Source organism: Musca autumnalis, unplaced genomic scaffold (genome assembly GCF_047663935.1).
Source record: "Musca autumnalis isolate F117 unplaced genomic scaffold, ASM4766393v1 scaffold_3, whole genome shotgun sequence".
NCBI classification, from domain to species: Eukaryota; Metazoa; Arthropoda; class Insecta; order Diptera; family Muscidae; genus Musca; species Musca autumnalis.
Window position 1 is genome coordinate 155,325,603 of NW_027411866.1, and position 72,089 is coordinate 155,397,691.

Genomic DNA, 72,089 nt, shown 5'->3' on the forward strand with positions numbered 1-72,089 from the left:
TCTTTATAGACGAGCTGAAGGGTCGTCTTTATAGACGAGCTGAAGGGTCGTCTTTATAGACGAGCTGAAGGGTCGTCTTTATAGACGAGCTGAAGGGTCGTCTTTATAGACGAGCTGAAGGGTCGTCTTTATAGACGAGCTGAAGGGCCGTCTTTATAGACGAGCTGAAGGGCCGTCTTTATAGACGAGCTGAAGGGTCGTCTTTATAGACGAGCTGAAGGGAGCCTTGATAGGCAAGCTGGGGAGCTAACGAGGCGAGCTGAATGGAGGCTTTATATACGAACTGCAACGTTTTTATGGACGTGCTGAAACTAGTTTTATAGATGTCCTGAGGGAGCTATCAGATCTAAGCTTAAGGTAGTCTTTATAGACGAGCTGAAGGGAGAAAGGAGTCTTTATAGGAGATGACCTGATAGGCACTATATATAATATTTTGAAAATTGTTCTTCCTTGTTCTAGAAATTATAATGGAATCCATTCAGCCATATCTTATAGGCATAATTTAGTAATACTTTTCTACAACACCCCAATATAAAAACAAAACAAAACCCACACACAGTTACTTAAATGACGTTCAACATAATATTGTCTGCAGGCAATACAGGCAGCCAGCAGTAGCATCGGCATCAGTAGAACTGCCACGATGATGGTTCATTAAATAATGTCGACGCTGATGCTGTCGCCATTAAAAGTTCGATGTTCGATGCCTGCTATCGTCAACACCATTGTTGAAAATTGTATGCTACATGTCGAATGTTGTTTGTTCGCCTGCCTACTCCTCCTCCCGTTATGCTGCCACGGCAAAATAAAGTGCTAAAATGTATAAATTAAAATTACGTTGTGCGATTTCAAACAAATTATTAACACCCCAAGGGCGTTTTTCACTCACTGACGACGACGACTGACTGATGATGACTGTAAAATAGAGGGGCTGCCACATGGCGGGCAGGCAGACAATATCTGGATGAATGGGTGAGGGAGGATTAATGGATTAATCACTGATTTACACATGTGTGTACAAGTTAAGTACTGTCGCAGAGTCAGTCATACGATTGACAAAATTGTAGAAGCTGAGGACTTTGATGGTGATGAAAAAAAACAACAACAAAGGATTTAATTCCTTTACATTGTAAACGACCCACAAATCGAGCGACCTATGTGATCTTCTCATCTGGTTGTAATGTAACTTATTGCTAAAAACGGCGAGGTAATTTAAAATATTGCTTTAGACCCCCATTTGCAGTTTTAATCTTTGACTTGCGGGGTTCCATTCAGGCAATGAATGGGGTCTGTATATTCGTGTGTAGATATACTCACATGTGCGAATTATCCCCCATACAATGTTTGTGTAGTTTATTCAAAAACGCTTCTAAGAATAGTCAGTCAGCCACAATTTGTTGGCAAAGATTCTTTATGCGTTTTACTAATTAAAAATATAAATAATCACGGGGTGAAGTGAGCGACAGGCAGATAAGTTTTTCACTTTTGACAGTCAAGTGACACTACAATGTCATATCCAATTTATCATTAACTATTAATCAATTTGTTTTCATAAATCATGTTTGTTGTTTTTGTCATGCTACTCACCTTATGCTTGACATAGAAATCTGACAATTTGAAAAGGAAATAAAAATTCCGAATTATTGATTGCTTGTAATATTTTTTGATGCGTATATTTTATAGTTTCAATGTTTACTCTTGGGGATCTTAGCTATAAACATGAATTTAGCTTAAACGTATAATTTAAAAAAAGGGTTCCGGAATTCGTTAACTAATTTTGGTAACCGACAATAATCGATAGAACCTAAAACTTTAAATACAGAATAAAATCGGGAGTCGTTATAGACGCGTAGAAATGAACCTTTATAGACGAGCTGAAGGGAGTCAATATAGACGAGTTGAAGGAAGTTGTAGGGGGGGGGGGGGGGTCGGTCACCAGGGAAAGGGAGTCTGTATAAAAAGTCTGAAGGGAGACTTTATAGAAGAGCTGAAGGGAGTTTAGACGAACTGAAAAGAGTTTTTTATTGCCAGAACGAATGGGAGTCCTTATAGACAAGCTGAAGGGAGCCTTGATAGACAAACTGGGGAGATTCTTTAACTGTAACGGTAAGGAGCCTAGATGAACTCCAATGTGTTTTATAGACGAACTCCAAGTAGTCTTTATAGAGCTGAACTCCACGGAGTTTTTATAGACGAACTGCAAGGAGCCTTTATAGACGAGCTGGTGGGTGTCTTTCTAGTAGAGCTGAAGGAAGTGTTTATAGACGAGCTGAAGGGAGACTTGATAGACAAGCTGGGAAGATTATTTAACAGTAACGTTAAGGAGCCTAGATGAACTCCAAGGTTTTTTTTATAGACGAACTGCAAGTAGTCCTTACAGACAACCTGAAGGATGTTTTTCTAGTCGAAATGAAGGAAGTCTTTATAGACGAGCTGAAGGGAATGCTTTAGACAAGCTGAAGGGGGTTGTAACGTGACCGTGTATTTATACATGCATTCATTACCATCAATCACCACTACACAGTCAGCATAGTGGACAAATTTAACTTCGGTGTAATTAACGATAACCACTGCTGCAAAATAATTCTCATTCAATTCGTGTTACCACCCGAATGTATATTTCAGTTTTATTCACCGAAGACGTCGATCACCAGTCAAACAAAGTACGAATGGACGTGTGGCTAGCCCGCAGTCTACCATACTAGTTAGCCACATTCGATCCAGCTCAAAGCAAGCTCTCAGCGTTTAGCACGCTCCCAGCTCATAGCAAGCTCTCAGCCTTAGCACGCTCCCAACTTATAGCAAGCTCTCAGCGCTTAGCACGCTCCCAGCTCATAGCAAGCTCCATGATCGAGCCCTTGGTATCCAGTAGTAGAGACAAAGAAAATCTTACCGAAATAATCCCAGAAAATGGTGTTGAATGTATACTGAAGAAAAAAGTCGTGGCGAGTAATGGTTTGCGGACGGAGTTCGTCAAGACTGTGGGCTGCTCGCTAATAAAATATATGCACCAGCTACTCGATGATAGGAACTGCAGGAGATAAGACTGTATGTAAAGAATTTGGAAAGAAAACTAATGCCAGTCGAGAAGCAGAATGTTGGTCTACAGTGGGAAAGGTGTAGAATTATAAACTCTTTTTAGAAGATCAATATGCTTGTCATTAGTTTGTCAGCGACAAGTCTAGAGGAGACTATCTAAGAAGTCGAGGGGGAGGGGGGGTGTGTTAATCTTCGGATTATTAATACGATTGTTAGGGTTATGACTTTCTGGCATTTTTTTTTTTTTTCAAAAATGATTTCTAGTAGCGGGAATCCCTCCGAAGCGCAAGAAGGATGGAAGCATCAAGAGCTTAGCTTTGTGCAGATAAATCTGCACCATTGCAATGCAGTTGCTGTTGAACTCCTGCAAACTCTAAAACCTAAAAACCTTATTTGTATAAAAACGAGGGAGCGGACTAAGCGGTGGAAGCAAGCCTTTGATGCTGGTGGAAGCAAGACTTTGATGCTGGTCTCGATCTACATGCCGTAAGAGAACCACAGCCATGAGGCTTCTGATATCAGGGGCTGGATTATTGTTCTATGAAAATTTGAAATGAAAAATACTTCCTTTATAATTTTTTTCATTTGACAGTTTTTTCCTTTATAAAAGTTTTCATTTCACATTTTCATCGAAACAGAATTGGGCCTCTGGGGAGCATAGACTTGGTAATATTGGTAAACTTCGGTGCGACGCAAATAATCACTCTCCCACTTTTTACAATAGATTAAGGTAGGGAAGTATGGACGACACTGATATAAAAAATTGGAGCTTATCGGAAATGTGTTCCTCCTCTGAACACAGTATGATACTATTCCAAATCTCTATCCTTGAAGTTATACAATGTCCCCATTGAAATCACAGGAGAACAAAATTGTCCGAATATAATACTTTGCACACAGTTGAGGACTGACTTGCTATGATGATTCCTGTCCAATCCTATCTGGGGCAGAAATCTCCATCCAAACTGGTGGTGGAATAAATAGTCAGCTAGTCTTAGATTGGGTGACGCAGGGAATGAAAGATACCAAGGAACGGTCCTGACAGGCTTTAACATGGCAAAGCCCAGGACATATCTTGGTCCCTCTTTCATCTCAAGTGGACACTGATCTCCCCGTGGTGTCACCTAGGGAGCTGCCTTTAACACCCGTTAAAGGTAGTGACCTAACATGTGCCGCGCGTTCACCTATAAGAACGTTAAAAACCTGAGTTTGGGCATCGGGTTAGTAACCCTTCCCTAGAAGAAGCAGCCTACTATGAAAAAACAAAAGAGAAGAAAAACAATCACCTCTAAAGTTGACAACACTGGTTAAAACATCTGGTCTCCAGTTTCACCCCAGTGACTGAAAGACTCGCTGCAATTCGATTTAAAGCAAAATTCTTCAACATCAGCTTTATTTGCGCTCATGCTTCCACTGAACAGACCAAAGATATATTTTACAAGCGCTTAGAAGAAACTTTTGTCCGTTGTCCTGCCCATGACATTAAAATTATTCTAGGCGATTTTAATGTCACAATTGAAAAGGAGAATATCTTTGGCCCAACAGTCGGGAAATTCAGTCTCCACAGTGAAACATCTGACAATAGAATGAGGCTGATAGACTTTGCAGCTGCAAACAACATGGTAATCAGCAGTTCCAGATTTAAGTATCTTGATATTCATAAGGTACCAGGCTGTCTCCGGACCAGAAAACAAAAAATCAAACTGATGACGTTTTTATAGATGAAGAGCGTGTTGGATCGTACATCCAAATTTCCGTTAGCAAACATAGAGTCGGATCAGCACCTTGTTACAGCAAAGGCACGTATCGAGTTAAACGAAGCAAATAAAACACGAACAGATGCAACGCTGAAGTTGAACAGTGATAGGCTGCAAACACAACAGATAGCCACAGCATATTCCACTCAACTAGCATTCCTCGTCCCGATAACATATCAGCACAATGGCAAAATATTGCACACTCCATGCAAACAGCCGCAAAATCCACACTTGGATACCAAAGACCTCCACCGAGGTAGCCATGGTATGACGCGGCATATAGGGCTACTTTACAATCAGTTATCTGGAGAAAAGGAGAGAAGAGAAACGTCTCTTCCACAAGAAAAAGAGAGAAATGGAAAAGCGGGAGTGTGAAAAAATCGATATGTACAGGAGCCAGAATTAAGTCCGAAACTTCTACCAAAGAGTGAAACATCAAACAGATGGCTTTGGTACAGGCACATCCTCCTGTAGAGACCAGCAAGGTAATCTGGTAACAGATACAGATATCGTGCTCAGGATATGGAAGGAACATTTCTCCAATCTGCTGGTATCCATTAGTAGTGAAGACGATGATACCACAGATCCAATCCCGGAAGATGGTATAGAATGTATACCGCCCTGCCAAGATGAGGTAAAAACAGAAATCAACCGGCTGAAGAATAATAAAGCAGCAGGAGCCGATGGCTTACCAGCCGAGCTGTTTAAAACCGCAGGCGACGCGCTGATAAGGTGTATGCATCAGCTAGTTAGCACCATCTGGCAGAAAGAACGAGTACCCGACGATTGGAACCTGAGCATCTTGTGCCCTCTCCACAAGAAAGGAGATAAAACTGTATGCTCTAACTATAGGAACATAAGTATTCTCCCAATTACCTACAAGATAGTGTCAGGGATACTAAAGCCTATGGTCAAAAAAATAATTGGGCCATACCAATACCTTGCAAATCCACCATTAACCAGTTATTTACCCTGCGGCAAATGCTGGAGAAGACCCAAGAGATGCAGTTTCACACCTACCACCTTTCTAACGAGTATAAAGCAGCCTACGACAGTCCCCTACGTTCAAAGGTATTCCAAGCCATCTCTGAATTTGGTATCCCTGCATAGCTTTGTAGAATGGCATTCACTGATACTCGGTCCTCTGTTAAAATAAGAAAGAACCTCTCCGCAGAGTTAAGTACGAAAAGAGGTTTCAGACAAGGAGACAACCTCTTGTGTGACTTATTTAACATTCGGCTATATAAAAACAGCTATATGTTCGTGCTTATGCCGATGACATTGACATCATGGGTCGATCGGTAAAAGAATTAACTGATACCTTTGCAAAAGTCGAAAGGGAATCTGCAAAAGTGTGTCTGGCGGTAAACGGCGAGAAGACCAAGTTGATGGTGTCGACACGCAATGGACCAAATTTGATGTTGGCTCCTATAATTTTAAGGTAGTAAAAGACCTCGACTACCTGTGCACCGCCGTAAACACAACAAACAACATCAGTTGTGAAATAAAAAGAAGAATTATATTGGCTAACAGATGCTATTTTGGCTTAAGTAAGCAGCTTATGAACAAAGCCACATCTCTTCAAACAAAAATAACACTTTACAAAACACTGATACTATGGTTCCGGAGCCTAGGTACTTGCGCAAGCCGACAAGGCAGTGATGGGTGTGTTTGAGAGAAAATTTCTTCGAAAGATCTATGGACCAATCTGCGTTGACCGTGAATATCGACGCCGTATGAACCACGAGATGTATCTGCTATACAACGCCTTCAATATAGGTAAACGTATCGAGATGCAACGATTGCGTTGGCAAGGCCATATCATAAGAATGAGGGATGATTAACTAGCTAAAAGATGTACAAATACGTGCCACATGGCGGTGCACGCAGAATTTACAGGCCTAAGCTTAGATGGAGCAAACAAGTGGATGAAGATATAAAAAGGCGGGGTATTCCAGAAAGCGAAGCAACGGAGAGAATTGGAGATCTTTTCTTAGTTCGGCTTATGGAACAAATGTTCTGTAATGGGCCAGCTAAGTAGGTAAGTAGTCATGGATTAGCCATCTTGGATATCCAACCTCGGATATCCTGGTTCACTTTGAGGCTGTGAGGTCACGAGGTCGGCTTTTAGACTCTGAGAGTCAGTCAGAGTCCAAAAGCAGACCTCGTGACGGACTTGACATTTCGGACATTTGAAGGTCTTAAATTAATTAATTGTCAGCTTGCATCAAACGACAGGAATCACCAGGGACCTACTCAGGGGGCGGCATAGATAAATCTATCCAGTCACCAACGTGCAACTACATCGGAAAACTTCGTGTAATTCACTTTCCATGAAACCTGGATGCAGGAAATCCAAAACACTCTGGCCTGTGGACCCTCATCATAGAACGGCCGTACCCCTCACACTTGAAAAGTTAGGGATGTAAATCACTGTGAACTTATGAGGGGTCACTGTAGACTGTAGGGCTACGTCGCTAACGTTAAAATGGAATGACAGTGACACTGATTACTATAGGTTATGCGAAGATGCAGAAGAAAAAGAGACTGTCAAACATCCAATTCGCCCCTTGTTGCACACAAGAAAACACCGATAGATACTCCCACCTTCCTATCCTTTTTTTATTTTGCAAGCAACCATTTTGGCTTGGCAAAAAACCGGACTACTCAATTTACTTCTTTCAAAATATATTTAGAGTTTGTGATGAACAAAACAAAACAGTAAATTTCCGGAAACTTCTTATTCATTTCCTAGCAACAATCAGTAATAAAATAATAAATAAAAGTTACTGTTCATTGAACTCGGACCATCTGTGAAAGTATCTAAAATATTTTGCTAATTAAAGATTTCATCTACCACGGCACCAACATAAATATAAAAATACGTTTTTCCGTTTTTTCTTCATCTTTTGGCATGTGTAAGTAAAATGATTTATCCACTTTATGGCTAGCACAAAACTTCCGTTTTCTGTACTTTCACATAAGTAAATTACAAAAATTTATACTTTGCAAATTCTCTTTTCGAATAATCCTATATACACATTTTACATTAATCAGTATCATTTCCTCTGTCAATCAAAATAAATCTAAAGAAACTTTTCCGATCAATGTAACAAAAACCTTGGGAAAATTCAAAACAGAACGGAAATGTTCCGAAAAAAGACGGATAACGATTTAATATAGAAGAAGAAAGAGAAAAAACGACAGAACACAATCACAGCAACAAGAATGGAAAAAACTTGTTTTAATAATTTTTTTTTTTTTTTTTTTGCTTTCTTCTTTTCTTGATTTTCCCTACAAACATACGTACATAAATATGTACATACATATGTATGTAAATTGTATTGTGAAAATGAGTTCCATAACAGCAACATTGAAGAAAATTAGAATTAGAGGAGCATGAAGAGGAGGAGGACGAGTAAGTAAGTAGTCAAGAAGAAATATGGTATACAATAAAAGAAAGCCGAATTGAAATGAAAACCACATCAAATGCAACGGCAGCAGCGCAGCTTTAGTAGCTGGAAACATAAGCAGAAATGACGGCAACAATGGCAACAACTAGAAAACGTCACCATTTGACAAAAAATTACAACCAAGTTATAGAAAAAATCGGGCAATAATAACAAAATACTTATGGTAAATAGAGAAAAATGAAAATATTCAACATGGAAGGTAGGAGGGACCAAAAATAAGGTTTGAGAAATATCAATATCAGGGCCATGAGGCTACACGCGTAGAAGAGAGATTATCTATATTTTCGATAACAAATAATTACTGACTTAGTTAACACTTTTTTTTCGTCATTTCAAACAACATCATTTTTTAATTAATTTCTCGTTAGAGACGAGCTTCCTGACCAAGATGCTTTTTTGAAAAAGGAAAGCCGACGATACGAACCCACACAACCACCACTGTGTGACATGACATGTTTCGCCTCATTTTGTCCAATCCCTGAAAACTGCTCCTCGTAAAGGTATTTTGTTTTTATTTTGGTATTTGTTTAACTCAACCAAAGAATCAGGTCAAAACACCAGTGGAAGAATGAAAAAAAAACACAAACAAACAACAACAAAACAGCACCACACAAAACGAAGCACCATTTTACAAAAACAAAGCAAACCAAATAGCAACAATAAAACAGCAAAATACGAAAAAACGGCAACGACAACAACAAGAACATTTACAACAATACCAGAAATTCAGTCAGTCAGAGAGCAGTTAACAAAGAACACGACAAGAAAGAAAGGAAAAACTTGGCTCAAATGACATGGATGGCGGCGGTAAAAGTTCATCGACTAAAACAGCAGCAAATTATGAAAAATGATGACACATAAATTGAATACCTCCAAAGTTTTCCGAAAGCGTAACATGTGTAGTGGGGCGAATTGCTGAGAGGGTGATTCTTGCTTATTGCTCTATAGCATTTCAACATTTACAATTGACCGCAATTCGTCGTTCGTTAGTTTTTTCTAGGTGACACAGAGACATTGAAAATTATTATTATCGAAACGATTAGATATTAAATTAAATGTGTATAGTTGGAAATGGTTTTTTATCTCCGAGAATAATTTTGGAATCATTAGAGAATAATTTTTGGAAGAGAATAGTTTTTTGGATCTCGAAATTGACATAAGCGCAAAAACTTGAAGAAGTAACAGATTCCTTTAAAAGGTCGGAGAGAGAATCTCCTAACATTGATAGTGCTCATATATGGATCCTAGTCACCCTAAAGGCGAGGCTAACATCCAATTTAGGCCTCAAAATACATTATAGTGGGAATCGAACAGGAAATGAAAGTTACGGTACACAGCCTAAATAGCCGGTACCGGCGGCGACCAATGATCTGCCTGCGAGTCACAGCTCATCGTTATAAAGCTATCGTGAGCAAACATTTGCAAGAGATTTGGGTACCTCGGCATCTTTTGTCGAAAGTACAGCTACATACACACAACCTAAGGGGAAAAGGGAGTCTTCTCCTCCAAAAATACCTCGACTCCAAAACCCTGCGAGCATGTGTTGGGAATGGGGCCCAATTCGAATTGAGTCGGCAGCATTGTCCAGGTCTTAATTGGGCTAAAACCACTCGTGTTTGCCTTAGCAGCTGGCGTTCTTCTGCTCCGATGGATGCGGTTGGTCCCTAAGTACACTCCCGCTCATATGAATAGCATTGAACATTTTTCTTTACATATCGTCGGTGTCATGCTTAAGCGTTTCATACGCCATTTTTGACATTTTGAGATAAAGGTACCTTACAAGGTTTTGAACCCTGCTCTTTCAAATTTTTTGGTCGGTTTTTCTCTATCTCGTATAGTTTCTGAGATATTCAGATGCCAGTATGTTCCATATCCGCTTTGTGACCCAAAAAATCTTGTCGTTTTGTTCCATATATATAAAGCCTGGCGTATGGAACAAAACAACCTTGAACTTATTATTATATCCATGTCGTTTGGCGTATGGAACAAAAAGAGATAAAAACGAATTGTTCCGCACTAAAAATTATGGCGTTTGGAACAAAAAATTGCCCATTTTTTTCCAAGTTACGAATAATGTGGCGTATGGAACAAATTGCTTTAAAGTTTTGAATATTGTATTGTTATATGAAAACTAAAATTTATCAAACGATTAAACAAAAAAATCCCTAGTTTAAAGACAACGTTTTGATGTAAGTCCACAAAAATATACGCAAAAACGTTCAATCGACTTGAAGCTAGTGTGGAAACCGATTAAAAAAATGGTATTATAAGAAAAACGCGTTAAATATTTTATGTTACCTAATAAATGCAAAACATCAATCCGTTTTGTCCGATTTTACCACAAAAAAATAGTGATAAGTGGAGGCAATCCCTTAAATAAATGTTAAGGAAACCTAAAATAATGGTCCTTATTGTATTTATATGAGAAAAATAAATGTTTCATTTAAAGTCTTGATTTTTTAAATCAACTGTAGCACTTCATATAAGGGAGGTGGAACACGATTTATAAAAAGTGTTTTGGTTGAAATGTGACAAAATGTGTTCCATGTGACACAAACTGCCAAAAACATGAAAAAAAGATTCCATGGAACAATTCAGCAACTTTTTACAATTATAAAAATTGGCCATAACTTCTAGACTATCACAGATATCTGAATAAAATAAACTACTATTATATTCTATGAGTTTAGTTAAGTAGAACTCAGCTTTTAAAGTATTGGATTATGGCACCATTTTTGTCCTGTATGACATTAAACATTAACTTGAGTTTTTCTCGAATCAGGCAAATGGCGTATGGAACACTTAAGCATGACACCGACGATATGTTAAGGTCTTTTCAGCTGTGTTTGGATTACAGGTCCATACTATATAGTTTTTGAGAGCCCTATATTATGCCAATATTCACAAGAAAAATCACAACGATGATGCCATATTTACGGAAAATATCCCTTTTATAATAAAAATGTACCAAAAAAGTGCTAAATTTGTTGGCTTATCTGAATAGGTTTGAATCAAATAAAATTGAAAAAAAAAAATTTTGCTTTAATTTAGTAAAATGGAACATTCCGGTAATTCCTACAAAAAGTTTGACCCACTTTATTAGGTACGTGGGTTCAAATCTCAACCTGGAAAACTTACCAGGAACTTTCATATAAAATCAAGAAATATTTCAACAAAAAGATTTTATAACCCTGATCTAAATGACTTTTTGATTTCGTAAAACCCCTTCTAAGCTTCGAAAATTGCCATAATATTAGGATCGATAAACCACAAATGTCATTGACAATTTTTGGTATTTTTGCTCAAGTTTCATTAGGAGGGGTTTCCAGGTTGAGATTTGAACCCACGTACCTATTAAAGTGGGTCTAACTTTATGTAGGAATTTCCAGAATGTTTCATTTTACTAAATTAAAGCAAAAAACTGGGCAAAATTTGCATAGGTAGTACCTTTTTTCAATTTTATTTGATTCAAACCTATTCAGATGAGCCAACAAATTTAGCACTTTTTTGGTACTTTTTATTATAACAGGGATGTTTTCCGAAAATACGGCAACATCGTTGCGATTTTTCTTGAGAAAATTTGCACAATATAGGGCCGTCAAAAACTACCTGTATTCCTAACACAGACGAATAGACTTTAACATATAAAAAGAAAAATGTTCAAACCTATTCAGACGAGCGGGAGTGTACGGCATTCGGCTAATTTGCATACCACAGACCGGGATTCTTCCAACTTTGTTGCTACTTATGATCCTATAGGAAATAGCTGTGGCTTGCGCGGACGAAGTAAACATGCTATCGAACGTTACACCAATGAATTTATATTTTCATTCCACTTAGCCTTACTAAATAATGGGTTTTTATAGTACTTTTTGGTAGACGTGACTACTTACAAAACCACCTACTATCCTATTCTACTATTCTATAAATACTAGAATAACTGGTTATTCAATGACCACTAGAAGTTGAAAAATAAGCTAAAAACATGTTCTATTTTTAGAAAATTTGAGGTGGAATTTGTTTCCAATTTCAACACACTTCATATTTTTTTTATATTTCTCTCTGCTGGATTTGATCATACGAACTTCTGATTTGCAGCCGAACACACTGTGGGTTGTTTAAACGCTTACATGTGCACCACCTAACTTAGTTACTTATCTGGCCCATTACAGAACATTTGTTCCATAGACCGAAGTAAGAAAAGATCTCCAATTCACTCTCCTTGATGCTTCGCTTTCTGGAATACCGCGCCTTGTCATCTCTTCATCCACTTGTTTGCGCCATCTATTCTGTGGTCTGCCAATTCTGCGTGCACCGCCATATGGCTCGAATTTATACGCCTTTTTAGCGGGTTCATCATCGCTCATTCTTATTATATGGCCTAGCCAACGCAATCGCTGCATCTCGATACGTTTAACTATATTTTGATATTTGATATTTATTTATTTGATATTCTTGCACAACAAGATAAAAATCTTATAAATTAAAGTACAGGAATTATTGCAGTAGATACATACCCTTCTTAAAGAAAATAATTTACGGGATAACAGTTATATAATAAAAAACACAATACAAGATTTATATTAATACTATTGATGTCGTTGTATAGAAGATACAGCTCGTGGTTCATACGACGTCGATATTCACCGTCAACGCAAATTGGTCCGTAGATCTCTTTCTCTCAAACACGCCAAACACTGCCTTATCTACTTGCGCAAGTACCCAGGCTTCGGAACCATACATCAGCACGGGTATTATCAGTGTTTTGTAAAGAGTTATTTTGGCTTTGTTTTTGAAGTGTTTACTTAAGCCAAAGTAGCTTCTGTTGGCCAATACAATTCCTATTTTTATTTCACAACTGATGTCGTTTGTTGTGTTTACGGCGGTGCCGAGGCATATGAAGTCTTTTACTACCTCAAAATTATAGGAACCAACTTCAACAGTTGGTCAACATGGTCTTCTCGCAGTTTACCGCCAGACCCACTTTAGCAGATTCTCCTTCGACCTTTATAATGGTATCGTTGACTTCTTTTACTGATCGTCCCATGATATCTATATAATCAGCATAAACAAGTAACATCTGGCTATTGGTGTAGATTGTGCCACTTCTTTTGACGTTTGACCTTTTCTAGCAGGATGTTGAAAAGATAACACGAAAAGCTGTCTCCTTGCCTGAACCTCTTTTGGTACAAAATTCTCCAGAGAGGGTCTTTCCTATTTTATCTAAAGATCTTGTATCAGTTAGAGTCGTTTTACAAAGCCGAATGAGCTTTGCGGGGATACCAGATTCAGACATGGCTTGGAATACTTTTAAACGTAGCGGGCTGTCGAAGGCTGCTTTATAATCGACAAAAAGGTGGTAGGTGTCGATCTGGTCAATGGTGGACTTGCCAGGTCTAAAGCCGCATTGGTATGGTCCAATTATTTTGTTGACCATGGGCTTTAGTCGTTCGCAAAATATCCCTGACACTATCTTGTAGGCGATAGGGAGAAGACTTATTCCCTATTGTTGGAGCATAAAGTCTTATCTCCTTTCTTATGGACGGGACACAGGATGCTCAGGTTCCAATCGTCGGGTACGCGTTCTTTCTGCCAGATGGAGCTAACCAGCTGATGAATACACCTTATCAGCGTGTCACCTCCGGTTTTAAACAGCTCGGCTGGTAGGCCATCAGCTCCTGCTGCCTTATTATTCTTCAGCCGGTTTATTGCTGTCATTACTGGGTGGTATACATTCAATACCATCGTCTGGGATTGGATCTGTGGTATCTTCGTCGACTTCGCTACTATTGGATACCAACAGTTTGGAAAAATGCTCTTTCCAGGTAGTGGTCCGAGTCTATGTTTGCACCTTGGAACGATAGTACATCCAACACGCTTGATGCATGTCTTCCATCTATCACAACGTGATCATTTTGATTTCTTGTTCTTTGGTCTGGCGACAGCCAGGTGCCCTTATGAATATCGAGATGCTTAAATCTGGTACTGCTAACTATCATGTTTCTTGCAGCTGCAAAGTCTATCAGCCTCATACCATTGTCAGATGTTTCACTGTGGAGACTGAATTTCCCGAATGTTGGCCCAAAGATATTCTCCTTTCCAATTTTTGCATTAAAATTGCGTAGAATAATTTTAATGTCATGGGCAGGGCAACTGTCATAAGTTTCTTCTAAGCGCTCGTAAAATATATCTGTGGTCTGTTCGTCCTTGTCTTCAGTGGGAGCATGAGCGCAAATAAAGCTGATGTTGAAGAATTTTGCTTTTAATCGAATTGCAGCGAGTCTTTCGTTCACTGGGGTGCTTTGTAATGGGTTACATAATGACTAACGGATCCGAATTTTTGCTGGGCTTATATCACTGTGCAACATTTTTAAGGTGATCTTGTGCAAACAATTCGATCTGAGGATTTTTTGAAAGTACAGACCCAAACGACAAGAAACCCTAGTTGGGTTTTGTTGTGTCAGATCCAGCTAGGATTTTATGGCCCCATCTAAACATGGTTAAATATTGAGTTTTTAAAGAAATTCGGGGCTATATCTCTGAAAACAATGCGAATCTTCTTCTGAACTCTAAAGCAAATTTGTAGATAAGGACAATATTTGGAGGAATAATGAACTCGAAAAACTGCATTTATTGCCTAAAATTTCAAAATATATGCAAAAATTCCACAATTTTTATACATTTCGCACCGTATCTCCAAAACCATTAATTTTTTCGGAATATTTTCTTTTGGAAAAATATTCCCTGGAATGTAATACACAACTCTTCAGAACATGTCATTGTTGTAAAATGCCTCTATGCCGTTGTTTTCAGTACATTTTTCAACGACGATTTATTTAAAATGTAAATAATGTAGTGAAATCCGAAATGCGAGAATAAACTGTTGGTGTGAACTGTGTTTGAAATACGTGTTGTAAAAGATATGATGCAAAATACCGCTGAAAACATGAAGTAAGCATTTTAGAGTTTCAGAATGTTCTAATGAATTGTTGAGAACTTTATTTGGAAGATTTTTGCAAAAGGTTACTTGGTTCAACTCCCAATAGTTTAGCCGATACTGACCAGAATTTCAGCAATTATGTAAAATTTTCTATATTTTGTAGATTTTGATGCCCTAGATGGAGTTTTTCTTATGTGGTTTTTCAAGATAAGTTCTACTAGTTTAGGGCTACAATATTGCTAAAGACAGCAACGCCAAATTTCTATTCGTTTCTGAGATAAAGGCCTGATAAATGCAAAAAAGTGTAGTTTTAGCCCGGTTTAGATGAGGCCATAAAATCCGAACTGGATCTGACAGGACAAAACCCTACTAGGGTTTTTGTAGTCTAAATATGTACTTTCAAAAAATGCATACTAGAAGTTGTTTGCAATTTTAGTGTTGCATAGTGTATTTGAGAAGTAATAATATTCGGAATAGTAACTTTATTGTTGTATTTGGAACCGTTTGGCCCTGTGGGCTAGGCTAGGTATAAAATAAAATTAAATTAAAATTAAGAACTGCCCTAGGTCAGCTATGTAGACATTTATCCTATCATTACGATCTCTAGCCGTCTGGGGGAAGTAGAATTACAGAAAGGTGGCGGTTAAACAGTTCCGGAGATATCGCCCCGCCTTGTAAAACTCAATGTTTCACTACCCGGGACTTCGACCTATTATTTCCGAATAACACAAAAGATTGGCGTCCATACATATGTATATTGGATTATCCAACGTTTCAAACATGGTTGGAGAGAAGTAATATCTATGTACATCTTGGTATGTTTAAAGGTATCGAAGGCCTTCGATAGGTAAAGAGTCACTATGACTGTTCGGTCGCACGACCTGTTCTGGTTCAGTTCTCGACAGATATATATGGATATGACATACATATAATGCTGTTGTGGTGCTGCGCATCCATAATGATGTTGGACCACTGGGGAACAGCTTTTCATCACGGTGAGTAGTAGTGCCTATAGAATCTTTTGCTACTGGTGACAGGAAGAACATCAGCCTGTACCATACGCCTCTGCTACCATCCTTGCCTGGCTTCAGTAGCGTGACCATGATGACAATAGAGAAATTGAGGGCACTTGTCAACTATGCAACTCCTGGTTAATCCAATTGCTTAAGCATTAATATTTAGATTTCACTTCTCTTTGTCTAATCACTCTTGGGGTGCTCTCTTCGGATCGTTCACTGTAACTTCGTTGAAGGTAACAGCCGTTCTATCATCTTTCTTTCCCGAAATGGAGAGTTATTTAACCGTTGCCCACAATTTACCAATGTTGCATTGCTTCACACGGTTTAACAACTTGTTCGTTCGTATGCTCTCCTACTAGTCTCTTGACTTCAACTCTAACTCTACACAATTCAGGGTTCGTACGACGAAACTCATCATCACGCTTACTTGCTAGTCACATCGCCATCGCCCGTCTAATTTCGATTATTCGGGAAAATTAACTCAGCTACCATAAAACAAATCGGACAGAAATATTTTGATACGAGATATATTTATAAAAATTTCTGGATGAATTTCAGAGCTATATCCGTCATCATAAGAACATTTTGTCATTATACCCTCAGCCTTTAGGCTATGAAGGGTATATACACTTTCATACGGGCAAAATGTGCCTCATCGAAATAATGGTTTTAGACCCCAAGTATGTTTGGACGAAATGTGTTTCAGACAATTTGGAGTCGATTGAGCAATGTCCGTCCGTCTGTCTGTCTGTCTGTCTGGCTGGCTGGAGCGCACGATAACTCTCGAAGGGATGAACCGATTCGGTTCAAATTTTGGCTTTCGTAATATTTTGCCCAAACTTAGTTTAAGTTCGAAGATGAGCTATATCGGTCCACTCCTTCCGGTACCTCCCCCACAAAAGTTCGAAAATGTTCGGAAAATTTGTACGCACGATAACTCTTGAAGGGTGTAACCGATTTGGTCCATACTTTGCCCATTGTGGAGCGTGTACCAGACTTAGATCAGGTTTTAATATGGACTCAATCGGTCCACTCCGTCGGGTACCTCCCACACAAAATTTTGAAAAAGTGCAGTTTAGGAACATCTCTCGAATCGCTTTGATTTTTCCTTTAGCAACTTGTATTCACTGCCCTCCATACGACGGTATAAGTTTCATCAGGGGCAAGTCCATACTTCCTGAGAAAATAGCATGAAAGTTGCAAAAAAACCCCTTTGACACCGTGTGAGGAGGTTGGAGGGCAAAATAACTCTCGAACAGGTCTGCCGATTCGGTCCAAAGTTTGGCCTTAGTAATATTTTGTCCAAACATAATTTAAGTTCGAAGATAAGCCATATCGGTCCACTCCTTCAGGTACCTCCCCCACAAAAGTTCAAAAATGTTCGGAAAAATTGTGCGTACGATAACTCTTGAAGAGAGTGGCCGAATTGGTCCATACTTTACACATCCTAATATATCTACCAGATATAGATCAGGTTCAAATATCGACTATATTTGTCCACTCCATCCGGCACCTCCCACTCAAAATTTCGGATACATGTTCACTTTAAGAGCTGCTTTCACTTTGATTTTTGTTGAAGCAACTTGCATTCGCTGCCTTCATACTTCTTGAGCAAACATCCCTGAAGTTCTAAAAAACCCCTATGGTACCATATATAGTGGCTGGAGATCCATTCTTTTTAGTATCTCCTCCGCAAAACTTTTGATATTAAATCCTAATCAACATTTTTGTCAGTTCAAACGCCCAAAATTCTTAAAACTCCCTAAATACATGCGTTTTTTGGAAAAAAAAATTGTTTCAATATACACAGGCTGAGGGTATATCTCTGTCGGCAAAGCCGACTGATACATGTTTACTTGTTAGTTTTCTAACATTGATGTGATTATATTGCACTTATCTAATAAACCAAATTCCTTAAGAAGGAAAAGTTTGCAGAAATTAACAATTATCATAATAATGGCGCCAAAAACGTCTTTGTTTTTCAACTGTGATATTCAGCCAAAGGTTTTATTAAAAAAACGCCATAATTTTTCTTTTTTCATTAATTTATTCTCTTTTCAGATTTTATACTCTTTGCCATACTGAACTGCAGCTGTTAATGTGCTGTGAAAGAAGGAAAACGACAAGAAAAAATACCCGACAACCTCAAAAGAATCTCAATGCCATTAAAAGCACCTAAAGAGTATCTAAGTACTTTATAAGTCGCTTTGTTACTTTGTTCGTGCCGGGGAGTTCATTAATTAAACGGATTTTTTCTCTACAGTTGTTGTTTTGTGTTTTAGCTCTGCTTCTTAAGTACGAACAATTTATAAACTTTTTGCTTGTTGTTGTTTGGGAGACTCAAAGAGAAATTGTACTTGTTACATGGATTTATACAAATACAGGCAAACACAATATATACCAGGTATCGGCACTAACACAAACGCATTGTTTGCGGTCTCACGCATACAAATCTCTCTCGCTCTCTCCACAAACAGCGTGTGCGTTAATGCATTGCTAAAATTAAAAATCATTGAAAAAAGCGACAGCAGAATCGTCTTCTTTGACTTCTGAACGAAGACTGAGAGGTGGTTGTTCTGTAGTTATTCTCATCAAGGGCACGTGTGCCCCTTTTTGCCGGATGCTGATATATACATACATATGCTTAAGCATGGAAAAATTTGAAGAAAATAATTAGGGGGACTCCTTTTGTAAACACTATGCAAATTTTGACCAAAGTTTTGGAACAAACACAACTCTATTTTTTTATTTCCATCATACAAACAAACTTTTTTGATATTTTTCTGTTCTTCCTGCGAATCCCTAACAATAGCACGTCGTAACAATATAAATAAAATATATTGATTTTCTGTCAAGAGTTTGCTTTAAAATCTGTAGGTGCCATAATGTGGCATCGACATATACCAAACATTTTTAGAAACCAAACATCTTCATAAAGGACTCGAAATATTAAATTACGTTAAACTAATTTTGGAAGAAATTTTTGAAAAAGTTTTAGAGTTATCTTGCGAATAGCCATTTAAATATGTGCCGGTAGGGTTTTCGACCTTTTGGGCCATTACCTGAGGAAGTATTGACTTACTCCATAAAAGGATTGTACCGTTGTAAATGAGGCCGCTAGAACAACCTACTGAAAAAAGAATCAAAACGATACGAGTGGAGCTCTTAAACTTCACTTTCTCCGTATTTTGTGTGGGAGGTACCCGAAGGATTGGACCCGAAGGAGAATAAATGATGTGCAAAGTCTGCACCAATCAGAAACTCCTTGCGAGAAGTATCTTGTGGATTTGACATTTTGGTTGCTGTCTTCAGGGTTCTTTTGGAGGTTTTAGGACTTGCGCAAGAAAAAAATTTTACCGTCGTAAAGGAAGCCGCAAGGACAACCTACAGAAAAAAATTCAAAACGATCAGAGAGGAGCTCTTAAATTTCACTTGTTCCGAATTTTGTGTGAGATATTGATCTAAGCTATATCTCCCCTTTAGCCATATGTCGGAGAAATAATGAGAAGAATAACAAATGCTACTTTGGACTAAGTAAGCAGTTTAAGCAGCCAGCTTTCGCAAACAAAAAATCGCCATCTGCAAGTATGGATTCCTCAAGTACTCATGATAAGAAGATAACAAGATAGAATAAACAAGTAGAAGACGAGAAATCTACTCTCATTTCGGCACTAGAGACTTTTGGGGTGGGCCACCAAAGTAAGTAAGCATATCAGAAACAGTAAACCATCCGAGTCTTTCTGTACCCAATGAGGTTCCCGACAAGCTGCTAATGCAGTAACAATAGGAATGGAATAAGTTGAACTAGATGTAAATATTGAGCCAGACGCCGCTATACACAAAACAACACATGTTGGTGTGAGCAATTGTATAAAGAGAGCTGAATATGTACTTACTACACAGAAAAAAATTTTAGGAATAGTGTTCGTAATGTCTTGCCAAGGTTACAATTTCATAAACGCCTTACATAAAGCAAAAAATACTTGTTGCCTTTTTATACCCTCAGCATTTATGCTAACGAGGGTATACACACTTTCATACGGGCAAAATGTGCCTCATCGAAATAATAGTTTTAGACAAGTATGTTTGGACGAAATGTGTTTCAGACAATTTGGAGTCGATTGAGCAATGTCCGTCCGTCTGTATGGCTGGCTGGCTGGAGCGCACGATAACTCTCGAACGGATCTGCCGATTCGGTCCAAAATTTGGTCTTCGTAATATTTTGTCCAAACATAGTTTAAATTCGAAAATAAGCCATATCGATCCACTACTTCAGGTACATCCCCCACAAAATTTCAACAATGTTCGGAAAAATTTTGCGCACGATAAATCTTGAAGGGTGTGACCGATGTAATCCATACTTTGCACATCCTAATATATCTACCAGATATAGATCAGGTTCGAATATGGACTATATTTGTCTACTCCATCTGGTACCTCTCACACACAATTTCGGATAAGTTCGCTTCAAGACCTGCTCTCGAATCACTTTGATTTTTGTTAAAGCGATTTGCATTCGCTTACCTCCATTACGACGGTAAAAGTTTTTTTCAGGGGCAAGTCCATATTTCTTATGAAGACAGTCCGAATGGTGTAAAAAAAACCGGAAAAATTTTGGCCTTCGTCATATTATGTCCAACCTTAGTTTGATGGCTCAATACCGGTCCAAAACTTCCGGTACTTCTCCCCCATATTTAAAAAAATGCCGGCCCAATAAGGGCCGCAAAATTCTGAAGGAACCGTAAATTCGTTCGATATGTCCGTAGATGATAGTTTCAATTCACATTGGCTGAGGGTATATCTCTGTCGGCAAAGCCGACTGACACTTTTTCACTTGTTATTAAAGAAATTAAAAAAAATTTAGATGCGAACTATATCGTACAGCGAATCGCCTTGTTTTTTCGACACCAAACGCACTGTAATTTTTTGGTTTGTTAGTTATTACGACGGTGGTAGTTTAGCAACGTTTAGTTGTACTTCAGTCAGGTTGTGTGTTCTTGTGGTTTGTTGATATACATAGTCTCAATGTGATGGTGAGACGATGGTGGGGAGGAAAAGCCACGTTTATCTGTATTTCAGTCAGGTAGTTGTGTTGTGGTTTGTTGATACAGTGTCAATGTGATGGTGAGACGATGAGACAATTCAAAAGAAAAAGAGAACAAAGTTGAGAGCATTTACCAAACAAGAGAGGAAATATGAGAGCAAATAATGGGAATGTAGGGAAAATAGGAAAATGATTTTGCATCTCATGAAAATCTTACATATTTTTAAAAAAATAGTGGCTTTCGGATGGATATAAGAAACTGCATATGTAACTTATGTGAGGTACCTGTACAGTAAGTACTACATCACGAACGAAAATATGTAAAAATTCTTAAAATATTTTTTTCTGTGTAAGGTTTCAATATATAAACATTTGTTCCATAAGACGAACTAAGAACAGATTTCAGCCTCTGTTGATTTTCTTTTCCAGTTCTGAACATTATGGCTTTTGATATCGATGACAAAGAAGCCACTCCACAGCCGATATGTCTGATGAGCCGCTAAACCAACGGCGAAACCGGTCACATAATGGTGGTTGTGTGGGTTCGAATCTTCGGCTTTCCTTTTTCAATTACAAAAACCATCGGTCATTAAGCTCGACTCCAACGAGAAATTACTTAAAACATATCTTTAGTTGTTTACACAGTATCTCGGATAGGATTTTATACGCGATATTCTGTGTACACTGTAAATAGTCTCTTCTTCTTTCTTGTGAACGGGACAAATGGTGATCACGTTCCTAACTAGCTAATGCATGCACCTTATCAACGTGTCGACTTCGGTTTTGAACAGTTTGTTTGCTGACCAACGTTTCCTTACTATTCTTCAACCGGCTTATTGCTACCTTACCACATTCTGGTTGGGCGGTATACATGTTATGTATTACTCTGGGATTGTGTACCAACAATTAGAACTAACGAGATAGCATACATATTACCAAATAACCTTGCTCCTCTCTACTGGAGAATATATGTATCTGAACCAAAGCCATCAATTTCACATTTCAGTCATTCGTAATATTTTCGGACTTCCTTCGGACTCGTGTGTATCTCGATTTTTTTCCAACTCGCAGAATATGTGGGGCCTTAAAAATAATTTCGTATTATCGGTATAACTGCATGTGGCTGTGAACTCATTAGCTGAGTCAACACTATGTCATTATTTGATTAAATAAACAAACGCATGTCTGTTTATTCCTACATTATTTATTTATCCTCACAAATACTATAGTGGCTACTCTGCATACCACATTTATCCAATAATCCCAATGGAATCATTTACAGAAATGTCGAAATTCTAAACGACAGATATTTATGTCTTTGTTTTGCACAAGAAATGGTTGGTTATAAATTAACCGAATCTTTAACACAATTAATAAGTACTCTCTAAGTGTTGTGTCCCTTCCTTGACACCCTTTTCCAAATGAAATGCTACTTTAAATAACTTATCTTGATAAAACCAGAACAACAACACAGCAACACTATAATCAACAAAAATTCCAAAAAAAAGAAAACACCCTGAAGAAGAAAACGAATACGAAGAACACAACAATGCAAAATAAAGGGACGGACAATATTTGGAAACAAATATGGATGGTTCAATGGATGGACGACGACAAATAGATGGAAGTATTTTTTTCTTGAATCACTACACCAGAGTGAACAGCACAAGCAACAGCAGTTTTTTTTCGTAATATGGCTGTTGAACATATTCAGCATTATTCGTATTTTGTTTTTGTGTTCTTGATTTTATTCCTTGGATATTTTTTTTGGATTGTTTTATCCAAACACCACCATACCGTATATTTGGAAAGCAAAACAAGAAGAAGGAGTAGCAAATGCAAGTAAAACACAATGACGACATTAAATCGAAATACTGCCAGAGTACTGCTATGACGACACTGTGAGGAGTTACTGCTTCGGTTTGTTTATTTTGTTAAGGCTATGGCTTAGAAGCTGTGCTATTTATCACGATATCACTTTACAAATTTGTATGGAGGGTATAATTAAATTTTTCGTTCCGTTTGCAACACATCGAAATATTCGTCGGGGACCTTTTATTTTTGATCAGCATAAAATTCTAATTCGATATAACCATGTCCGTCTGCCCGTCCATGTATCTGTTGAAATCAAGATACGCTCACAATTTTAAAGATGGAGTTTGGTATAGAATTTGCTATTTTTCCTAGGATGTTTGGTATTGTCAATAGGCTATATCGGTCACGTTTTGATATAGCCCCCATAAAACGCACAGTGCGAAATATGGGAACTGTAGTGGAATTTACTCAAAAATTAAAGTACATAGAACATATGAGATTCTTGTTGAATTCCATTGCTTAGGGTATGCATTTCAATAAATAATAATAAAATTTTTGGTAAAGTCTAATGAGTATATTGGAATTATTGTTCTGTGGTCTTTTGTCCTTGTAAATTAAAAAGTTGAATTGGCAACACCAAAATTCTAGCTAACGAAAACAACTGAAGAGAACATCTCTGGGAACAAAAATTAAAAAAAAAAATACACACGAAATGAATCCCAGGAATACAAACCTAACTCCATATCGAAGAGGAAAGACAGCAGAGGGATATGAGACAGACTGCCAACTAACCCAACAACCAAACAGCCAGCTAGACTGTATGAGAGCATGGCAAGAAAAACGGAAAGCAAGACCAACAAAAACACACACAGTAAAATATACAAAACAAAAAAGTGTATGGCAATAACAACGGCATTACATCCTAATGCTTGGCTGCATGCCTTTACTTTTACATTCGAGCAGCAAACAGGGCAACCAACACAAGAAGACAAAAAACATGTCAAAACCAAAAAAAAAAACCTAAGAATCGTTGACTGAGTGATTTAGGTTTACAAATGCTTGGATACAGAATCAAAATCAACTTTGAGGTACCACCACGACAAACCCTACAACAAACTCAACGGTCTTAAAGAATACACAAACACACATATCAAGACATAGACATCATACCAGCCATCCAAAGAGGAACGCGTGTTTAAAGAGACTAATAGAGGGACAATAGACATGAGTAGGGGATAAAGTGTATTGAGTCAGATGCAAAAAAAAAAACAAAAAGAACAAACAAAGGACATACTGAACGAAGCATAGCTATGTACAATGTACACAAATGGCCAAACCTAACTACGGAAATTGCGGAAGTATAAAATTCAAGGTGAACAAGTAAGGGCCATAAACGTTGATATTTAAAGAGAATACATTTCAATGTAGTATCAAAGTCATAAACGTGGATATTTTAAATTATATTAAATGAAGTATCAGTGATTTCTGTAAAAAAACAAGAAGTTTTTATTAGAAAAGTTCAATCCACATCCATTGATTAACACATTGCTGGAAGGAATAATCGCATTTAGTTAAAATAATCCGGAGGGTTGGCATTTTTTATTTGGGATGACGACTTCTATTTTGTTTTTCAAAATAGTCAGACTTAATCCCACATATCTATTTGAGCGGCCAATTGACACTTGGGTATAAAAAGTTTCTTGTTGAAAAACAAGAAACAAAGGAGCTGATGAAGATCTGTGGCGAGATCTGAAACTATAGTCTTCCCTACCTTATCCCTTGGTAAACATCGCAAATTTTTTCCCACTAATAAATTTAAGTTGTTTTAATAAAATATTAAAACAACGACTATGGGATTAAGCCTGACTATTTTGAAAAACAAAAAAGTTAAAATAATCCTTGCACTTAGTAGTATGAGAGCCCAGCAAAATGTTCGATGCCAATGATGCCATTCAATCATGGGTGAAAGTGAGCTGGCATGTCATCTTTTTAGCATCTTCATCGATGAATTTTATATGAGCGTGGACCCCAAAAGATGCTTTTCAATTTTGGATCCAAAGCATGCCATTTACACCAAAGCCTTTGGCATGTCATTTTCACCAACCCTTTGCAATGACATTATAATTACGACGAGAGTTTTAACAACGTTGGTTGTGATTTCGAGTCTCCGACAACATCACGCCTATTGTAAATAATTAATCTTATATATTTAGAAAAAAATGTATAAATAAAAACACAAACTTCATATCTATTGGATCGATGGAATGGGTTCAAATGCTGATGAAAAGATCGGATCTTTCGCGACTTCCTTTGCATGGGTTCCAATGCTGATGTAAATAGCGGTACTTTCACGACTTCTGTTGCATTGGTTCAAATGCTAATGAAAAGATCGGATCTTTCACAACTTGGTTTGAACCAATGTAAAAGATGTCATGAAATCACATCATCGCATGGAACCCCTTCCTTAAAATTTTGCTGGGAGAAGTCACCCTTGTCGCTTTCTGGGCACGGTGCTCTTGAACCAACTTTAAATGAAAAGAGCTTACACCTGGGAAGTTTTTGCGGACTCTGAAACTACTATGTTCATAGGCGAGGGAAATAAAAACAAAACAAAAAAATCGCCGGAGCGCTTTTTAAATAAATCGCGGTCAAAGTTCATATTTTTAGTTTTTTTAGGTTTTAGTGATTTTGCTGGAAAACCGCAAACTCTATCAAAACAAAGCTAAAGAAAATGTTGTAGCAGTGAAAATTCTCTACAAGATTGTTCTCTATGATATTTTCGTAGGTTTTAGCATTTTTGAGATATAGAAGTTCAAAATAGGACATTTCACTGACTGTATCGTCTCATTATGAAACAATGTCATGACTGCAAGTTCTCAACAATATCGCTAACCTTCAAAATACGGAAATTCGGGAGGTACCGTTCTATGGGGGCTATATCAAAACGTCGATCTATACCGACAAATTTCTGGCGTAGTTTTTAGACTCAAAGAAGACTAATTACCAAATTTACGATATTTCAGCAGGATAATGTGGTTAAAACCTAAAAATACCGTAAATCACGAGGTACGCTTCTATAGGGGATATAGGAAGACGTGGACCTATACTGATAATTCTTTTCTGGAACATCTTATAACCCCATAAAAGACTAAATAAGAAATTTCAGTCATTTCGGTGTGATATTAACGTCACATCCTTCACAATTATGAAAATCGGGAGGTACCGTTCTATGGGGGCTATATCGAAACGTGGACCTATACCGAAGAAATTCAGTCGGAAAGGGTTTTATTTCCAACGCAGAGTAAATACCAAATCTCAGCCATTTCTGTTTGTTGTTGTGGCCTCAACCCTCAAAAAACGAAAATCGTGGACCTATATATGAGGAATAAATATCAAATTTCAGCAATATCGGAAAAATATTGGGGCCACAACCTTCAAAATACCGAAAATCGGAAGGTACCGTTTTTTGGGGCTATATGAAGGCTAAGTACCAAATTTCAACCATTTCGGTGTGATAACGAAGCTAAAACCTTCAAAATACCGAAAATCGAGTGGTACCGTACCGGGGCTGTATTAAGGCGTGGGCCTGTACCAACAAATTTCTGTGGAAAAGTTTTATTACCGAAACGAAGACTAAATACCAAATTTCAGTCACTTGGGATGAACATTGAGGTCACAACCTTCAAAATACCGAAAATCGGGAGGTACCGTTCTGAGGGGGCTATATGAAGGCGTGGACCTACACCGACAAATTTAGAGGGGAAAGTTGAATATCCCCAACGAAGTCTAAATACCAAATTTCAGTCATTTCAATGGATTATTGTGGCCATAACCTTCATGTATGTATGTAACCTTCAAAATACCGAAAATCGGGAGGTACCGTTTTATGGGGGCTATATGAAGGCGTTAACCTGTACCGACAAATTTCTGGGGGAAAGTTTCGAACCCCCAACGAAGAATAAATACCAAATATAAGCCATTTCGGAGTAATATTGAGACCACAACCTTCAAAATACCGAAAATCAAGTGGTACCGTTCTATGGAGGCTGTATTAAGGCGTGGGCCTGTACCAACAAGTTTCTGTGGGAAAGTTTTATTACCGGAACGAAGACTAAATACCAAATTTCAGCCATTTTGTAGTAATATTGAGACCACAACCTTCAAAATACCGAAAATCGGGAGGTTCCGTTTTTTGGGGGCTATATGAAGACGTGAACCCATACCAATAAAATTCTGGGGGAAAGTTTTATACCACCAACGAACATTTAATACCAAATTTCAGCCATTTCGGTGTGATAATGAAGCTAAAACCTTCAAAATACCGAAAATCGGGTGGTACCGTTCTATGGGGGTTATATCAAAACGTGGACCGATGTAGCCAATTTTCGATACCAAAAAGGAGTAATAGAAACTTCTATACCAAATTTCAAAGCTTTACCTTAAAAATTGCGAACTTCTATATCTTAAAAATGGTAAAACCTATGAAAATATCATTAAGGTCAATCAAGAATATTCACAGCTACAATATTTTCCCTAATCCCATTTCGATAGGACTTGCGTTTTCCTAGCAAAATCGTGAAAACCAAAAATTTATTATTTATTTAAAATGCGCTCCGACGATTTTTGTTGTTGTTTTTTTTTATTTTTCTCATCTACGAACATTGTAGTTTCAGGATCCGCATAAACTTCCCAGGTGTAAGCTCCTTCCATTTAAAGTTGGTTCAAGAGCACCGTGTGGGATGTTTGTGGAACTATTATTAATTCTAAATTTTTTCCTCTTAATATTTCAATATTTTTTTGTTATTTAAGGAAGGTTTATATCCTCGATACCACCTTGACAAACATTCTTTATAGTTGGGATAGTCCTTTAAAAAACTAATAAAAAATCCATACATTTATGATAGTTCATTGAAAATATTTTTAAAAAAGCTGACATTTCTAGCTCTGTTAGTATTGTTACGAATGTAACTGGTAGACTTAAGTAAATTTAGACGAATTTCTTTTAACTTATGAATTTGAATTGTAACGTAAATTTTTATTAAGCATTTAGTTCATTTAAATCAAATTTACAACAACAATTACTCTATAAGAATTCCAATCACTACTTTTCTTTGTTGCTTTGATGTTGTTATTGTTGTACGCCGTCAGTTCTCTCCCTCTTATTTATTTCTGCAACAACAAATATTACTGCAATTATGAAATTATCGCTTAGTCTTAATTTACAGTGTAAATTAAAATTAAATTTGTTGTTGTACTCGTTATATTTACTTTTACTATTCGATTATGCTTCTGCATTGTAACCCCGTCCCCTCTCCCTTATTAACAACAGCCCTTATTTGTAAACACTCACCGGCCAGTTTGTATGTGCGTACATGTGTGTATTTGCCAATTGGTTAGCGTTTCGTCTGCACATTGTACAAGCTCCCAGATCAAGGGGTCTAGAACAGTCTATGTAGCAGCGGGGACATATAAATAGGGGAAAGGAGAAGTTGGGAGTTAGTTGTTGTTAATAAACCGCGAGCTTTAAACCGTAAGTTTAAGTAAAGAAGTAACCTGAATAGAGTAAAGCTTTGTGCGTCTTTTTTCCATAGGCCGGGCAAGTTCGAAGATGGGTTATATCGGAACACTTTTTGGTATAGCCCCCATATACCTGTAATTTCACGTTTGGGGTTCCCAGTGGTCACAAAACATCTCCACCAAAAACCGTCAACATAGGTCCATGTTTTGGTATATCCTCCATATAACGGTACCTCCCGATTATAGGTATTTTGAGGATATTAGCGAAAATTTTTAACCGAACTACCTGTAATTTGACAGTTGAGGTTCCTAGTAATCGCAAAACATCTCCACCAAAAACTGTCAACATAGGTCCATGTTTTGGTAGAGCCCCTTTATAACGGTACCTCCCGATTTTCTATATTTTGTGGATTTTAATTACATTTCTTGACCGAACTATCTGTAATTTCAGGTTTGGGGTTCCCAATGGTTCCCAAAGTATATCCACTAAAAACAGTCAAGGTCCATGTTTTGGTATAGCCCCCATATAGCGGGGGTATGAGTATTTTAGCTAAAATTTTTGATCGAACTACATGTAATTTGACCGTTGAGGTTTCTAGTAATCACACAAAATCTCCACCAAAACCTGTCAACATAGGTCCACGTTTAGGTATAGCCCCCTATATAACTGTACCTCCCGATTTTCGCTTTGATATAGCCCCATAAAAGGTTCCTTACCGATTGAATACATTTTTTTATGTTTTTTACCTTATTTAGGTATCAGAGGTCTCAAAATATCTTCGTCTAAAATTGTGGACAGGAAAGAATATAATTATTCCGTTTTAGTTCAGAATATTTTATGGTGGAGGATATAAAAATTCGGCCCGGCCGAACTTAACGCTTTTTTACTTTCTTTTTGACTTCTCTATTTAATGTGATCTCTCGATTTCTACTTGCACTGCAAATTCGGTATTAGATGCAATGGTTCTGGTAACATGGACAGAGCTATTCTATAAGTTGCCGTTCTTTGTGCGTTTCGGATGCTTGATGTCTTGTCACACTAACACGTGACTGTTGTCGATTACTTGGTCACCCTATATTTAATTTCGACGTAAATAACATATTCAAATTAATATCACAAACTAATTAACGATTAATAAGTATATACCTACTTATGTCGCCGATAAATAATATTTGTCAGATAATTCGACCAAAAAAACTCCAGTAACTCCGATTCCTTGTTTTTTCCAATTTTGAATATCATCCTTTTTTCGAATGACATACATACAGTGTACCAATGTACATATGTATGTTTGTATGTATGTATTTGGCCGTTTGTAATTGCCTTTTTTTGTATCATGACAGAATCTAAACAGTATCAAAATATATCTGGTACAGCTTAAATATTATACCGCGTACATCGGAAGTTTATCTTTCGAAGATGTTTTTATCTACGGTATAAAATTATACATATATGCCACAACTTCACTTCCAATGAAATTACCTCGGAGCTCTTGATGTTTCAATTAACCCACCGATTTTGTGGATTTGTACCTTTTTCCTCAAAACTGTGGAAACCACTTTTGGCATTATCATCTTAGTCATTTCAATCGGTATCTGACCGAAACCACCACTAATCTTTACAAACTCTAAACTAAGCCCTTTTAACTATTTTTCGCTGTTAATTTCCTAAAAAGACGCTTGAAAATAAATGAAAATCGATTTGATTGTGAATAAAAAATTCTATACAACTTTTAACAAGTGAGCCAAGGCTATAGTCGGGTCGGGGCCGACTATGTGATACCCTACACCACTACCCCTGTTCATAAGCTTTTGACTAATAAAATTCAAAATATTAAAATTGGGATAGCTTAGCGCCTTTGCTCTGAACGTCTTCATTAACACAGGTAAATTTTTTTGAAACGCATTTAAGTGCATCGACAGAACAACCCAAATAAAAAATGGAAAAGTGGGATGTATGCCAACCATCAATAGGCTTCTTTCCCTGTTAGACCCCCATCAACCCCCAAAATTTCGTGAGAATCCGATATACCTCCTACAGAAGGGAGATATTAACTTTGAAATAAAACGTTGGTCTTTTTCCAAATATTTTTTTTGGCACATTCCGACCCCTGAATAATATCCGACCATTATCAAAAATCACAAAGTTTTTTCCTCTGTGGGACCCCCAATAACAGCCAAAATTTCGTGACGATCCAATTAAAATTGCGACCTGTAGCGTGATTTCCAAAAAAGTGGAAAAATGGGATATTGCGATATCTCCGTTATTTGGGTACCTACGCCAACCTGCTTTACATCATTGTAATGATGGGATTTTTTACTTTCATTGTCAGACTTTGCTTTTGGAAGGTCCCGAACCAAAGCTGTGATATTCATCATTATTATTAAAATCGCAAAAATGAAAAGTTGTGCTCTATTAGCGGCTTTTGCGATATCTTCGTTGTGTGACCACATACAAAAACCTACGTAACATCGTTGCAAAGGTGATATTTTCTACTTTCATTAGCAGGTTTTGCTTTTGATATACCCCTTTTAGAAGCGGAGATATTCGCTTTGAAATAAAACGTTGACTTTTTCTCCAAATAAGTTTTTTGCCCATTCCGACCCCTGAATATTATCCGACGATCACCAAAATCAATACGCTTCTTTCTCTGTAGGATCCCCATTAGCCCCCAAAATTTCGTGACGATCCGATCAAAATTGCGACCTGTAGCGTGATTACGAAAAAAATGAAAAAATGGGATGTATTGCCGACTATTGTGATATCTCCGTTATGTGGCCGCCAACGCCAACCTACTTTGCATTACTGTAAAGATGGGATTTCTACTTTGATAGTCAGAGTTTGTTTTTGGAAGATCCCCAACCAAAGCTGTGATATTCGTCATTATAATTAAAATCGCAAAAATGAAAATTTGGGATTTATTTGCGACTATTGTGATATCTTCGTTGTTTGATCACCTACGAGCACCTACTTTACATCATTAGAAAGGTGATATTTTCTACTTTTATTGTCAGGTGTTGCTTTTGGTATACCCCGTATAGAAGCTAAGATATTCGCTTTGGAAAAAAACGTTGTCTTTTTATCCACATAAGTTTTTTGCCCATTTCGACCCCTAAATATTATCCGACCATCCCCAAAATCAATAGGCTTCTTCCCCTCCAGGACTCCCATCAACATCCAAAATTTCGTGACGATCCGATCAAAATTGCGACCTGTAGCGTGATTACAAGGTTTAGACGGACAGACGGACGGACTGACGGACGGACACACATAGCCAGATCGACTCAGCTCGTCGAGACATTCATTTTGATATATATAAGTATGGGTCTACGACCATTATTTCGATGCGTTACAAACTTTTTGGCCAAAACCAACTTATAATACCCTCCCCACATAGTGGTGTAGGGTATAAAAATTGACAAAGGCGTACAATGGACCCTCACAGTAGGTGCGAATACAATTTTCGCCAAAAACTGTCCAAATAAGTGCCACGATTTACTCCAAACGCGAAGCTCGATAGAAATTTGTGGAAAAATTGACTTTATTGAAAAAATATTTTTGCAAATTTTTCGCAAATTTTCGCGATTTTTTTAGGTTTTATCCTTTTCTGCCATGAGACCATTCCGAATTGGTTCGAATTGTCAAAATCTGTTCAGCCGTTCTTGAGTTATAAGCGTAGTAACTAACATCATCCTTTTTATGTACATATATAGAAGATGTGTCATAAACTCATATTTACAGTTGTGATATTCCTTAGGAAATGTAGCGTTGAACACTTTGTAAAATCCACGTTTATAGTTGTGGTAAGGATTGTCCCTTGAAAATATTTTGTTTTTTTTTTAACATTTACAACTGTGATGGTCCTTTGAAAAATATTCTTTAAAAATCCACATTTATAGTGGGGAATGTTCCTTGGAGATTATTCTTTAAAAATCCACGTCTACAATTGAGAAGGTCCCTTGAGAAAATATTCTTTAAAAACCCACGTTTATAGTTGCAATGGTCTCTTCAAAAATATTATTTAAAGTCCACGTTTATAGTTACAATGGTCTATTGAAAAATATTCCTTAAAAATCCACGTTTATAGATGTGATGGTCTATTGAAAAATATTCTTTAAAAATCCACGTTTATAGTTGTGATAGGCTATTGGAAAATATTCTTTAAAATCCACGTTTATAGATGTGATGGTCTATTGAAAAATATTCTTTAAAAACCCACGTTTGTAATTGTGATAGACTATTGGAAAATATTCTTTATTCTTTAATAATCCTCGTTTATAATTGTAATAAGCCCTTGAAAATATTCAATATAATTCCAAGCTAATAGGCATTATATTAATATACTATCATTGATTTTTACCACAAATAACAAAAACACATCATCCAAAAACTTTCATCCTTAGCAATTGATTAACACATTGCTGGAAAGAAAAAATCACATTTAGTTGCCCAACAATAAGCAGAAACATTGTTTTGCAGATTTGAAATGACGCGTTCACAAGTTCACAAATTAATTGTTTCACATTTGAACATTTCGTTTTCCCTGAGGCATGTTGTCTGTTGCTTAAGATACCTACCTGCCAGGCTTCGATTCCAACCAATAGCTATTGCAGCCAAAGCACAGGCAGGAGAATATTTGAGTAAGTGGTCGTTTGAGTTCAGATTTCATTGAACCTGATTTGGTTTTTTGTTTCTTCTTGGCATCGATGCTGCTGGTGGTGTTTTAGTAGCCTTTATTGGCGTTGTTGTTGTGCTTCTGTTAACTATTGTCTTAACCAGCAACCAGCCTTATTCTCTGTGTATGTGGACAACCAAGCAATCGACGGACAGACGGACCAGTATTAATCGTGTTTGTGCCACTTTTTCTTTGTAGTTGACGTCTGGCTCATTCACTGTTGTTTGGTTGCTGCTGGTGGCTATTCCTTTTTATCACATTTCTTAAATCATCGTTCTGTATTTAGCAGAAAAAAGGCGATTAATACCTAATGCTGGAGATGCTGCCATATGTGTGAATGTGTGTTTGTTTTTGTTTGTGAGGAACTCTACTGCCAACCATGGAACGTTACTTTGCCTTACAGTTTTCGTTAATGGTGGTGGTAGAGTTTAGTTACTTTTTTTTGTTTGAATGTCGCATTTCGTCGTCCTCGAACGACTGCCAACCAAACTGACCATTTGGTTATGTCGGTTTATCTGTCTGTCTGTAATTTTCGCAGGTTGTTTATTCTTGTTTTTGTTGTATTTTCTACCAAGAGTTTCTTTGTTCACATTTTGAAATTGCCAAACATCATCATATTTTGCTGCTGCTGCTGTTGCTTAATTTAAGCGAATGGCAAACGAAGAAGATTCTCTTGCAGGTTCATTTGTTCGCTTAACTTGGGTGGTATAAAGAAATGTTTTTGACCGGAAATTTTATTGCCGTTGTTCTTGTAAGTCGTGTATGTCCTTAAATGAGGTCGCAGCAGTCAGTTTGAGTGTAAATTTGTGATGACAAGAACTGTTGTGTTGCTCTTAATGATTCTTGGGAATAAATCTTTGTTTCAATATTGCAAGGGGACGTTAAGGTTCAGTAGTGAGGTGCACCAATTTAATAGTTGTGGTGGTGCCTTAAAAAAATTTCTTTAAAAATCCAGGTTTAGATCGTGATGGTCCCTCGAAAAATATTCTTTAAAAATCCAGGTTTATAGGTGTGATGGTCCTTCGAAAAATATTCTTTAAAAATACACGTTTACAGTTTTGATGATCATTTGAAATATTTCTTTAAAATCCAAGTTTATAGTTGTGATGTTGCCTTGAAAAATATTCTTTAAAAATTCACGTTTATTTGTTGTAATATTGCCCTGAAAAATATTCTTTAAAAATCCAAGTTTATAGTTGTGAGTGTCCCTCGCAAAATATTTTTTAAAATTTCTAGTTTATAGTTATGATGATACCCTGAAAAGTATTCTTAAAAAATCCAAGTTTGTAGCTGTAATAGTCCCTCGAAAAATATTCTATAAAAAACCACGATGCGATGGTCCCCTGAAAAAAAAAATTAAAAAGCCACGTTTATAGTTTTGATGGTCACTTGAAATATATTCTTTAAAAATCGACGTTTATAGTTGTGATGTTGCCTTGAAAAATATCCTTTAAAAATCCATGTTTATAGTTGTAATGGTCCCTTGAAAAATATCCTTTAAAAATCGACGTTTTAGCTGTGATGTTGCCTTGAAAAATATTCTTTAAAAATCCACGTTTATAGTTGTGATGTTGCCTTGAAAAATATTCTTTAAAAATCCACGTTTATAGTTGTGATGTTGCCTTGAAAAATATTCTATAAAAATCCACGTTTATAGTTGTGATGTTGCCTTTGAAAAATATTCTTTAAAAATCCACGTTTATAGTTGTGATGTTGCCTTGAAAAAAATTCTATAAAAATCCACGTTTATAGTTGTGATGTTGCCTTGAAAAATATTCTTTGAAAATCCACGTTTATAGTTGTGATGTTGCCTTGAAAAATATTCTTTAAAAATCCACGTTTATAGTTGTGATGTTGCCTTGAATAATATTCTTTAAAAATCCACGTTTATAGTTGTGATGTTGCCTTAAAAAAATATTCTTTAAAATTCCACGTTTATAGTTGTGTTGCTGCCATGAAAAATATTCTTTAAAAATCCACGTTTGTAGTTGTGATGTTGCCTTGAATAATATTCTTTAAAAATCCACGTTTATAGTTGTGATGTTGCCTTTAAAAATATTCTTTAAAAATCCACGTTTATAGTTGTGATGTTGCCTTGAAAAATATTCTATAAAAATCCACGTTTATAGTTGTGATGTTGCCTTTGAAAAATATTCTTTAAAAATCCACGTTTATAGTTGTGATGTTGCCTTGAAAAAAATTCTATAAAAATCCACGTTTATAGTTGTGATGTTGCCTTGAAAAATATTCTTTGAAAATCCACGTTTATAGTTGTGATGTTGCCTTAAAAAAATATTCTTTAAAATTCCACGTTTATAGTTGTGTTGCTGCCATGAAAAATATTCTTTAAAAATCCACGTTTGTAGTTGTGATGTTGCCTTGAATAATATTCTTTAAAAATCCACGTTTATAGTTGTGATGTTGCCTTAAAAAAAAATATTCTTTAAAATTCCACGTTTATAGTTGTGTTGCTGCCATGAAAAATATTCTTTAAAAATCCACGTTTGTAGTTGTAATGTTGTATTGAAAGATATTCTTTAAAGATGCACGTTTATAGTTGTGACGTTGCCTTGAAAAAATATTCTTTAAAAATTCATGTTTATAGTTGTGATGGTCCCTTGAAAAATATCCTTTAAAATCGACGTTTATAGTTGTGATGGTCCCTTGAAAAATATCCTTTAAAAATCGACGTTTATAGTTGTGATGTTGCCTTGAAAAATATTCTTTAAAAATCCACGTTTATAGTTGTGATGTTGCCTTGAAAAATATTCTTTAAAAATCCACGTTTATAGTTGTGATGTTGCCTTGAAAAATATTCTATAAAAATCCACGTTTATAGTTGTGATGTTGCCTTAAAATATATTCTTTAAAAATCCACGTTTATAGTTGTGATGTTGTCTTGAAAAATATTCTTTTAAAATCCACGTTTATAGTTGTGATGTTGCCTTAAAATATATTCTTTAAAAATCCACGTTTAGAGTTGTGATATTGCCTTGACAAATATTCTTTAAAAATCCACGTTTATAGTTGTGTTGCTGCCTTGAAAAATATTCTTTACAAATCCACGTTTATAGTTGTGATGTTGCCTTGAAAAATATTCGTTAAAAATCCACGTTTATAGTTGTGATGTTGCCTTGAAAAATATTTTTTAAAAATCCACGTTTATAGTTGTGATGTTGCCTTGAAAAATATTTTTTAAAAATCCACGTTTATAGTTGTGATGTTGCCGTGAAAAATATTCTTTAAAAATCTACGTTTGTAGTTGTGATGTTGTCTTGAAAAATATTCTTTAAAAATCCACGTTTATAGTTGTGATTCTGCCTTGAAAAATATTCTGTAAAAATCCACGTTTATAGTTGTGATGTTGCCTTGAAAAATATTCTTCAAAAATCCACGTTTATAGTTGTGAGTTGCCTTGAAAAATATTCATTACAAATCCACGTTTATAGTTGTGATGTTTCCTTGAAAAATATTCTTTAAAAATCCACGTTTATAGTTGTGATGTTGCCTTGAAAAATATTCTTTAAAAATCCCCGTTTATAGTTGTGATGTTGCCTTAAAAAATATTCTTTAAAAATCCACGTTTATAGTTGTGATGTTGCCTTGAAAAATATTCTTTAAAAATCCACGTTTATAGTTGTGATGGTGCCTTGAAAAATATTCTTTAAAAATCCACGTTTATAGTTGTGATGTTGCCTTGAAAAATATTCTTTAAAAATCCACGTTTATAGTTGTGATGTTGCCTTGAAAAATATTCTTTAAAAATCCACGTTTATAGTTGTGATGTTGCCTTGAAAAATATTCTTTAAAAATCCACGATTATAGTTGTGATGTTGCCTTGAAAAATATTCTTTAAAAATCCACGTTTATAGTTGTGAGTTGCCTTGAAAAATATTCTTTACAAATCCACGTTTATAGTTGTGATGTTTCTTTGAAAAATATTCTTTAAAAATCCACGTTTATAGTTGTGATGTTGCCTTGAAAAATATTCTTTAAAAATCCCCGTTTATAGTTGTGATGTTGCCTTAAAAAATATTCTTTAAAAATCCACGTTTATAGTTGTGATGTTGCCTTAAAAAAATATTCTTTAAAAATCCACGTTTATAATTGTGATGTTGCCTTGAAAAATATTCTTTAAAAATCCACGTTTATAGTTGTGATGTTGCCGTGAAAAATATTCTTTAAAAATCTACGTTTGTAGTTGTGATGTTGCCTTGAAAAATATTCGTTAAATTTCCGCGTTCATAAATGTGATGTTCCCTTGAAAAATATTCTTTACAAATCCACGTTTATAGTTCCGATGTTGCCTTGAAAAATATTCGTTAAAAATCCACGTTTATAGTTGCGATATTGCCTTGAAAAATATTCTTTACAAATCCACGTTTATAGTTGTGATGTTGCCTTGAAAAATATTCGTTAAAAATCCACGTTTATAGTTGTGATGTTGCCTTGAAAAATATTTTTTAAAAATCCACGTTTATAGTTGTGATGTTGCCTTGAAAAATATTCTTTAAAAATCCACGTTTATAGTTGTGATGTTGCCTTGAAAAATATTTTTTAAAAATCCACGTTTATAGTTGTGATGTTGCCGTGAAAAATATTCTTTAAAAATCTACGTTTGTAGTTGTGATGTTGTCTTGAAAAATATTCTTTAAAAATCCACGTTTATAGTTGTGATTCTGCCTTGAAAAATATTCTGTAAAAATCCACGTTTATAGTTGTGATGTTGCCTTGAAAAATATTCTTCAAAAATCCACGTTTATAGTTGTGAGTTGCCTTGAAAAATATTCTTTAAAAATCCACGTTTATAGTTGTGATGTTGCCTTGAAAAATATTCTTTAAAAATCCCCGTTTATAGTTGTGATGTTGCCTTAAAAAATATTCTTTAAAAATCCACGTTTATAGTTGTGATGTTGCCTTGAAAAATATTCTTTAAAAATCCACGTTTATAGTTGTGATGTTGCCTTGAAAAATATTCTATAAAAATCCACGTTTATAGTTGTGATGTTGCCTTGAAAAATATTCTTTAAAAATCCACGTTTATAGTTGTGATGTTGCCTTGAAAAATATTCTTTAAAAATCCACGTTTATAGTTGTGATGTTGCCTTGAAAAATATTCTTTAAAAATCCACGATTGTAGTTGTGATGTTGCCTTGAAAAATATTCTTTAAAAATCCACGATTGTAGTTGTGATGTTGCCTTGAAAAATATTCTTTAAAAATCCACGTTTATAGTTGTGATGTTGCCTTGAAAAATATTCTTTAAAAATCCACGTTTATAGTTGTGATGTTGCCTTGAAAAATATTCTTTAAAAATCCACGTTTGTAGATGTGATGTTGCCTTGAAAAATATTCTTTAAAAATCCACGTTTTTAGATGTAATGTTGCCTTGAAAAATATTCCTTAAAAATCCAAGTTTTTAGATGTGATATTGCCTTGAAAAATTTTCTTTAAAAATCCACGTTTTTAAATGTGATGTTGCCTTGAAAAATATTCTTTAAAAATCCACGTTTGTAGATGTGATGTTGCCTTGAAAAATATTCCTTAAAAATCCACGTTTTTAGATGTGATGTTGCCTTGAAAAATATTCCTTAAAAATCCACGTTTTTAGATGTGATGTTGCCTTGAAAAATATTCTTTAAAAATCCACGTTTTTAGATGTGATGTTGCCTTGAAAAATATTCTTTAAAAATTCTCGTTTTTAGATCTGATGTTGCCTTGAAAAATATTCTTTAAAAATCCACGTTTTTAGATGTGATGTTGCCTTGAAAAATATTCTTTAAAAATCCACGTTTGTAGATGTGATGTTGCCTTGAAAAATATTCTTTAAAAATCCACGTTTGTAGATGTGATATTGTCTTGAAAAATATTCTTTAAAAATCCACGTTTATTGTTGTGATGTTGCCTTGAAAAATATTCTTTAAAAATCGACGTTTATAGTTGTGATGTTGCCTTGAAAAATATTCTTTAAAAATCCACGTTTGTAGTTGTGATATTGCCTTAAAAAATATTCTTTAAAAATCCGCGTTTATAGTTGTGATGTTGCCTTGAAAAATATTCTTTAAAAATCCACGTGTATAGTTGTGATGTTTCCGTGAAAAATATTCTTTAAAAAATCCACGTTTGTAGTTGTGATATTGCCTTTAAAATATTCTTTAAAAATCCACGTTTATGGTTGTGATGTTGCCTTGAAAAATATTCTTTAAAAATCGACGTTTATAGTTGTGATGTTGCCTTGAAAAATATTCTTTAAAAATCCACGTTTGTAGTTGTGATGTTGCCTTAAAAAATATTCTTTAAAAATCCGCGTTTATAGTTGTGATGTTGCCTTGAAAAATATTCTTTAAAAATCCACGTGTATAGTTGTGATGTTTCCGTGAAAAATATTCTTTAAAAAATCCACGTTTGTAGTTGTGATATTGCCTTTAAAATATTCTTTAAAAATCCACGTTTATGGTTGTGATGTTGCCTTGAAAAAAATATTCTCTAAAAATCCACGTTTATAGTTGTGATGTTGCCTTGAAAAATATTCTTTAAAAATCTACGCTTATAGTTGTGATATTTCTTTGCTAAATATTCTCTTTGCCAAATTTCTATTTTTATATTGAAACCACAATTGCTTTCCTTTCATTAAGACCCTTTAATCTGTTAACTTTATCAATAATTACAATTAATTATGAAATTCAAACAAGTATTACAAAATATTTATATCGGTAATTTGCAAATATTATTACACTAAATGCCTCTCAGCTGAACTCAACTCATTTCAGCTTGTTGGTTGGTCGGTTGCTTGGTGGTTTGTGTTGAAATCGCTTTTTTATTGGATTTCAATGACTTGTTACTTTCTTAAATGAGCGGGCAGGAAGGGGGAGTACTTGAAGCAATTATTTGTGGCAATGCCAACAGCAACAATGAAAATATTTTGATATTTGTGTATAAATATTTGTTGGCAAAAAATAAAGTGGGCAAGGAAAGAGCGAAGAAGCAGTGAATGAATGTGGGTGAGGGGGGTGAGTAAATGAAGAAATGATGTTGAGCTAATTTAAAATAAACCACAAGAAACAGCTTGAAATACACAAAATTGCCAATCATTAATAATGAAACACTCTCGTGTTTGAAAAGCTATGTATAAACAACAATGTGACATGAATTTTTGAATTTAGGAGACACAGTGGGATATGGAAATTAAGGAATTACTGATTTTACCAGTGGGACAATAATTTATCTAAAGAAGACAATTCAGCAGAATGGCGAGTCTAATTTTAATTCCGTGAAAGCAATGGGGATGATTTATGTGTCCTAATAAGGAATCATTTCCCCATTGAACTTGTAAAAGGTCTTAAAGAAGGAAATGCCACTCAGTTTAAAAATATCTTAAGCTAAATTTATTGAACAATACTAACTAATTACATGAAACCGGTTTAAGAAGGTGTGAAAAATAATTTTATACAAAAACCCTGTTACATTACATAACCCAATGGTCAAGTCACCAAGGGGTATTATGAAAGACATATGGCTGGCAACTATAAATGTAATGCTAATAGCATATATACTAGAAAAAACCCTTGTAAATATAACCCTTGATATTCAAGAAGCTATGCAAATACCTCGCGAGGGTTATTATTTACATTTCCCTTTTGCTTACCTTTCGTTTTTTTTTCTTTTTCAAATGAATTTCTATAAATAAACCCTTTTCAGCAAATCAATTTTAGCCACCACCACAGTGTGTGAGTAGCCCAGTTATAGAATTTCTTTACAATTCAATAAGCTAACATTGTTGTTGTTGTTATTACAGCAAGAAGTGTTGATGGGGTTGCCACCCTCTAACCCTCCCTCTCACAACAGCTTTGACTTGAGTTGTAAATGTTTATAAGTAAATTAAATTTCATTTGATGATTATTAAAATACACTTTGCAAGCAAACAAGCAAATGGGTCCCGTATAAGCGCGTTTGTATAAACGAAGGCATAAAAATATAATTTTCACTTGTTATTATTCTTTGCTGCACAAAAGTGTTTTGATGCCATAAATAATTAAAGATCCTTTTCGTTGCTGGTTGGTTGTTCGTTCGTCTGTACACATTACTCTCTGTAGTCGTCATTGTTTGATTTGATTATAAATGAATTAAAATAAAAATTTTCATTTAAAATCCCATAGAACGTTTTCAGCAGTGGCAGTGTTGATGTTGACTCTTTTTTGGGGCGGCCAATCTTTCATCCATACACACAAACGCATATAACTGCTAGATCTCATCATCCATGTGGCAACGGCGGCATGCCAACCATGATAATTGTAAATTTCTGAATCTGAGATTTCTGGATTGTTAAAATTAAACAAGTTTTTATCACAATAATACACGTTAATGTTTCTACATTGAATAGGTTCATACGTAGTACACATGTGGAGACTATGTTATCCTACAGTGGCTAAAAGTTATATAAAGGGGGCAAATTTTAAGCTTATACATTAAACTTATATTGTAACGTTGGGGTTGTAAGCCGGGATACCTGACCGGCTTTAACATTTAAAATCCTAAGCCTAATCTTGGTCCCTCATTCATCTTAAGTTGACAGAGACTGTGGTATCACCCCAAAGAACTGTTTTTAACACCTACTGCGCGTTCGTCCATAACAACGATAAAAACTTCGGTTGGGCGTAGGATTAGTAACCCGCGACCCCCACAAACTTTTTAACGGTCATGATGTTCTAATCTTTATAGAGAAGACACTTTTTACGCACTTTCGGATGTAATTGCAAAACTCAATTGCAAATCCAAAAATACACGCATATTTTTCGCTTTTGCTGGAACGAGATATCTATTTTTGTTCTAACAATTTATTTGTTTTATTCAAGCATTATAATTTCAAATCCAAAAATACCATATTTGCTCCAATCATACAAAATAAAACCAACTTGCGAGATTCCGCAATATGGTAAAAATCATTAACAAAATCAATGCATTGTGGTCGAACTTGTATGGGAAGAGCGGCCAAAAATACTTCCTGTTCATATATGTATACGAAAATTTCAGTAAAGGTTAGCTTAGCAACACAAATAAAAAAATAAAAAATAAAAATCAACATAGCTCCAACTTTAGGTATAGTCCCCATAGAACGGTACCCCCTTATTTCTGGCATTTTGGGAGGTCTTGACCACATTTTTCAATGAAATTGGCTAAAATGTGGCTAACGGTACTCCCTAGTGTTAGAAAACGTTCTTGCCAAAAAAATTGAATTGGGTCCACGTTTTGATAGGGTCCCCATATAATGGTACCGCCCGATTTTCGGAATTTTGAAGATTTTAAATAATTTATTTGTTGTGGCTTTTGGATTTGTATTTGTTTGCACCCAAACATATAATTTGTTTGCACCCAAACATTTATTTGTTTGCTGTACCCAAACATATGTTATATTTGGGACTGATTGCAAACAAATATATGTTTGCTGCAAAATATTTTTGGGACATATGTACGAGAGGCCTTTATTTCCTCCTTGTAGCAGTAATAATCGATCAAAATGACTGAATTTTCCAAATCTTACATTGAGGACCAAATTTTGACGTATCCTTCATATAACTGAACCGCACAATGTCTCTTCTATATATTTAACAAGTAAGAACGGCGTTAAGTTCGGCCGGGCCGAATTTGTTATACCCTCCACCACAAGTTGTATTGAAGTAAAATGGAATAATTAGTTTCCTTTCGTGTATGAAGAAGACTTAATACTAAATTTCAGCAATTTCGGTAAAACAATGTGGGACAGAAAGTTTTTAGACTCAAAGAAGACTAAATACCAAATTTCCTATATTTCGGTAAGAGAATGTGGCTAAAACTTAAAAAATACCGAAAATCAAGAAGTACGCTTCTATGGGGATATAACGAATTTCAGCCATTTCTATGGGGGCTATATGAAGGCATGGACCGATACCGACAAAGTTCTAGGGGAAAGTTTTATACCACCAACGTAGACTAAGTACCAAATTTCAGCCATTTCGGTGTGATAATGAATCTAAAACCTTCAAAATACCGAAAATCGGGAGGTACCGTTCTATGGGGGCTATATGAAGGTGTGGACCGATACCAACAAAATTCTAGGGAAAAGTTGTATACCCCTAAAAAAGACTATGTACCGAAATGTATCACCTGCACATTTTGAAAAAATGACAAAAACACCCTTAAAGGTATCCACAGTATTTTGGGAACAAGTTCCAAAGATGGGGAAAGATGCAGCTGATATTTATACCCTCCACCATATGGAGGGTATAATTAAATTTGTCATTCCGTTTGTAACACATCTAAATATTCGTCGGAGACCCTATAAAGTATATGTATTATTGATCAGCATAAAATTCTATGTCGATTTGAGCATGTCCGTCTGTCCGTCCGTCCGTCAGTCCGTCCGTCTGTCTGTTGAAATCAAGATACAGCTTGCAATTTTAAAGATATAGAGTCAAAATTTGATACAGAAGTTTTTGTTACTTGCAGGATGGTTGGTATTGAAAATGGAATATATCGGTCCACGTTTTGATATAGCCCCCATAGAACGGTACCTCCCGATTTTCGGTATTTTTAGGGTTTTAGCTTCATTATCCTACCAAAATGGCTGAAATTTGGTACGTAGTCTTCTTTAGGGGTATAAAACTTTCCCCCAGAATTTTGTCGGTGTCGGTCCACACCTTCATATAGCCCCCATAGAACGGTACCTCCCGATTTTCGGTATTTTTAAGGTTTTAGCTTCATTATCCTACCAAAATGGCTGAAATTTGGTACGTAGTCTTCTTTAGGGGTATAAAACCTTCCCCCAGAATTTTGTCGGTATCGGTTCACACCTTCATATAGCCCCCATAGAACGGTACCTCTCGATTTTCGGTATTTTGAAGGTTTTAGCTTCATTATCCTACCAAAATGGCTGAAATTTGGTACATAGTCTTTTTTAGGGGTATAAAACTTTTCCCTAGAATTTTGTTGGTATCGGTCCACACCTTCATATAGCCCCCATAGAACGGTACCTCCCGATTTTCGGTATTTTGAAGGTTTTAGATTCATTATCACACCGAAATGGCTGAAATTTGGTACTTAGTCTACGTTGGTGGTATAAAACTTTCCCCTAGAACTTTGTCGGTATCGGTCCATGCCTTCATATCGCCCCCATAGAACGGTACCTCCCGATTTTCGGTATGTTGAACGTTGTGGCCTCAATATTCCACCGAAATGGCTGAAATTTGGTATTTGGACTTCGTTGGGGGTACTCAAACTTCCCCTTTGAATTTGTTGGTATAGGTCCACGCCTTCATATAGCCCCCATGGAAAGGTACCTCCCGATTTTTCGTATTTTGATGTTTGCGTCTTCAGTATTCCACCAAAATGGCTGAAATTTGGTATTTAGTCTTCAATGTGATATAAAACTGTTCGCCAGAAATATGTCTGTACAGGTCCACGCTTTCATATTGCCCTATTTCTGACTAAAATTCGTCGGTATAGGTCCACGTTTCGATATAGCCCCCATAGAAAGGTACCTCCCGATTTTCGTAATACTAAAGATTGTGACGTCAACATCCAACCGAAATGGCTGAAATTCGTTATATCACCATAGAAGCGTATTTCTTGATTTTCGGTATTTTTTAAGTTTTAGCCACGTTCTCTTACCGAAATATAAGAAATTTGGTATTTAGTCTTCTTTGAGTCTAAAGACTTTCTGTCCCACATTGTTTTACCGAAATTGCTGAAATTTAGTATTAAGTCTTCTTCATACACGAAAGGAAACTAATTTCCATTTTACTTCAATACAACTTGTAATGGAGGGTATAACAAATTCGGCCCGGCCGAACTTAACGCCGTTCTTACTTGTTTGAAAATAAAATCTTTAGACTACTACTAATCACGGTTTAAAAGCCAGCATCTAAAACCATTAGCATTAGCTGTACACTTCAACTGCTACACAACATTGACACACACGGTTAAATATGCAACCGAACGCATATTTATTTTTGTACATTTTTGCTTATTTCGTTTTTTACGCCTAATCTTTTTTCGTTAGGCATAAACGACAACCACGCTACAAATTTAGCGGTCGGCTGACCATTCGTCGCATCGAATTAACAACCGAGTGTGTTTTTGTGATTAGAGTTGCCAACGCAGTAATAAAAAAGGTGTCATTTAATGTCAAAATGCCTCCATCATATGGTAGAACATAAAAAATACTAATTATAATTGTTTAAAAATAACAAAAACAAATATTAAACGGCTTCACCAAAAATTCACATGTCCTTTGAACGAAAAATTGGAAATAATTATATCGTGATTTTTAATGCATTACACTGGTAACCCTGATCTCAAAAACAATTGTTTGCTGAAAACCTGGCTAAGCCGTTGACACTTTGTTGCTTATTCTCTTTTCTGATATGTGTTGATCATGTGCGCTGCAAAATATGAGTATGCGTGGCCGATGCTCCTTTATTATAGCAACAATATCAAATAGAATCAGCATCGCTAGCAATATTTTTGTGAAATTTGTTGCTACATGTTGCCGTTGTTCACTGTTGCTAAACATATTTCGAAGAAATTTTAGCAGGCAAAGCTGCAAATATTCGGTGCTTTTGCTAATATGGCGTTAGCATTTTAAACCCTGCTTAAGTTTGGTCAATAAAGAGCTTATTTAGTTTGATACCAACTTGACAAAAAATCATGAAAATTTAAAATGTTGCTAAGCGTAACGTAAACCTATTTAAAGGTTGTTTTTAGATGATTTTAATGAAATATTGACACAAAGTATATAAATTCAAAAGAGAGAGTTCACAATATTATTAGTCAGTGGATATTTAGAATTGAAAATTAACCCTATCGGTTTGGTATACAGTAATCCACTAATGTATTTTATTAATCTAAAAAACTTTTTATAAACAAATTTTAAAATAATTATCTGAAATCTGATCCCCGTACATTCCATGAAAATCGGATCAGTAGGTGGGCGTGGTATATTTTCTTTCCAAAAGACCTAAGCTGGGCCATGGCAAACATTTACAAAAAAATTGTCGAAATCGGTCCAGTCGTTCTCAACTGATTCAAATACCACGAACGACCTTTCATTTTTATTTATAAAGATTTACAATCGCTCCCTATAGAACCCTAAATAATAATTTGCTAATAATAAGCAAATTAATCAACAAGGAGTCTGTCTCAACTTGGCAAAAATGTATTAACGATTGTGGACGTTCCGAATAAATGTTTTTGTTTTGCTAATAAATTTGAATTGGGTTAAGGCGCAAAAGTGTTGAACTTTCGAAGAAATGGACCGACATAGCCCATTTTTGAAGTGTATGTTTTTTTCAAGAGTTATTCCTTTCGAAAGTTACCGCGCCCATCACACATTTTTTAGTTGGTCAAAATGTCTAAATTATCCTCGAACAACAATTAAATTGCCCTTATGTTGAAGTTTTGTGAGGGAGGTGCACGAAGTTTGTCAGTTCTTTTACAATATGTAACGTTCTGATCCAATGGGATATTCGAAACTATATATAATCGATATTCGAACCTAATCTATGCCTGGAAGAAATAATGCGATATGCAAAGTTTAGACTGAAGGGGTTAATCGCTAGAAGAGTTATCGTGCGCATTATTTTTGTGAAAAATTTTCAACTTTGGAGCTACCAGAGGGAGTTAAACTTAGTTTGGGCAACATATTACGAGATCCAAAATTTTGACCAAATCGGTTGATCCGTTCGTAAGTTATCATGTGCTCCAGCTAGACATACGGGCGGATTGTACTAAATGATTCCAGATTGTCTGAAACTGATTTCGTCCAATGTAATATGGAGTCTAAAACCATTATTTCGATGAGGCATATTTGTATCATATCAAAGTGTATATAACCTCGTTAGCCAAAAGGCCGAAGTAAATTAATTATGTACATACTAAATATAGCAGAATTTGGTACACTATATTTTTTCCACAGGATGATTATAAAAATTTGAGACCTCTATATTCCATGTTCTTTATTATTTGAAAATGGAATGATATGACATAAAGAAGTTATTTAGATTTTACAGTATCAGAAAGTATCAGAACAAACAATTTGAAAACATTTCTTACAAAACTTGTTAATTAAGTACATTTTCAGTACAAAAACTTCAGAATTTTTTATTTCAAATCTCCAAAAAATATTTTTAACAGACAAATATGTAATAATTTGTTACAGATGCTCAAAATATAATCAATTTGAAGGAATTTGAGTTATGGTATTTATTTGTCAAAGTAGTTTTGTCCGTGTGAAGGTTCAAATCCGATAATTGTTGGAAATATATATTTTTGTCCTTTTTGACTAAAATCAATAACTTATATTATTCTCCAATATTTTAATACTTAAAATAATTCATCGTTCTAAAATAAATTTTTAAAGTTGTTTTGAATTTAATAAACCTGGATTTAATTTTGTTTGGAAGTAAGTAGTGACCATATGGTGTTTACAGCTACCCAAGCCTGTGACACTTAGTACATCGATTTTGTAAACCAAATTTTAAAATTAGTGGAGAGGGAAACATTTGTATAAAAGTGTATATCCATATTATTTACTGTTTAAGTGGTGAAAACTGAGCACTTGAAACGTATAAAGGTTCCAGCTGCAGACGTTTGCAGAGGAACTTTTTCAGTGACCACCTCACTCAGGGTTTACCGCCGTTTTTAACTAAGCATTTTGCGGTGTTGGCTATAGCGCGAAAACGAATGAACCAATTATCATATATTTTTGTGGGCTTATTAAGTACGTAATACTCTTGCTTTTTAACGAGAGACTTTTAAAAATATATATTTAAAAAAAAATGGTGAACAGTCACGGTGCTCTTGAATCAAATTTAAATGGAAGGTGCTTACACCTGGGAAGTTTTTGCGGATTCTGAAACTACAATGTTCATAGATGAGAAAAATCAATGAACAAAAAAAAAATCGCAGGAGCGCTTTTTAAATAAATCGCGATTCAAGTTGAAATTCTTAGGGGTTGTTTAATTTTTCACGATTTTGCTTAGAAACCGCAAGTCCTATCAAAATGAGGCTGAAGAAAATGTTGTAGCTATGAAAATTCTCTACGGTATTTTTGTAGGTTTTACCATTTTGAGATATTAAAGTTCAAATTGGGACAATGCACTGCCTGTATCGCCCCCCTATTAAATCAATGTCAAGAAGGGTGCGCCTTAACTAACTTTTAATGAAAACCGCTTACACTGGGGACGTTTTTGTGAATTCTGAAACAAAAATGTTCATAGATGTGAAAAATCCAAAAACAAGAAAAAATCGCTGTAGGAATTTTTAAATTAATCGCAGTCAAAATTCACATTTTTAGGTGTTTTTTAGGTTTTCACGATTTTGCTTGGAAACCGCAAGTCCAATCGAAATGGAGCTAACGAAAATGTTGTAGATGTGAAAATTCTCTACAGGATTGACGTTTATGATTTGTTCTCAGGCTGTACCATTTTTGAGATAGAGAAGCTCAGTTTACATTTTTAGGTTTTTTGTTAGGGTTTCGCGATTTTGCTTGAATACGGCACGTCGTATCGGCATGTGACCTGAGAAAATCTTATAGCTGTGAAAATTCTCTACAAGACTGCGTTATGTTATTTTTCCTAGGTTGTACAATTTTTTTAGATATATGAGTTTAAGTTGGGAAATTGTAGTCATGACATTATTTTAAAAGGAGACGATACAGAATTGAATTGAATTTGAATTGTCCCAATTTCAACTTCTATATCTCAAAAGTTGTAAAACCTATGAACATATCATTAAGGTCAATCTTGTAGAGAATTTTGATAGCTACAACATTTTCTTTTATCCCATTTTGATAGAACTTGCGGTTTCCAAGCAAAATTGCAAAAACCTAAACAACCCCTAAAAATGTCAACTTGAATCGTGATTAATTTAAAAAGCGCTCCGGCGATTTTTTTTTGTTTTTTGATTTTTCTCATCTATGAACATTGCAGTTTCAGAATCCGCAAAAACTTCCCAGGTGTAAGCACCTTCCATTTAAATTTGATTCAAGAGCACCGTGCAGTGAAATTCGAATTTCGATTTTTTACAACAAATGGGCCTTTTTGGTCATTAATCGGTCAAATAAGGGTTTTAAAGGAAAATTCTCTTATTGAAAGATAATATTTTGCTGTATTCAATAAGCTTACAAAAATATGAAGACTGAACACCAAATTTCAGTCATTTCGGGTGGATATTGAGGCCACAACCTTCAAAATACCGAAAATGGGAAGGTACTGTTCTATTTCTAGTGGAAAGTTGAAGACTAAATACCAATTTTCAGCGATTTCAGTGTGATAATGAATCTAAAACCTAAAAAATACCGAAAATCGGGATGTACCGTCCTTTGGGGGCTATATGAAGAAGTGGACCCATGGAGACAAATTTCAAGGTGAAAGTTGTAAACCGCAAACGAGGACTAAATGAGGCTAAAAGCTTCAAAATACCGATAATCGGGAGGTACTGTTCTATGGGGGCTATATCAAAACGTGGACCTACACCCACAATTCTCTGTTGGAATGTTTCATACCTCTGCCAAAGACTAACCACCAAATTTCAGTAATTTCGGTTGGTCATTGTGACTAAAACTTTCAAAATACTGAAAATCGGGAGGTACGGTTCTATGGGGGCTATATCAAAACCTGGACCGACCATCCATTTTTTTTTTGCTCTGAAGATTGCAAGCCAATAATAGGTACATGTACCAAAATTGATGCACCTACGATAACTCCTATTTTGGCCCACAGTCAATATGAACTCGCGACATAGTGCGACGCGTCGCGCGTCCCTTTGTATGGGGGCTACACCAAAATGTGGACCTACATAGCCCGTTTTCAATACCAATAGTCCTGCGTACATACAATAGATTTTATCTCATCCTCCTACTTCAATCCGTTCGGACGCTAGAGTGATTTCCACAGACGGACGGACATGGCTATATCGATATAGAATTGCACGCTGATCAAGAATATATGTATATAGTTTGTAGGGTCTAAAACGGAATGACAAACTTATACCTTGCAGAGTATGGTGGAGGGTTTAAAAACTGGAAAGGTCGGTTCACGTGTTGATAAGACCCAATAGAACAGTATCGCCTGGTTTTCTGTATTTTGAAGGTTTAAGCCACATTATCCAAACTAATTAGAGAAATTTGGTGTTTAGTCTTCGATTTTAGTTGGCCACAATATAATTTCAGGAAGTATGAACTAGCCCGCAAAGAATTGCATCCCTTCTGTAAGGAGTTCAAAGCGATCCACTCGAATTTACCCAATTAAGAAAACCACTGGGGTAATACAGCAATTAATTCAAAATGTTCAAAAATACCGATGTACAGTGGAAGCTCGATTATTCGGGAATTGATTATTCGGAATCGATTATCCGTAAACCTCCATTATCCGGGAAAGGAAAACAAAGAATTTTTTCATCATTTTACACCGAATAACAGTGAAAATCTTTATGATCCGGGATTCGATCAAATTTCAATGGGCAAAAACAATGCCCAAAGAGTTATTTTAGTACAGTTTCAATCATTTAAACTCCACATTAAACTCGCAATAGCTCTTGTTTATAAATATTTGCTAGAACGTATATTTTGTGATTAAAAATATATGAGAAACAGTGTTACTCCATTATCTAGAAAAATTGAATATCCGTAATGGCTCAAGTCCCGACCATTATGGATAATCGAGGTCCGACTATATTTGAAAGACTTGTAGTTGGGTTTCTGTGCACCACAATGTTGAGTGAAATGAGATGGATATAATAGACGGGGATTGCTGCCTTCTGATCAGCAAGTGTCTCAAGCCACCGCCCTGCTTCTTTCTCGACAAACTCATCTAACTTTACTTTGAGAGAACAAACTTTTTTTCGAATAGGTGTTTATGCAATATTATATTCGCAAATCTTAATAAATATGACTGTAGCACCTCGGAACGTTTGACTGATGTCGACTATCATCTGTATAGCGAGACATTTTTATATTCCTTTGCCCTTCGCATATATTTCTTACGGGTTTTTAACAATTTTACAACTTCACTTTCTATTTTAATGACTACGAATGGCCCTTTGAGTCACAGTCTAAATGAAAATTTGTGTAGAGCGATTTTGTATATACTGACTATAAAAGTTACAATCAGCAGCAACAATACAGAGTGCAGGAATCCAATAATATAAAGTATCTCAGCTGTATACAAGAACACAACATAGCACATTACAGAATTGTTCACACAGATATCTGTGTCTGTCTGAATATATCTATGTATGATTGTCTTTATGCCTGTCTTGTCCGTCCGTTTATTTCACATAGCCATATTCAGGCGAACAAGGCGAATAACTTTTAAGTAGATGCAAATTACTGCGAGAGCAGTTCGCATACAAAGTGTGTAGTATGTGCGTTTGTCTGATGGACAGAACGGCAAACAGACAGACATGCAAACACATTCAGGCGAGGAGGTAATGTGTGTACAGTTTATACACTTATATCGACCAAATATGCTGTGCTCTGTTATTTTTAAATTAAATTTTATACAAACTTAAGTAGAGATAACATCATTTAATGTATGTCTGTGTGATTGTTTGTGGATACTACTATTGCTGCTGTTGCATAGCTTCTGCTATCGCAGCTTATTTTATATTATTTGTAATCAAAACCATATTATATTTGGATAGATCCTTTCTAAATTGATTTACAAGAAATTTTGTTGTAGAAATTTAGAAACAATTTGTCAACATGATTTAGGCAAATAATGGTGAGATTTATGAGGCGATACCTCTTTCACCCCTAGCAGCGGAAATACTAATATCAGTCCAGCAGAGTTGACAAGCGAAAAAAGTGGCTAGGCCCGGAATTTAAGGAGTACCATGAAATTAACACGACTAACAGGAGGTACCACTACAATGATGAGCGATGTTGTGGATGGGGTGAAGTGGTGGATGAAAGATACCAAGCCCGGATTTATCTTGGTCCCCTTTCAGCTCAAGTGGACACTGACCTCCCGTGGTGTCACCTAGGCAGCTGCCTTTAACACCCGTTAAGGGTTGCGAACTAACATGTACCGCGCTTTAAGGAAGTTGGGCGTTGGACTTTTAACCAATCCCTCTAAAATGCAATATACTATGAAAAGACAAAGGAACAGAAAAACAGACCCTTCTAAAGTTTACGAATCCGCAAACGTTTTAAGGACCGTGATCTGCGCATCCTCACCTGGAATGCAGATGCTCGCACTCTGTATGGAAAACGTGCATTTTACACATTGGCAGATCTACTTGAAAAGTACAAGGCCGATATTACTGCCATACAGGAAATACGATGGATTGGGAAAGGCGTCACAACACACTTAAAGATGACGCACCGTATTATAGGTGCCATGACAAAGAGGATGTGGATTTGTAGTGGGCGGAAGATAAACATGTGGTCTTCAGCGTCACCCCAGTGAATGAAAGACTTGCTACAATTTGGATAAAAGCTAAATTTTTCAAAATCAGATTTATTTTGCCATCCTGCTCACACTGACGACAAGGCCGCAGACAAAAGATACATTTTACGAGCGCTTAGAAGACCTGCTCATGACATTAAAATTACTCTAGGTGAGGTTAGTGCCATAATTGGAGCAGAGAATATCTTTGGCCCAACAGTTGGGAAATTTAGTCTCCAAAGTGAAACATCTGACAACGGCATGAGGCTGATAGACTTCGCAGTGGCGAAAATTGTGGTAGTTAGAAGTAGCATTATGAGAAGCATCTCATAAGATCACCAGCTTGTCTCCAGACCAGAAAACAAGAACTCAAATTGATCACGTTTCGATAGATGGAAGGCATTCATCGAGCGTGTTGGATGTACGTTCGTTCCGATGAGCAAACATAGACTCGGACTACCAACTTGTTACAGCAAAGGCACGTACCGGATTAAACGAAGCAAATAAAGTACGAACAGACACAACACGGAAGTTGGACATCGGTAAGCTGCAATCGCAACACATAGTTAAAGATTATTCCACTCAACTGACCCAAATGCTTAATCGAAGCACTCCTCGTCCTAATAACATATCAGCACAGTAGCAAAGTATTGCTCTTTCCATGCAAAGAACCGCAAACTCCACACTTGGATGCCAGAGACCTCCACCAAGGAACCAATGGTATGACCAGGATTGTCGTGCTGCTACTGAGGAGATAATGCCACATACAGGTATACTATACAACCAGTAGCAACGCGTATTAGACGAGATAGGTATCGGTATAAAAGGAGCGAGAAGAAACGTATTTTCCGCAGGCAAAATAGAGAAATTGGAAAGCGAGAATGTGAAAAAAATAGTGAAATGGAAAGCGAGAATGTGAAAAAAATCGAAATGTACTGGAGCCGGAATGAAGTCCGAAAAAATCTATCAAAGAGCAAAACATCAATCTGATGGCTTTGGTATAGGCACATCCTCCTGTGGAGACAATTTGGTAACTGATACATATACTTAGTGTGCTCAGGATATGGAAAGAGCATTTTTTCCAAACTGTTGGTGTCCAATAGTAGCGAAGACGACGAAGATACCGGCCAAGATGAGGTAAAGACAGCAATAAACTGTTCAAAACCACTAATAAGGTGTATGCATCAGCTAGTTAGCACCATCTGGCAGGAAGAACGCGTACTCTACGATTGAAACCTGAGTATCCTGTGTCCCGTCCACAAGAATAGAGATAAGACTATATGCTGTAACTATAGGGTGATAGGTATTATCTCTCTATTGCTTACGTGGTAGTGTCACGGTTATTGTGCGAACGAAATAATTGGGCCATACCAATGCGCCTTTAGACCTGCAATCCAACATTGGCCAGCTATTTACGCTGCGGCAAATCCTGGGGAAGACCCAATAGATGTAGATCGACGCCTACCACATTTTTATCAAAGGTATTCCAAGCCATGTCTGAATTTGGTATCCTCATTCGGCTTTGTAAAATGACTTTAATTCCGAAGAATTGCGAGAACTCCGAAGAATTTAATACCAAAAGAGGTTTCAGGCAAGGAGACAGCCTTTAATGTGATCTCTACAACATTCTGCCGGAAAAGGTTATACGAAATGCAAACGTCAAAATAAATGGCACCATAAACACAAATAGCCACATGTTACTAGCTTAAGCTGACGATATTGACATCATGGGTAGATCAGTAAAAGAAGTAACTGATACCTTAAAAAAGGTAGAAGGAGAATCTGCTAAAGTTGGTCTGGTAGTAAATGACGACAAGATCAAGCCGCATAGCTTACCACAGACCGACCAATCGCTTTATACGTGGTCAACAAAGTTTCCTTATCTGCACCCCAAGTGCTGCCGGCTAGAGACTTGAGGACCTTCTTCCTACATTTCAGTTTATCGCAGATAGCTGTGGCATGCGAGGACGACGTGAAAGTGGTGTCGAATGTGACCCCTGGAATTTTGGGGCAGTTTGTGGTCGGAATTCTGCTACCATCGACCCTGATATTCAACTCTCTTCTATAATGCGCTGTCCATGTGGTGAACAGAGTGGTCGTCGATTTAGTGGCGGATATCTGCATTTGCCTCGCGTGGAAAAAGTTGGTAAGATCGGTTAAATAGGAGTTCAGTCTCTCACAGATGTCATCAGGGTAGGTACCTGACGCCAGGATCGTACAATCATCCGTACGATCTCAATGCCGTCTGGAGGGGGCGGAATACAGGAAAGGTAGAGGTTAAACAGTTCCAGAGATATCACCCCTCCTGGGGGAACTCCCTGTTTCACTCTACGGGGCTTGGAGATGGCGTGCATCGCTCTTGTCGTGCTGTGCTGCTTACGTAATCCATGCTGATGATCGGCAACTTGATAGCTATTTCTAATGCTGCGGAGGACTAAGGTCTTCGCTACAGGTGACAAAAGCGAAATCGGCCTGTACGATTCACCTTTGCTGGCATCCTTGCCTGGCTTCAGTTGCGGGACCACCCTGAGATACTCCACTCCCGGCTCATCCAGCTGTTTCAACATTACCATGGATATTCCGTCAGGGCCCAACGCTTTGGATGATTTAGCGTATCTAATGGCATTCGCAACATCATCCATTGTAAACTGTGGTGGTTCATCCTCGGCAGGAAGAGATCTAATGCGACGTAACACTCTTCTCTTCGCCCTGTCACTCTCGGGGTGCTCGACAAACTTTCGATTGAAGTAACTTGCACTCCTCTTCGGGTCAGTCAACGTAACGTCGCCAAACGTGACTGAGGTCCTGTCATCCCTCCTTCCGGGGTTCGAGAGTGACTTAACCGTTCCACACAATTTACTTATACCGGCTCCAATGTTGCAACTCTTCACATGATTTAACCACTTGTTCCGCTTATGTTCGCCGACCAGCCTGTTAACTTCCAGTGGGTCGTCGTGGTTGGTTCGACGAAGCTCATCACGCTCATTTGCTAATCTCGTCGCCTCTGCTGGGAAATTTGGTCTTACTTCGGGTATTCGACCAGCAGGTATATGGCGAGCGGCTGCAGCCTTGATTATGTCTCGGAACGTCCTTTCCGCTATCTGAACATTGACGATTGACGATTGTGCGCCGTTCGGAGGTGATGAAGTCGGGTGGTCTGCTAATAGAGACAATTATGGGGAGATGGTCTGATCCAAGGGAAATGACGGGTTGCCAGGTAACGTCATTAGCCAGACCAGGTGACACGATGGTTATGTCTGGCGAACTGTGACATTCCCCTCTAATTATGGTAGGGGCGTCCTCATTGACCGTGCAAAACGTAGAGCTATCAATCTGCTCAGCCAGCGCTGGACCTCTCTGGTCGTTTCCGAGGGCCGAATGCCACATCTCATGATGCGTATTAAAGTCCCCCAGAACCAAACGATTATGACCTTCCAAAAGCGGACTAATGTCAGGCTTATAATCTGAGATACAGCTATTTCTCGGCGGGATGCTACCCCCATACATTCCATGTACAGGTAGTTAGAGGCAGGCTCAAGCGAGATAGGTCTGTATGAACAGACTGGTGCAAAAGGAAATCTAATCCCCCGCCTCCACATCAGGTGCGATCCTTCCTTATTACGTTGTAACCATCGCAACGTACTGAGCTTTAGTCGTTCAGCATGGTTTCCTGCACCGACGCGACCTTGATCTTCTTCCGATTCATAAAGTCCAGTATTTCATCGATTTAACCTCGGAGCCCATTGCAATTAAATTGCAAAAAGGATGCATTTTCTGGGATTGGAACAACAACGGCTGGTGGTAAATGTTGCGCGTGCGGCTGCTGTTGGGGGGACTGCGGAGGAGTTTCGTAATCCAATGACGAAGGAGTTTCGCAATCTGACGACGACCCACTAGGGGCTGTGTTCGCGGAGCATGGGCAAGTCCAGAGCAACTCCTTAAATGCACCCACTCCTGAAATCTATTGCATCTGACCGAAGATTGGATATGGGTGAATATGCGGATGTGACAAACCGAGCACAAATATATTGGTCCTGGGTTTTCCTCCGTCCCGGCACGGACCAAAAGAATCCGGAGCAGACATTCCGGAATATGCCGCTCCCAGCACAGAAAAACGAAACAAACACATGTACACTGAGGTGGCAGCCGCTGGCCAGAACGCTGATGTTGTGTGGTCCCGGGTCAATCCGGTACAGAGAACCCGCTGCCGTGGGATTGAACAAAATTTATGTTTGGGACTGGTTGCAAACAAATATATGTTTGCAATATTTTGTAACATATCTCAATTTTATTTGTTTGGGTACCAACATATTTTTTATGGTTGGAGAGAGGATTTTTGTCAAAGAGAGTAACAACAAGGCTGCTGAATGCTGTTTAATAAAAAAGCGCTGTGTATATGCTGTATAGAAGAGGCAGATGCGAAGAAGGGAGGGTAAAAAAGTTTGTTTATTCGTTGGTGGTGTGTATGCGGCCAGGCCAAACACGTGTGTTTCGTGCTTTGATGTTGTTAACCAACGTAGCAAGCGAAGAGAAAAATAAAATAATGGTATGAATTATGTTGTTCTTTTTTCTTCAGTTTTCTAAATACAATCGTTGAGTAAAAACGACAAAGTGAGTGAATATATCAATGTTTGCATTTAATTAAAGAAATGGTGCTTTTTAGTAAATTAAATGCCAAATATATTTAATAATTGGAAATTTTATAATTGAATTAAAAAGAGGAATGGAAATATTTTATCGGACAAAGAAAAAATCGCATTTAATATTGGTAATAACATTAATAAATTTTTCATATACATGCATATATTTATTACATTATATAATCATTTGATTTCAGATGGCGATTTCCCGTTTATGATTTCAATTTTGAGGAGAATGTGTTTTATTTTACAACTAACAAGAAGCGTTAAACGATGTTTCTATATTTTATAATTAATAGTTTTGATTTGTTTTTCTTTCAAAAAGTGTGACACTATTTCTTTTATTTGGAATTTTGTATCTATCTACGCGTGTGTTGTTGCTTTTGTGTTTGTTATTTCTATACATTTCAATAAAAAACACCAACATTTATAGAAGACAATGGGTCTCCCGTGAGCGTAGATTTACTCTCGGTCAACACCAGTTAGAGCAGGGGAAGGCATTGTGACTCACAAGAGAGCCAATGTGCTCTAAGTGAGCGTAAATTGGCTATCGCTCACAGCCTGTGTAGATGCTAACACGTTGCTAGCAGCAACAAATTTACGCTCATTGAGAGCACAAGGGAGATCCAAAAAATTTCTCTGCCTCACTCTGAGTTAGAGTCTACACAGGCTGTGAGCGAGAGTAAATTTACGCTCAAGGGAGACCCATTTCCAAACACATATATGTTTGCTGCAAAATATGTTTGGGGCATATGTTATAGAGGCCCATGTACGGGCCACATGACCGTAAACGAAGAACTGAAAATCCCTGGCTTCGATGAAAAACGTGGTATTCCAAATTGGAAAAGCAATGCAACGAATAGAGAGGAATGGAAATATTTTCTTAGTTCGGCTTATAGGACAAATGTTCTATAGAGGTCCAACTAAGTAAGTAAGATGTTGTAGATGTAATCTCGTAAGTACGTCAGGAAATAGAAATCCAAACGGTATTCTTCCCAGATGGTGTATCCCAATCTTTCCATCAATTGTTAAATATTTCTCTGCACTTCTGAATTTTCTTTCCTTGCCACTACTGAAAATCGCCATATAATTACATACATACATATATGTATGACAAACGGGGCGGGCAAACAATACTTGTTATCATATTATGAATCATTGTTGATTTGATATATAATTTGCTGCTCATTGCTCTCGCTTTTCATACGAGTATACCCACAATCAGCAAATCAGCACAATTTCATAACGGAGGAGGATAGATAGATAGACCAAAGCAAAGCACAACAAACCAAATAGACAAACATATGGACATATGGAAGTGAAACAGAAATAAGCTGCTGAAAAGTGTATAATTTTTTTAATAAACAGCAAACCAAGCCATGAGACATGTTTGTGGCACAACAACATTGAAAATTTTTTTCTTTGATGAAGTGGTGGCAGGGTAGGGTGGGGAGGGGTGGTTTGAGAATCATAGTAATTTTCTACACATCATACATGGATTACAGCGACATAATTTACATTTGGAAGTAGTGGCAAATGAGACGAATTGGCAAAGCATGGAGACAAACAAATAGATAGGCAGACCGACCGACCGATGAAGAAACATTTGAATAGCATATCATATGGTATGTATGTATATGCCTGTATGCTTTATTTTTTTTTTTTTTTTCTGAAAAATAGGTTTTGTTTCTAAGCAGAATAGGCATTTCATTGTTGAAATTATTCTGTAACACAACGTCAATTTTGTTGAACATTGTTGTAAATATAAATGCTATGCTTGATTATCAAACAATTTGACAAACATACGCACAGCCCAAGACCAATCTGAATGATGTTGAACGATTTTTGTATTCCATTTCATTTATGTGTTTCTTTTTTTTCGCTCCCATATTTTCAAATGATGTTTCTTTTTTTCTTACTTGACAGCGACACACTTTGCAATAAAGTATTTGTGAACAAATGAATGAAATCAACGAGGGCGGTATGGATTAATGCTATAAAGAGGGGACTGACTGGACGATTTAATAATATTTTTATATGACTTGCATTTATTTCAGTTAAAGTTCATATTTTGCTGCTTCAAATATTTAAAAGTGAACCAAATGATTAAACTATAATTTCGGATGTCCCCTTATATCCTTATCAGTTCCCTGATTAACCACATAACATTATTTGGGAAGGGTTTTATAAGCTGGCTAAAAAAGTGAATAGAACAGCTCAAACATTGTTACAGAATTAAGTAAATTGTGGACCTCCGTTAAATCACTCTCGAATCCGAAGGGGTGTTACTTTCGCTTGGGGTTTAGACTAAGAGAAGTGTGCTACGCCCTCTCAGCGAAAAATGCATCACAAAATTACTTGTCAGTCGCGAAATCCACGTTTCTTCACTTAAAGCCAGATAGACCATGTCTGTATCAACAAGAAGCGCTTTAAATTGATATAAGACGTTAGAGTGCTACGGAGTGCATACATCGCATCCGACCATTATCTTTTGATTGCCGAACTCAAACTCACACTCAGTAGCCCAAACGCCACTTCTATAACCGACTCAAATTAAAATCTGATGGAGTTAAAGAACTTTTCGCAAATAGCATTTATAATGGATATACCTCTCCACACTAATTCAGACGTGGACGAAGAATGAAACAAAATTAAAAATTCGTTCAAGGAGACAGCAAAAACCATCGTTGGCATATCACAAAACGAAAATAGGGAATGGTTATCCCATGAATTGTGGACTCTGGTACAGAAACGACGCAAAGCAATGTAAGCTATGATGCTAATCAAGGATGTTAAAAGAAGAGCAATATATATGACAAACGTAGCATCATCAATATAATATCTAGTAACGCCGAAACAGCAGCCCAGCGCGGTGACCTCAAAACAGTTTTTGATGTGATTAGAAATCGTTCGGGGAAGAAGACAAATACGCGAACACCCATTAAAGATAAAAGCGGAAATATTCTTACGAGTGATGAAGAACAACTTAATAGGTGGAACAAATATTTCGAAGAAGTTTTAAATACCACGTGTCAGTCAGAACAATCACATCAATCATACCAAGCTCACATTACACCACACAAATCCCCGAGGGTACCATAAACTTAAATCATCCTACGCTGATAGAAGTTTCGACTGCAATAACTCAACTGAAAAATGGAAAAGGCGCAGGCATAGACGATTTATCAGCTGAACTTTTTAAATCTAATCCTCCGACGGTAGCTAAAATAATTTTACCATTGCTTACACACATATGGGCTACAGCGAATATACCGACAGACTGGAAAGGAAACATTATTGTAAAAATATCAAAGAAAGGTTACTTAAAAAATTGGGCATACCTTAGAAGACTTACTTACTTACTTAGCTGGCCCATTACAGAACATTTGTTCCATAGACCGAACTAAGAAAAGATCTCCAATTCTCTCTGTTTTTCGCTTCGCTTTTTGGAATACCGCACCTTTGCATTTCTTCATCCACTTCTATGCTCCATCGAAGCTTAGGCCTCCCTATTCTGCGTGCACCGCCATGTGGCATGTATTCATTCCTTTCAGCGGGTTCATCATCGTTCATTCTTATGATACGGCCTAGCCAACGCAATCGTTGCATCTCGATACGTTTAACTATATTCATGTCTTTGTATAGCTTATATAGCTCGTGGTTCATACGACGTCGATACTCACCGTCAACGCAAATCGGCCCGTAGATCTTTCGAAGAATTTTCCTCTCAAACACACTAAGCACTGCCTTATCTGCTTGTGCAAGTACCCATGCTTCGGAGCCATACATTAGCACGGGCAGTATCAGCGTTTTGTATAGTGTTATTTTTGTTTGACGAGATGTGGCTTTGTTTTTAAATTGCTTATTTAAACCATAGTAGCATCTGTTGGCCTATAAAATTCTTCTTCTTATTTCACAACTGATGTTGTTTGTTGTGTTTATGGCAGTGCCGAGGTAGACGAAGTCTTTAACTACCTCAAAATTATAGGTATCAACTTCCACAGTTGGTCCGAGCTCTATGGACGCTTTGCGCGTCGACACCATCAATTTGGTTTTTTGCCGTTTACAGCCAGATCCACTTTCGCAGATTCTCCTTCGACCTTCCTAAAGGTATCAGTTACTTCCTTTACTGATCGTCCTATGATGTCTATGTCATCAGCATAAGCAAGTAATATGTGACTATTGGTGTAAATTGTGCCATTTCTTTTGACATTTGCATCTCGTATTACCTTTTCGAGCAAAATGTTGAATAGGTCACACGAAAGGCTGTCTCCTTGTCTGAAAATTCTTTTGGTACTGAACTGTTCGGAGAGGTTTTTTCCAATTTTAACTGATGACCTAGTGTCAGTTAAAGTCATCTTACAAAGAAAGATGAGCTTTGCGGGGATACCAAATTGACAAAAAAGTTATATGTGTCGACCTGCATCTTTTGGGTGTTCTCAAGGATTTGAGGCAGGGTAAAAATCCGGTCAATGGTGGACTTGCCAGGTATAAAGCCACATAGATATGGTCCAATTATTTCGTTGGTCATTGGCTTTAGTCGTTCGCACAATATCCCTGACACTATCTTATAGGCAATAGGGAGAAGACTTATGCCCCTATAGTTAGAGCATACAGTCTTATCTCCCTTCTTGTGGACGGGGCACAGGATACTCAGGTTCCAATCGTCGGGTACTCGTTCTTCCTGCCAGATGGTGCTAACTAACTGATGAATACACCTTATCAGCGTGTCGCCTCCGGTTTTGAACAGCTCGGCTGGTAAGCCATCGGCCCCTGCTGCCTTATTATTCTTCAGCCGATTTATTGCTGTCTTTACCTCATCTTGGCTGGGCGGTATACATTCAATACCATCTTCTGGGATTGGGACTGTGGTATCTTCGTCGTCTTCGCTGCTATTGGATACCAACAGATTTGAAAAATGTTCTTTCCATATCCTGAGTACACTATCTGTATCAGTTACCAAATTACCTTGCTGGTCTCTACAGGAGGATGTGCCTGTACCAAAGCCATCAGTTTGATGCTTGACTCTTTGGTAGAATTGTCGGACTTCATTCTGGCTCCTGTACATCTCGATTTTTTTACACTCCCGCTTTTCCATCTCTTTCTTTTTCCTGCGGAAAAGACGTTTCTCCTCTCTCCTTTTCTCCCTGTATCTCTCTCGTGCGCTACGCGTTGCTACGGATTGTAAAGTAGCCTTATATGCCGCATTTTTCTCTTCGGTAGCAGCACGACATTCCTGTTCATACCATGGATTCCTTGGCGGAGGTCTCTGGTATCCAAGTATGGATTTTGCGGCTGTTTGCATGGAGTGGGCAATGCTTTGCCATTGCGCTGATATGTTATCGGGATGAGGAGTGCTTTGATTAAGTAACTGGGATAGTTGAGTGGAATATGCTGTGGCTATCTGTTGTGATTGCAGCTTACCGATGTCTAACTTTCGTGTTGTGTCTGTTCGTACTTTGTTTGCTACGTTTAAGCGGGTGCGTACCTTTGCTGCAACAAGGTAGTGGTCCGAATCAATGTTAGCGCCTCGGAACGATCGTACATCCAACACGCTCGATGAATGTCTTCCATCTATCACAACATGATCAATTTGGTTTCTTGTTTTCTGATCTGGAGACAGCCAGGTGCCCTTATGAATATCGAGATGATTAAATCTGGTACTGCTAACTACCATGTTTTTTGCAGCTGCAAAGTCTATCAGCCTCATACCATTGTCAGATGTTTCACTGTGGAGACTGAATTTCCCGACTGTTGGGCCAAAGATATTCTCCTTTCCAATTTTGGCATTAAAATCGCCTAGAATGATTTTAATGTCATGGGCAGGGCAACGGTCATATGTTTCTTCTAAGCGCTCGTAAAATATATCTTTGGTCTATTCGTCCTTTTCTTCAGTGGGAGCATGAGCGCAAATAAAGCTGATGTTGAAGAATTTAGCTTTTATTCGAATTGCAGCAAGTCTTTCATTCACTGGGGTGAAGCTGGATACCAGATGTTTTAGTCTCCGACTAACTACGAATCCACAACCAAACTCATGCTTTACGTCATGGCAGCTATAATACAGTGCGTCAGCTTTAGGTGTTGTTGTGACGCCTTTCCCAATCCATCGTATTTCCTGTATGGCAGTAATATCGGCCTTGTACTTTTCAAGTACGTCTGCCAATGCGAAGACTGCACCTTCTCTATAAAGAGTGCGAACATTCCAGGTGCAGATTCGCAGATCATGGTCCTTAAAACGTTTGCGGGGTTCGTCAACTTTAGAGGGGTTTGTTTTTCTTTTCTTTCGTTTTTTCATAGTAGGCTGTTTTTTTTGTCTAGGGGAGGGTTACTAACCCGGCGCCCAAACCCAAGTTTTTAACGTTCTTATGGGTGAACGCGCGGCACATGTTAGCTCACTACCTTTAACGGGTGTTAAAGGCAGTTCCCCAGGTGACACCACGGGGAGGTCAGTGTCCACTTGAGATGAAAGAGGGACCAAGATAAATCCTGGGCTTTGCCATGTTAAAACCGCTCAGGACCGTTGCTTGGTATCTTCCATCCCCTACGTCACCCAAGATTCGCAGATCATGGTCCTTAAAACGTTTGCGGGGATCGTCAACTTTAGAGGGGTTTGTTTTTCTTTTTTTTTTCGTTTTTTCATAGTAGGCTGTTTTTTCTAGGGGAGGGTTACTAACCCGACGCGCGGCACATATTAGCTCATTAACTTTAACGCGTGTTAAAGGCAGTTCCCCAGGTGACACCAGGGGAGGTCAGTGTCCACTTGAGATGAAAGAGGGACCAAGATAAATCCTGGGCTTTGCCATGTTAAAACCGGTCAGCACCGTTCCTTGGTATCTTCCATCCCCTACGTCACCCACCATACAACGAAATATCCCACGCAACTTTCGAATGGAACCGCCAAGGAAACAGATGACGCACAATTGTTACAGAAACCGGGAAAACTTTTAATGATTTAAAATATATAGCATCAGATAGACAAAGATGGAGATTCTATGTAAATGGCTTATGTTGCTGACGGAATAGGCTAAATAAATAAATTCTCTACCTGCCCACCTAAAGTTAAAATTTCTCAATAAATTATAGTAGCCTCGTTAAAATTTGATCACAGTATATTATTTTTATGATGGTACACGCAAAAATCTACATTGAAATACAAACATACTAACAAACAAACATAGTATATTTGAACGAATGAATAACTGAATGAATGAACAACATTTGCTTTAGTCTATATACAAGTGTGTACATATTTTTGTGTTTGAGCACATAATCATACTTATTTAGGAGTATACGATGCATACTGTATTTCAACAAGCATACAAATAAATGTTTCCTTACTTGCATACATGTGTACATAATTGCGCTCATATATCATCCATAAAATTTTTAGAGTACACACAGAGGCTATGGTGTATTACTACAATATTCAATGCCTCTTTTGCAGTTACACACCAAAAAAATATACAACATACGTATCAAATACAACCATCGTCGAAACATAGACAGACGGACACACAAATGGGCGAAGAATTAAATAAGATATGGACTAACGTTTGTTGGGCGGGGAGGGAAGTCGTGTAGTGTAAATAGTTTAGATGTTACTCTGATTTTGCCACAACTATTTAGGACTAAAACCGTTTTGATATGAGAAGCAAGATAATAGAACATATTTCTGTTAACACTGAATTACGAAGAAGGGTAGGAGGTTGGAGAGGTCTAATGATATTGATAAGAAAATCGGATATACTTTATACTCGTTTGCTAAAAGGAGATTTATACTATAATATATAAGATTTAATAATTAAAGCTTTAATAAATTCATTAGTGATAATCTTGACTCTAAGCGAAACAGAATTTTAAAAAATTTATCTAAATTAAAAAAAAATTATTTATGTCCACGTTTTGGTATAGCCCCTATATAACGCCCAATATACAATATGCGTCGTTTTAAGATATTTTGCATATATTAGTCCCATTTGACCACAGAATCAGCTGTAATTTGGTATTTTGTGTCTCCAGAGGCTAAGAACAATTCTACCGAAAAATGTTTATATAGGCCCCATAGAACAATATCTCCCGATTTTCTGTATTTTAAAGGTTGTGGCCTCAATATTCCACCCAAATAGCTGAAATTTTGCACTTAGTCTTCGTTGAAGATATACAGCTTTCCACCTGAAATTTGTCGGTATAGGTACACGTCTTCATATAGTCCCCATAGAACGGTACCTCCCGATTTTCGGTTTGTTGAAGATGGTGTCCTCAATATCCCACCGAAATGACTGACATTTGATAGTTAGTCTTTGTTGGGAGTATAAAACTTTCCATTTTAAATTCATATAGCCCCGTGAGAACAGTATCTCCCGACTTTCGGTATTCTAAAGTTGTTGCCTCAATATCCAAACGAAATGGCTAAAACTTGGTAATTTAGTCTTCGTTGGGGGTATAAAACTTTCCACCTGAAATTTGTCGGTTAAGCTCCACGCCTTCATACAGCCCCCATGAACGGTACCTCCAGATTTTCGCATTTTGAAGGTTTTAGCCTCATTATTGAACCGAAGTGGCTGAAATTTGGTATTTAGTCTTTTTCTGGTCTACAAAAATTTCCCTCAGAAATTTGTCGGTACACGTAGAAAAATAATGATAGAAATATGTTTGGATCCAAACAAATATTTTTTGGGACTGGTTGCAAACTGACAGGCAGTGTGCGCTTACACAGAGCAAGTGAGCGTAAATATATTGCATTGAAATTTATGCTCACTTGCTCTCAGTAAGCGCACACTGCCTGTCGCTGGAGCAAATATTTGCCTAATGTCACCTTATCTTTACTTGTTTGTACAAAAATCGGGCAAAGAAATAAAAAAATCTATATCGCTTAAGCGGTGACTCCCACTTGTAAGGCCAAAAACGGTAATTTTTCATGATTTTTCCAAGAAAATTACCTAAATTTTTGGTAGGTTTTTTTACTTCATCTGGAAAAGCACATCTTAATGTTGTGTCTGATTTTATTATGAAAAATTGTATTTGGTTTTGTGACAAATGGCCGTCTACGAAACCCTTCTTTTGTAAAAGCGTTTTGCGGTGCCAATTCTAAATCGAAATGTTTGAGGGCTTATTTAGAACATAAAGATCTAGTCCTTTATCGATCTAGTTTTTTAAATGTTAGATTTTACTCAAATTGTAGACCAAAAAATTCAAAATATAAATTTTTGGCTTAAAAACTGACTTTTTTCTGGTCATAAACCGAGCTAACATATTTGTAAAAAAACTATCGATCAAGGACTAGATTTTGATGTCCTTGATAACCTAACAAAATTGTATGACAATTGGTTCATTAGTTTTCGAGCTAGAGTTGGCACCGATTTCAAAATGTCATTTGGAGAAAAACACGTTTTCAATTTCTATGTAGCATACAAAACATAATAATTTTTTCCCTTCGAAAGCTCATATCTCAGGCAGTATTGTCCCGATCGACCACATATTCTATGCTACTTCTACTTTAAAATATTTTTATGTATTTAATAGGCTCACCAAAATATGTATGTACATACATATATGAAAATGGGTCCATTCGTTTTCGAGCTGTCGTTGGCAGTGACTCAAAAATGTCATTTCTACACACAAAACAAAACGGGTTCTTCACTTTGAACGGTCATATCTCAGCTAATTTTGATCCGATCGACTTCAAGTTTTTTTCGTCATACTCTATGCTACCTGTACTTCAAAATAAGGCAATACATTTTTTTCGATTTTTTTTAAGTTATAAGTAGTAATAAAGATAAGGTCTCGTTACATAAAAAGCATGGCATTCATGCTTAAATCATTTTTTTTATTTTTGCCTTATTAAGGCGAAGGTCATTTATAGTGATATTTAATTAATTCTCTTTCGAGTTGAGCTTATTAGACCTATTATATACATTGAAAAATTAGGAGTCTACCGAAGTCCCACACATTCAACCATTACGCTACGTTTCACGGGTGGTTAAGCCGATCTTCAGGCGTATTGAATGTTGTTTTTGTGCCAGACGAAGGCAAAGCTTGAGAACTAGTATATATATCGCACTTCATTAGATAAATGCATATGCGAAGTTATGTCAGTTAATTGAAACTCCAAACTTTTCCTAAAGTCCCGCTTGGTAATCCCATTTTTCACTGTTTATTTTTGTCAGATCCAAATTCGAACTAAAATGATCTTTTCCTTTTAGGTATTTTTAAGTTTTTAGTTGACCAAAAAAACTGCAATTGTGCGCATTCGTACTGTCCTAACAGAAAGAAAACTAATTGTTCCATATAAGTTCAGAATATTTCATGATGCAGGGTATAAAAAATTAACATAACACTTTTTTACTTGTCTGAGATATTGCCTCAACAAAAGTACTCTTCCTCCAGCATCTGTTGGATTTCCATTTTATAATTTGCATCCAATTAATATATCATTGGATGTACTATGATTTATAATGCCAATGAAGTCAAAATCCGTTAACATTTTACAGGCAAATGAACAGATATAGCCCAGTCAAAATAGACATGCGTATAAGGGGGAAATAGCAAAAATTCCCACTGAGCTGAGTTTTGGTGGAAAGCTAGCGTTTGCCATTAGAAAAAACGTCCTAAAAGTCCCCATCGATCCCATGTGTGCAAAAAAAGTTATTCGGGGTCAAAGATCATTTTTGGAGGCATTTTTCAGTTTTTTTTTTTTTTTTAATTTTTCTCAAAAACGGTAAAACCTAGCAAAAGCCGGCTAAAGTAAAAGTTGTAGATTTAATAATTGTCTACAAAATTTGTCTTTATGATTTTTAAAAAGGACTTACCATTTTCGAGATATCGCGATCTAAAGATCAAATTAAAAATTAAATGCGTACGTACATTATGAACCGGTTAAAGTAACGACACTATGTGTTAAGCTTTCAAACGATATCCACTTTGCAGTAATCGGTTCAGTTGAATCGGGTCTAACCCGGTTTTTAAAACTGGCCTTTCGGGTCGAATAGCCGGCGAACCGGATCCGCCGCCCATGAAAATTGTACATTTCCGTAATCAGCGCAACAAACCCTATCTTCGGAAAAAACTTTAAAAAAATCGGAAAGTTTTCGTGGGGGTCGTTCCCTTTGAGCTTTCGATTACACGTGCGGGTTAAATGGGCTGGCTATTTTTGCATAAAATGACTTTAACATTGGATAACTCTACTAAACACGCTCTGATTTTGTTGGAATGTTCTTAGAAGCAGCAAGGTAATCTGGTAACAGTTACAGATAGCGTGCTCAGGATATAGAAGGAACATTTCTCCAATCTGCTGGCATCCAATAGTAGCGAAGACGATGATACCACAGATCCAATCCCAGAAGATGGTATAGAATGTATACCGCCCGGCCAAGATGAGGTAAAAACAGCAATCAACCGGCTGAAGAATAATAAAGCAGCAGGAGCCGATGGCTTACCAGCCGAGCTGTTTAAAACCGGAGGCGACGCGTTGATAAGGTGTATGCATCAGCTAGTTAGCACCATCTGGCAGGAAGAACGCGTACCCGACGATTGGAACCTGAGCATCCTATGTCCCGTCCACAAGAAAGGAGATAAGACTGTATGCTCAAACTATAGGGACATAAGTCTTCTCCCTATTGCCTATAAGATAGTGTCAGGGATATTGTGCGAACGATTAAAGCCAATGGTCAACGAAATAATTGGACAATACCAATGTGGCTTTAGACCTGGCAAGTCCACCATTGACCAGATATTTACCCTGCGGCAAATCCTAGAGAAGACCCAAGAGATGCAGATCGACACATTTCACCTTTTTGTCGATTATAAAGCAGCATTCGACAGTCCCCTCCGATCAAAGGTATTCCACGCAATGTCTGAATTTGGTATCCCCGCAAAGCTCATCCGGCTTTGTAAGATGACTTTAACTGATACCAAGTCCTCAGTTAAAATTGTAAAGAACCTCTCCGAAGAATTTTGTACCAAAAGAGGTTTCAGACAAGGAGACAGCCTTTCGTGTGATCTTTTCAACATTTTGCTGGAAAAGGTAATACGAGATGCAAATGTCAAAAGAAATGGCACAATTTACACCAATAGCCACATGTTACTTGCCTATGCTGATGGCATAGACATCATGGGACGATCAGTAAAGGAAGTAACTGATACTTTTAGGAAGGTCGAAGCAGAATCTGCGAAAGTGGGTCTGGCGGTAAACGGCGAAAAGACCAAATTGATGGTGTCGACGCGCAAAGCGTCCATAGAGCTCGGACCAACTGTGGAAGTTGGTACCTACAATTTTGAGGTAGTTAAAGACTTCGTCTACCTCGGCACTGCCATAAACACAACAAACAACATCAGTTGTGAAATAAAAAGAAGAATTGTATTGGCCAACAGATGCTACTATGGTCTAAGTAAGCAATTTAAAAACAAAGCCACATTTCGTCAAACAAAAATAACACTATACAAAACGCTGATACTACCCGTGCTAATGTATGGCTCCGAAGCATGGGTACTTGCGCAAGCAGATAAGGCAGTGCTTGGTGTGTTTGAGAGGAAAATTCTTCGAAAGATCTACGGGCCGATTTGCGTTGACGGTGAATATCGACGTCGTATGAACCACGAGCTATATAAGCTATACAAAGACATGAATATAGTTAAACGTATCGAGATGCAACGATTGCGTTGGCTAGGCCATATCATGAGAATGAGCGATGATGAACCCGCTAAAAAGGCGTATGAATACATGCCACATGGCGGTGCACGCAGAATCGGCAGGCCTAAGCTTCGATGGAGCATACAAGTGGATGAAGAAATGGAAAGGCGCGGTATTCCAAAAAGTCAAGCGAGATCTTTTCTTAGTTCGGTCTATGGAACAAATGTTCTGTAATGGGCCAACTAAGTAAGTAAGTTCTTAGAAGATAGGTATAATTTCGTTCTTCATGAAAATATATATTTTTTGGGGGTACAGACCCGGTTACTTCGCTTATTTTAGCCGGTTCGTCTGAATATGTGCATATTTCCCTTATAAGTGCATAAAAATCATGTGTTTTTTAGAACAGCTATATCTCAAGAATGGTTCCCTCTAGGAAAAAATATAAAGACCAATCTTATAGATAATTTTTCTGTCTACAATATTTACTTTAGTCACTTTTTATACCCTCAGCATTTATGCTAACGGAGGTATATACACTTTCATACGGGCAAAATGTGCCTGTTGTGTATGTTTGGACGAAATGTGTTTCAGACAATTTGGAGTCGATTTAGCCATGTCCGTCCGTCTGTCTGGCTGGCTGCAGCGCACGATAACTCGCGAACGGATTAACCGATTCGGTCCAAAATTTGACTTTCGTAATATTTTGTTTAGTTTAAGTTCGAAGATATAACCGGTCCACTCCTTCCTGTACCTCCCCCACAAAATTTCGGAAATGTTCAGAAAATTTATGCGCACGACAACTCTTGAAGAAAGTAACCGATTTGGTACATACTTTGCACATCGTGAAATTTCTACCAGACTTAAATGAGGTTTCAATATGGACTCAATAGGTCTACTGCTTCGGGTACCTCCCACACAAAATGTCGAAAAAGTTCAGTTTAGCACCTGTTAACGAATCGCTTTAATTTTTGTCGTAGCAACTTGTATTCACTGCCCCCATATAACGGTATAAGCTTCATCAGGTGCAAGTCCATACTTCCTGAGAAAATAGCCTGAAAGTTAAAAAAGCCCTACGGCACCATGTGTAGTGATTGGAGCGCAAGATTACTCTCAAACGGATCTGCCGATTCGGTCCACAATTTGGTCTTCGTACTATTTTGTGCAAAAATGTTCGGAAATATTTTGCGCACGATAACTCTTGATGGGAGTAACCGATTTGGTTACTACTCTCGAATCACTTTGATTTTTCTTGAAGCAACTTGCATTCACTGCCTCAACTACGACAGTACACGTTTTTTCAGGGGTAAGTCCATACTTCTTGAGAACAGCCCGAAAGTAAAAAAAAACCCTGTGGCCCCATATGTAGTGGCTGGAGGGCTCGAATCGAATACTGTGTTCGTCCGTACTCCGTATATTCTAATATTTCTTCGAATATTAGATGAAATTCGAAGGTGGTGCTTATAGGTCCACTCCTTCCGGTACCTCCCCCACAAAAGTTCGAAAATATTCGCTAAATGGTATGCGCTATTTCTCATAGACGTAGCAACCGATTTGGTTCAAACTTTGGATCTCTAAATATTGTCGAAACTTAGTTTATGTTCAAATATGGGCCATATCTGCCCAATCCTTGTGGTACCACCCACACAATTGTTCGAAATTGTTGTGTGGTTCGAGGATCTTTTGGACATTTTTACCGAAGGTTTTCCTAGTGGCCCTGTTTACACTGATATTATGTTTTTCGCAGGCTAGTGTGATAAAAAAGCCCTACCTATCGATATCCTCCCAAATTTTTGAGCTTTAATCCTATTCAAACTTTTGTCGGTGCAAACGCCCAAAATTCAATCCACACAGGCTGAGGGGCAAAGCCGACTGATACTTTTTACTTGTTGAAACCCTTAAAATTTGACCTTTGACCCCGATCGACGGGATCGATGGGGACTTTTAGGACGTTGCTTCTAATGACAAACCCTAGCTTTCCACCAAATTTCAGCTCTGTGGGAATTTTTGCTATTTCAATGTCTATTTTGACTGGGCTAATAACACTTATTCGATTTGAGCAAGATTGTAGCTGGACATTTCGGTGCAGATACGCAAATCTCCGGTCTTTAACATTATGATACC